Consider the following 72,089-nt stretch of genomic DNA (forward strand, 5'->3'; position numbering starts at 1 on the left):
AGTTGGTAAAAAGTGAACCATACAGATGTTTTATTTATTGCTATTATAGATAAATATACCAGTCTCGTATTTATGGTACCATATTGTTTTTATGGTATTGTATTGAATTCTGGTATCGGGTATCATGATATTTATGGCAGGTATGTAATATGTATAGAAGTTATAATATGAGTATCGTGACAAACAGGTAGAGACAGAACAGATTCAGGGAAAAGTCCATGAGGACTGTTCAGGCAAAAAAAAAGGAAGTTGGTTCATGAATGACTTTAACCATATTATATATAATGACAATGTATATTTGTTATTACTATCATTATAGGGCTTAGTCAGAGCGGAGGACCTTTTGTTCTTAAACTGTTTATTTTTATTTACATTTGTGGTCAGAACAATAAAATGACTGTAGTTGTGGTTCTAAAAGCTTTGAGGTTTCAAACAACGTGGATGTGGTGTGGTGACAACAAAAAAAGTCACCTGCACCCCCCCCCCCCGTTGTCACCTTTTTCACCCCTCATGAGTTTGCAGGTATGTAGTTTAAATGGGTTCCTTAATCCCAGTAACCACCTTGTGAATGTGATTCAACTGTTCAGCCCTGAAAACCCAAAGCTTGTATTACAGTGCACACTTAAAATGTTTTAAAGTTTTTTTAAAGTTTTTTATTTCATTTATATCAGTTTTCCCTGTATTATTTTTGTCTCCACATAGTTACTTCCACAAATATCTGCAGCTACACAATTTACTCGGTCTATAATGCTCCGCACTTTTATTTCCGTCTGATCAAATGGTATTACAGCTGCATATTTATGGCCACTTGAGATATAGTGAAAATCTCCTACAATTACAAGATGAGTGGAAATAACAGCAGAGTTAATCGTGGAAACCCTGAAAATTGCTGGCTGATTGGATTAATAACTTCAAATAAAACATTGATTACTCTACGTATTCACAAGCTATAAAGGGAATACCATGTGTCATCATTAATAAACCAGATAGTTCTGAAGTCCAAAATATTTGTCACGTTTTTTTTGACGTGCCTGAACTTCTTTGCATGCTGAACTCCTCCATCGCCGCTAGGGGGCGGCATTGTCCCGACCGCGTTGAACGACCTGACCGGAAAACAAATAGGCAAAGCGGACTTCGGAGCAGCAGGCAGGCAGAGGAAAGATGGCAGCCGCGGCAGTGGCTGAGTTTCAGAGAGCACAGTCTCTTCTTGGAACGGACCGGAATGCCTCTATCGATATATTGCACTCTATAGGTGAATATAATTGGCATAACGCCACACTGGCGAGAAAACAAACAACTGCGAACCCCATAACACGGACGCTGCCCACCCGTCCATCATGTGTGAGGCAGCCCGAGTTAGCAGGCTGGCAGTAGCGAAGCTACGGCTGGTTAGCTAGTCTCTTTTCTCTCGCTGCTTGCGCAGTGAGTCAGCAGCAGCACCAGCGGGCTAGCCGTATAGCTTTGCCGGACGAGCTAACGTTAGCATGCCCGACTCATTCATTTGAGGGGAACCTGCTGGCGGGCGGGCTCGCGACCCGTTAGCGCGAGCCTCGTTGGCGGGTGTTCCTCGCCTTGTCAGGCCGACGAGGGGACGAATGTGGAGCGTGGTGGACTCTGGTAACACCGCCGACTTTTTTCAAAGCCATTCAGGTTGTGCTCATGTGCCGCACGACGCTGTGTGCCCACTATAAAAGCGCAGATATGTAGCTTAGCTGTCATTGTCGCTTATTGTTTAATATGACAGCCACTTGGCTGCCTGTCACTCAACCCGAGGGACCCCGGGTCTCGAGACCGACGGACAGGGTGGAACGCCAGTGTTTCTTTCACCGGTCGCACATCACGGTGATTAATTCTTGTCAATACGGACCCGAATACATCATTGTGTGTGTGTATTTCTGTTGTAGTGAAGCGGGACATCCAGGAGAGCGATGAGGAGGCTGTGCGCGTTAAAGAGCAGAGCATCCTGGAGCTGGGTGGGCTGCTGGCCAAGACGGGACAGGCTGCAGGTAACAGGACGTGATTGCTCGTGATCGACGCACACGCACACACCTTTCTTTCATTATGCCACACTGTGTCACTACAGTGTTCCGAGCCACAAGGGTTAAGACTCCTGGCTCTGTTGAGTTTTAAAAAACATTTTAGATCTAAATTGGACACAATCATGTCTTTTGATTTTATTGTCTGTCAAGAAAAGACTGATCAAATGGGTTGTATTTCATTTTTTGTTTTAAGAGTATCCCGTGGATTTTTTTTGGGGAATTCAATTGTGACTGGTGTCAAGGTGACCTGAGGGTGTTACCAAAGGTGCATCATGGGATTCTGGTAAAATGTGTGCTGTAAAGCGGTTGAGTAAAAGTTGTTTGAAATGTTACGAAAGCTGAAAAATACACAGTTAATGCAGTGAATGTTTTGTTCTTATCTCGAGACTTCGATATCATCCCTGTTTGCAAACCGATAATATTAGGTAGTCCTGAGTAACTAGATAGCGGTCTGTAATGTTCTTTACTGCAATATCAAAGTGGTTGTTAAACGGCTGAAGGTTAGTCTTTTATTAGTTATACTATTTGGAATCAAATTTGTTTGCGTTCACCAGCTTTTTCGATTCCTTGGTACTCGTGTGCAGTACCTCCTTTCGCTTCCTCTCACTCTCTTGTCTCAGAGCTTGGGGGTCTGCTGAAATACGTGCGCCCCTTCCTCAACTCCATCTCCAAGGCCAAGGCAGCCCGGCTAGTCCGCTCCCTGCTGGACCTGTTCTTGGACATGGAGGCCGCCACGGGCCAGGAGGTCGAGCTTTGCCTGGAATGCATAGAGTGGGCCAAGGCGGAGAAGAGGACCTTCCTCAGACAGGGGTTAGAGGTGAGACTTGAGGTGGTGCTGGTGGTTTGCTCAGCCTCTGGAGCTGCTCTGGTTTGGTTTGGGTGAGTGAAAACTGGCCATTTGTACGCAAGATATGGCACCAGATAGCTGTGTCAAGATGCCAACAATTGTGGGGGGATGTTTGCATTGTCGCCCCAAACTAGGGCTGCAACTAACGATTATTTTGATAATCGATGAATCTGTTGATTATTTTTTGGATTAATCGGATAAAAAAACGTAATTTTCAACCCTTTATTCAAAACAGGCTTCGTACGGTCATGGAAAACCTGGAAAAGTCACGGAATTTTTAAATGGCTATTTCCAGGCCTAGAAAAGTAATATTTTTTTTTTTAATCCCAAAATGTTTGGAAAAGTAATGCAAATGTGTTATATTCAAATGTTAATTTACACGGAATATATACTGTATGCTTTGGAATTCTCATTGTTAGTTTACATACTACATCTTCTCACTTGTTAATGTATACACAGAGTTTTCACAAAATGTTTAATCATGGAAATTTGGTTTAAAGTCATGGAAAGGTTCTGGAGATCCACTGGTCAGCATGTGGATGAACCCATCACAAACAGAACTGGCAGCGCTTTACTCTCCTGAGTTGGCTATTTATGGGTTAAACGCATCAAATGTGTCGGTGAGGGGGCGTGGCTTATCTCCGTTGCCTTTCTTCGTGGAAAAATATTTTCTGCCACGGAATAAATAACCACTTTTTCTACGTTATACTCTTGTGGAAATGCCACTCACGTCGTAACATGTAACGCCCTGGTGTCTGGGTTCATAACGTCACCGTAGGCACACACAGCTCCGTGAATGTCTCCGACTACGTAAATGACTTCCGCTTCCAGTGCCACGAGCGCAGCAGCAGCCAATTAGATTCATCAACAGCGGAGCAGCTCAGCGCTGATTGTCTCTCACAACACAACATTATGGTCTGTCCTCTTCCTCCGCTCTTGTTTCTCCTGCGCCCCTCTGCGCTCAACTTAACTTTTTTTATTCTCCGCGACTTATTGAGCGCCGTAATAATCGCGCGACTCAACGAATCGATAATGAAATTCGTTGCCAACTATTTTTATAATCGATTTTTATCGATTCGTTGTTGCAGCCCTACCCCAAACAAACGGGCCATCTCAAGATTAGGATTGACTTATTCTGGTTTAGTTATCTATGTACTCATAAACACTAGCTGAATCACCGGAAGAATCTTCTTTATTTTGCCATTTGACCCTAACAATTGAAATTAATATTGACCTCTGCTAACATTAGCGGAATATGTTAGCACATCATTAACTGGCGCAATGCTACACAAGGATTTAATTTTTTTCAATGACTCCAGGCCTGGAAATAACTTATAAAATTCAATGACTTTTCCATGACCGTATGAACCCTGTTTTGAATATAGGGTTGACATTTTTTTTTTTAACCGATTAATCCCAAAAATAGTTAACAGATTAATCCATTATTAAAATAACCGTTAGTTGCAGCGTTGTCATTTTCACACTGTTCTGTAGCGTTAGCTTCTTTCTTTTATCTTTTCAACCTGTTTTTGCTGCTCAATCAGTTTGACCCCCTTCTGTCTGCTTCTCCAAATCAGTGCAGTTAGTACAGTGTGGGCTCTGTGTAGCGTTGCGTACGGGGTCAATCATGCAGTATTTCTTGGATACTGTTGCCACCTCAGCGGGTGTGACCAGCAGCTGAACTTAATACAATGAACAAACCGAACCCGGCTTCCCCAAACATGTAGACTATCTTAAGTTCTCATTTATGTCCTGAAAGAATTCTTAAAGCATTTCTGACTATTTTATATTTTTCTGTCTTGTAAAGCAACAAATGTGAGTAAGTGTAACAAAGTTTTTGATTGAAGGCACAACTTTGTGAGCTTGATGTTAATCTGTTGCTTGTGTTATTGTGACCGGACCAGTCGAAAACACCCCACTTTTTATCAATTCTATTTCACAATAAACCATTCCCTGAAAAATATGCACCCCTACATGTGTGTGCAATGTTTGTTTTCATGTTGTTAAAATGTTGTTGCAAACAACATGTAGTGTTGTGCTGCATACACTTTATATATTTGTTATTTAAGTAGCAACCCATAAACAAACAAGTGGTCAACAAAATATATACACTACCGTTCAAAAGTTTGGGATCACCCAGACAATTTCGTGTTTTCCATGAAAACTCACACTTTTATTTATCAAATGAGTTGCAAAATGTATAGAAAATATAGTCAAGACATTGACAAGGTTAGAAATAATGATTTGTATTTGAAGTATTAATTTTTTTCTTCAAACTTTGCTTTCGTCAAAGAATGCTCCTTTTGCAGCAATTACAGCATTGCAGACCTTTGGCATTCTAGCTGTTAATTTGTTGAGGTAATCTGTCTGAAATTTCACCCCACGCTTCCTGAAGCACCTGCCACAAGTTGGATTGGCTTGATGGGCACTTCTTGCGGACCATACGGTCAAGCTGCTCCCACAACAGCTCAATGGGGTTGAGATCTGGTGACTGTGCTGGCCACTCCATTACAGACAGCATACCAGCTGCCTGCTTCTTTCCTAAATAGTTCTTGCACAATGTGGAGGTGTGCTTTGGGTCATTGTCCTGTTGGAGGAGGAAATTGGCTCCCATCAAGTGCTGCCCACAGGGTATGGCATGGCGTTGCAAAATGGAGTGATAGCCTTCCTTATTTAAAATCCCTTTTACCTGGTACAAATCTCCCACTTTACCAGCACCAAAGCAGCCCCAGACCATCACATTACCTCCACCATGCTTGACAGATGGTGTCAGGCACTCTTCCAGCATCTTTTCACCTGTTCTGCGTCTCACAAATGTTCTTCTGTGTGATCCAAACACCTCAAACTTGGATTCATCTGTCCATAACACCTTTTTCCAATCTTCCTCTGTCCAATGCCTGTGTTCTTTTGCCCATACCAATCTTTTCTTTTATTGGCCAGTCTCAGATCTGGCTTTTTTTTGCCACTCTGCCTAGAAGGCCAGCATCCCGGAGTCGCCTCTTCACTGTCGACGTTGACACTGGCGTTTTGCGGCTACCATTTAAAGAAGCTGCCAGTTGAGGACCTGTGAGGCGTCTATTTCTCAAACTAGAGACTCTAATGTACTTGTCTTCTTGCTGAGTTGTGCACCGGGGCCTCCCACTTCTCTTTCTGCTCTGGTTAGAGCCCGTTTGTGCTGTTCTCTGAAGAGAGTAGTACACACCGCTGTAGGAAATTTTCAGTTTCTTTGCAATTTCTCACATGGAATAGCCTTCATTTCTAAGAACAAGAATAGACTGGCGAGTTTCACATGAAAGTTCTTTTTTTCTGGCCATTTTGAGAGTCTTATCGAACCCACAAATGTGATGCTCCAGATAATCAACTAGCTCAAAGGAAGGCCAGTTGTATAGTTTATATCTCCAGCATAACTGTTTTCAGCTGTGCTAACATAATTGCACAAGGGTTTTCAAGGGTTTTCCAATCATCCATTAGTCTTCTAAGGTGATTAGCAAACACAATGTACCATTAGAACACTGGAGTGATAGTTGATGGAAATGGGCCTCTATACACCTATGGAGATATTTCATTAGAAACCAGACGTTTCCACCTAGAATAGTCATTTACCACATTAACAATGTATAGAGTGTATTTCTGATTGATTTAATGTTATCTTCATTGAAAAACAATGCTTTTCTTTGAAAAATAAGGACATTTCTAAGTGATCCCAAACTTTTGAACGGTAGTGTATATATATATATATTTTCCCCTCCTCAGGCTCGTCTCATCGCACTGTACTATGACACAAAGTGCTACCAGGAGGCGCTACAACTTGGTGAGTGTTGCATATCCTGGAGTTCTTGTTTATTAGTTTCTTGAGAACAAAAATAAACCTTTTGTTTAAAACTAAAATAAAAGGTGAATGAAGGATGTTTGCTTGAGAAATTTGTTGTCTTTTTTTAAATTTCTCACTTTTATAACGGGGAAATTGTATTTATTTAGTGAGCATGGCGTCAACTCTGAACCTTCCCTTCCGCAGGCACCCAGTTGTTGCAGGAGCTGAAGAAGATGGACGACAAGGCCCTGCTGGTGGAGGTGCAGCTGCTGGAGAGCAAGACGTACCACGGGCTGAGCAACCTGCCCAAGGCCCGCGCCGCCCTCACCTCAGCCAGGACGACCGCCAATGCCATCTACTGCCCGCCAAAACTACAAGCGGCTTTAGACATGCAGTCAGGTACAGAGGCAGGACAGAAACTGTTGTGAGAGATCTGTTGCTCAAGCTGCAGGCAGGAGAAAACGGCCATTTCCTGTTGACCTGACATGGGTGTTTGTTTCCAGGGATCATTCACGCAGCGGATGAGAAGGACTGGAAGACGGCTTACTCCTATTTCTACGAGGCCTTTGAGGGCTACGACTCCATCGACAGCCCCCGGGCCATCACATCCCTTAAATATATGCTGCTCTGCAAAATCATGCTAAACTTGTAAGTGGCACACTAATCAAATGTCACCACCAAACGATTTGCACCTGGTATTGATGGATGTGTTTTTGTTGCCCTGCTGTTTCTCATGCGTGTTGTTTCGGTTTCAGGCCAGAGGACGTCCAGGCCCTCACAAGTGGCAAGCTAGCTCTGCGGCACGCTGGCAGAGAGGTAGCATTTTAACATTCCTACGAAACTTTGGGTTCTAATTTCAACCATTTGCAATCACAACCCCATCAAAATTGTCTGAAGGTATGTTCACACCAAAAGCGACGCGATGTGGGCGATGCATTTTCAGCGGTGCAATTTTCGCCCCGAGTTGAAATATCTCAACTTCGAGGCGATAATTTCGCAACTCGGGCCAATCAGCTCTCATCGCTGTCCTGCCGCCGTTGAACCAGAACAAGACGGACAATAATGTTATGAACACAATAACAACATTTAGATGTTCCGCTCCCGTAGCGCTGGAAGCGGAAGTCTTTCAGACGTAACAGACAACTTAATCGGTGAAAGTGACCGAGCTGAGTGAGCCTACGGGTGATGTCATGAACCCAAACACGAGGGCGTTAGATGTTCTGACGTTTGTGGGATAGGGATTGGTATCGTTTGGGTTTTTTCCGATACCAGTGCTAAACCGGTACTTTTAAAACGATAAATAGATATAATGGATAATTTATTATTTCTTGGCCTACTTTTATGAATGCAAGACTTGCAATCAACGTTACGGTACTAATCTGAGTTCAGGCTGCTCTTTTATTCATCGGTCTCCACGTGTTCAGGGGGACCGGTGACGGTCTCCCCATCGCGCCCAGCCTGACGCTGGTGTGCTCGACACGGGTTCACGTAGTCACACACGGCGCACGCCTCTGCTATCAAAGTTAAATATGATAGGCTATCGTAACCTGCTGACAGAGCGGAGTCACCAGAGAAGTTCATAACAATAGTTATTTTCAATTTCAATCGGCTCAGGCACCGGAAGGAAGCACCGAAATGTGCGTTGCGTTTCAGTCCGGGTGGCACCGGTTGTATTGGAACCGGTGCCCACATTGGCACCGGTTTCCGGTACCCAACCCTAGTCCTCAACAAGTATAAAAACAGAACTAGTGGTTCATTATTCCGTGGTGGATGAAGTAAATGATAATGGTCTTTACGGAGGCAAGCCACGGAGTTAAGCCCCGCCCCTCGCGGACCGACGCAACGCTTATGGCGTGAACACGGCAAATGGTCGGGCGAGTAAACGCAGGCGTTTTGGTGTGAACGTACCTTCAGGGTGTGCAATATTTTTTTATGTCAAACTTGCTTGCTGTCTTTACCGGGACTCCCTGGAATAAGAAATTTCATCTCAATGGGATGTTCCTCGCTAAAAAAAGGCTAAATAAAATAAATTAGAACAGCGTTTTTTCTCTGCTCTAAAGTGAGACGCTAACGTGATACATTCATTCCCAAGGTCAGGAGCACGTCATTAACAAAACACAGTAATGTGTAGTTTACTTTGAATTGTATTACCTGAAACATGCAGTTTTAGGATTGACTTAAATAGGCTAAGATATGGTTTTGAACCAGCTAACGCATAGCTTAATTATCAGCAACAGTAACTAAGGGCGTCGGGTCATTCAGGGTTTTTCCTGGGTCAAAATGGGTCTTCGGTGCTCCCAAAAAAATTTTTTTGGGAGAGGTCTGTGTTGTCATCCCACCGTAATTAGCAGACATCTATGTATTTTTTTTCTTTCCATAAATAATGGAGGCTATGCTTGAGGAAATCATTTTGCTTCCACTTTAGATTAAAATAGATAGGCTAATAGATTGACAATAGTCCAGGTGTATTCGTGCATGTCGGGCTGTTGAGTGAGTGATCAGCCGCTGGCCGCTCTGTCCATTCGCGCACCTCACAGTTGCGTATTGATCAGACAAGAAGACACGCTTATCAACTCGATTACTATTGATCAAAACAGAACGAGGGTTCGGTTGTAGCCTTATTGAAACATACTATTGAGAACATATTCGCTGACATGCACGTGATGAACACATTTATTTATTTTTCTTTTTTTCCATCGCAGACTTTTTTTTGCCTAAAGGTGCGTTCACACCAAAAGCGAAACTATTTTTTCGCGCGACTGAATCTCATGAAAAGTCAACTTACAGACGCTTGTGGCTGCGATAGACGCGATATTTTCCCGGGCGGCGCGTTTGGGGCGACGCGATGTGGCCGATGCGTTTTCAGCGGCGCAATTTTCGCCCCGAGTTGAAATATTTCAACTTTGAGGCGGTAATCTCGAAACTCGGGCCAATCAGCTCTTGAGTTCCGCTCTCGTAGCGCTGGAAGCGGAAGTCTTCCAGACGTAACAGTAACTTCATCGGTGAAAGTGACCGAGCTGTGTGAGCCTACGGGTGATGTCATGAACCCAAACACGAGGGCGTTAGTGTGGGATGTCCACGACAAATATAAAGCAGAACTAGTGGTTAGTTATTCTGGTGGATGAAGGAGATAACGGTCTTTACGGAGACGAGACACAGAGATAAGCCCCGCCCCTCGCGCAGCGTCTCGACGCTCATGGCTTGAACACGGTGAATGGTCGAGCAAGTAAACTCACGCGTTTTGGGCGACGCGAAAAATAGTTTCGCTTTTGGTGTGAACGCACCTTTAGGCGCTCGGGATTTGTCATAGGCATTGGGGGAAAACGGCTTAGGCGCGCGCCCACATTTTCTCTATGCAGGAAAGACCCTGGTCATTGAAAGTCAGTTTTTAATTTGAGATAGATGGCTATCCCTGGATATACTGTAGTTACATATTTATGATGAATGTGCCCATAACCTTTGGTTTTATATTCTGTTTCTGCAGACTGACTCATTGAAATGTGTGGCACAAGCCAGCAAGAACCGGTCGCTGGATGACTTGGAACAGGTTTGTGTCTCGAGTTTTCATGCAGTATGTGGACTTTTCTGAGACTTAACTGTTCAATAACAACATTATTAATGAGTCCGCTGTTTTATCGGTGTGCCTTTCTGCATGTTTGGCCTTTTTACCGGGATTCAAATGTTCTATTCCCAATTACCCTAAGGCACTAATTGAGTACAAAGCTGAGCTGAAGGACGACCCCATCATCAGCACCCATCTGACCTTACTGTATGACAACCTGCTGGAGCAGAACCTCATCAGGGTCATCGAACCGTTCTCCAGGGTCCAGGTAGTCCTCAACACCTCCTTGTGTTCATCAACCTGTGTCTGACCTTCTGACAGACACAGAACCGCATCCAGGATATACGGAGCATTTGTTCAGTCTCAGAGGAGTCAATCTGAAAAGATTTATGACCTCAAGAAAATGTGTTTTTATTTAGAAAAAACAGGCATTACTGGACAAAGTTAAGAATTGAAAGAAATAATTTGTCCTGTTACAATATCTGCTGTAGATGGAGGATGTATTGCCCCCGAAATAACTGTCATAATAATGATAATGCAGGTACACCCTTTCTGAAAGCAATGAACTTTGAATTATAAAAGACATCAAAAACATTTTTATTTAAATTTTCTACGTGTGTTAGACACACGAAGAATTTGATATTCATACATTGTAACTGGAATGTGAGGACCTTTTAAAAATCATTGGTCAATGTCAAGTCTATAAAACCTTCAAATAATCGAGGTCATTTCTATTGAGGTACGACAAGTCAATAAAGTAATTATTGTGGCGGGCCTAGAAATAATCGACTCATAATATACCAAAACGGTTCATTGAGATTTAATATACTCTGTATGAATACACTTCCAGTAAACTAATGTAAGTCTTTACTCATTCTGCTTGTCCTTCCTTTCTCCGACAGATGGCACATATTTCCTCCCTCATCAAACTGTCCGAGGTACGCTCAGACCTTCTTGTTGTCGGTGTTTCTTTTGGTTTCTGGACAGTCGGAGAAACTCCCCTTCTAATTGCGTGTGTTTTGCAGGGAGACGTGGAGAGGAAACTATCACAGATGATCCTCGATGAGAAGTTTCACGGTATTTATTCAGTTATTTTGCAGAGACAATGCACACCAATCAACGGTTGGACTGTAAGTGAACCAGAGTTAGCCAGAGAGGCTAATTTCCATCTGCTGTCCCCGGCCAGATGTTTTTAAGGTAGCCTTAAATAACAATCTCAAAATAAAATGGAAATAAAATTCATAGACAAACAGACAACAACATATAGACAAAAACCAAAACACAGCAAAAATAAAGGGTACACCAATAGACCAGAGCAGACATAACGGGCTCCAGCATGCGTCAGGCAAAACAAACCCAGCTACAGTAAGACATACACACACAAAACAAACACACATATAGACGAAACAAGCATGCAGGACAGACAGCACATTGCATGCCTGATTGGTAACACACCATTCCTTAAGGTGTTTTGTGCGTGTACTATTTCTCGTACCTGGCTAGTGTAGTTAAGCGGGATAATTTCGAGGATGGGGATTACTACACAAGTGAGGCTTTTCGGTTCCACGAAGCAACTTTGGAAAAATCACCATAGCAACAAATCCCAAAAATTGAACCTGGATAATCTGGCCATGCCCCCTAAAGCAGCGGTCCCCAACCTTTTTTGAGCCACGGACCGGTTCCGTGTCAGAAATTATTTTCACGGACCGGCAATATAAATGACATAATAAATATGACATCATACAATTATACGAAGTGCCAAAACTACAACTCATCATTACGCCGAATTAGTGTGAGCCGTGCGCTTGTTTACCTGCAACGAGCCGCTGATGGAGACGGCGACACAGACGTGTGTTTGGTCCGCTGCTCCTAACCGAGTTCTGGTCGCTGTCATTAGAACACCGGCAGAGTTGTTGTGTGAAATGTCCCTTAAGGCCACCGTCATTTGCATCTCCAACACATGTTCTTCTAGCTCGGACGGGCTCGATTCACCGGGTGGGTTTGTTTACAAATGGGTTGCAGGTCTATTCTTTTGCAGTCGGGTCTTTTGTGGTTGGAGTACCGCTCAAACTCTTTTAAAAGCCTCTTCCACCCGGTCAACGTCTGGAACATGTAGAATATTCCGCTGTTCACTCGCCCACACAGTAGCGACTTTATCGGCCAACTTGAAAACAGTTGTCATTTCCCTGAAGTGACAGAATTCATTGAGCAGGTTGAATATGTTTTAAGATTCTTTGTCACTGCCGCCAGCAGAGGGTTCGGCGCGTGAGACTCGCCTGCAGCGATAAACCCGAACTTTAAGACTCCTGAACACGGCTCAGACATACACATGGGTGGATCCGCTCCTTTTTCAAAATAATATATTTTTCCGACTGATTAAAAAAAAAAAAACCTGCCCTAAAGGAAATGGATCTTAAGGTGCATTCACACCAAAAGCGAAGCGATTTTTCGCGTCGCCCAAAACGCGTGAGTTTACTCGCTCGACCATTCACCGTGTTCTCACCATAAGCGTCGAGACGCTCCGCGAGGGGCGGGGCGGGGCTTATCTCCGTGCCTCGTCTCCGTAAAGACCGTTATCACTTCCTTCATTAACCAGAATAACTAACCACAAGTTCTGCTTTAAATTTGTTGTGGACATCCCACACACTAACGCCCTCGTGTTTGGGTTCATGACATCACCCGTATGCTCACACAGCTCGGTCAATTTCACAGATGAAGTTACTGTTATGTCTGAAAAACTTCCGCTTCCAGCGCTACGAGAGCGGAACACAAGAGCTGATTGGTCCGAGTTGCAAGATGACCGCCTCAAAATTGAAATATTTCAACTCGGGGCGAAAATTGCACCGCTGTAAACGGGCCGCCCACATCGCGTCGCCCCAAACGCGCCGCCTGGGAAAATATCGCGTCTATCGCAGCCACACGTGTCTGTACGTTGACTTTTCATGGGATTCGGTCGCGTGAAAAAATAGTTTCGCTTTTGTTGTAAACGCACCTTAACTTCCTCATTGATGAAGCAGCGATATTGGATAGATTAGAGTTTTATAGGGAGAGAGTTCTTATCACATCATGATGACTTCCTATATAGAGCGCTATCCATTCTGCCTACAAGCAATCATTTATTTACAGACCTTCTCGAGCCACATTGAACTCCACACGCCGCAGCCAGCATTGACTCACAGACTGTATGCAGCCGCGCACTTTTTTGCAAGTGCTACATTGTTGTACAGTGTCGGCCATGCAGAACATCAGGAAAGCCGCTGTATGCCGAGCTGTTCATAAAGTTTATTTAGCGCTTGAGAAACTTCTGGATGTGCTCATTACGTTCCCTGGCTCATACACAGATTCACACACACATATTCAAACTCCTATTAAATATTGTCATCGCCACATACATGTACTAGGGCTGTCAGCGTTAACGCGTTAATCTATGCGATTAATTTGGCCACGATTAACGCACTAAAATATTTTAACGCAACTTTGTTTACTTCCGGTGTGCGTTGAAGTTTTTTCACTCCCCTGAGTGTCAAACAGCGGCAGTGCAGTTTGACACTGTTTCCGTTTTTAAAACTGAGTTCTCCGTGAAAATACGGAGCAGACATCAGTTTAAACTCCTGGATTAATCAGTCGGGTTTCCTCCTCCGCTCCTTCCTCCCGTCTCCCCCTCCGATACACAGGGGCGGGGGGGGGGGGGGGGGCGACGTGTCGGGTGACGCGGCGCGGAAAGAACTTATCACACGAAACCTTCAACGTGATTTGTCAATCCGTTTGTCTGTCAACATTTAGCGAAAAAAACAACCAATGAACATTCAGTAAATCACAAAGGACCTCCCACCACACAGGTAAGGCTCATTAGCCACCTGTCAGTCAGAGAACCAGAGAACACGGCGCGAGGACAACTGTCTCATGATAGAGAGCTGTTGATGTATAACACGTGGGTATGTGCAGTGTTGGGCAAGTTACTGAAAATTAGTAATCAGTTATAGTTACTAGTTACTTCTTTTAAAAGTAATTGAATTACTTTACTAGTTACTGTATATCCAAAGTAATTAGTTACTAGGGAAAGTAACTTTTAAGTTACTTTTATGTCTGCTTTTTTAATGTCATGAACAGTACTGAACAGTCAAACACAATAAACATGTTGTAGACCTATTTATTGCAATCAACAGGGCAACAGGCCTTCAAATCAAGCAGGAGTACAAAAGTCCCTTTTTTAGTTAACTTAATACAAAATAACTGTCTCAGTGATTTAACAGTGTTTTTTTTTTTACCACATTAGGCCCAATGAAATAAAAGTGATTGGCCTACAGTATTAACACTAATTAAAAGAGAAAACAAAGGTGCCTTGAGGTGCTGCATATAATTGAGGGGGGGGTGCTAGTGAGGCGTGTACGTGCTGATCTGGAGTCAGTTTGGTAGGATTTGGGTATAAATAAATTATTTCATTTAAAATATGGATTTTTATTTAAAGATATTCATGTAATTTGCATGCAAAATAGGTCTACCCGAACCAGCGGACACAAAATTCAACCAGCGGCAAAAACCGCGGACCTGGCAACACTGGAAGTGGCTGTCAATCACAGTGTGGCACCGTGCATGCTGGTCGAGGGGGCGTGCCTGTGATTGGCGGAGTAGAGGGGAGGCGTGCCTGTGATTGGCGGAGTAGAGGGGAGGCGGGGTTAACCTGTCGGAAAACGGAAGTTACGGGTGGTTGACGGGAACCGTTGTTGTTGATGTTCGAGCTGCTGAGCCGAGAGGAGCACGCTGTCTGTGTTTGTGAATGCCCAATAAAGGGAGGAATAATAACGTCGTCCCGTCTCCGTGTCATCAGTCCATAACGTCCGAGACGTTACAATATCATTGCGCCACCAAGGTCCTGCGATGTCAGATCAGAAGCAGGTGAAGTAGCCTAGCTTGTCTTCTTGTCTGCAAGTGTTCATTTTTCACAAAAGAGAGTAACGCGAGTAACGAACTCATTTAAATTTCAGTAACTGTAACTGCGTTAGTTGATTTAAAAAAATACTTCGTTACACTCTCGTTACCGCTAAAAGTAGTGGAATTACAGTAACGCGTTACTCCCAACACTGGGTATGTGTCATATGCAAAAGCCTTTAAAAGGTGAATTAAAAAAAAATGCCCCCAGCCTCCAGAGCGTGAACATATTTGAATGTCAGTCAGTTTACCAAGGTCACTGGTTCTGCTGTTGTTCAATGTTAAAGATGACAGGACCAATGGGGTCTCAAATATACTTCTTTTTTTGTTGCTAATCTGGATGTTTCACTGAAGAAACAATTTATCATCCACGATATTAAATACCTCGCTGGCACTTTATAGGTAGGAGCCTCTTTGAAAACACAGCTCTGTGGGAAGTTTTGTCTTTAAAAAGAAGAAAAAAATAACTTTTAATCGCGATTAATGAATTTCAAAATGTGCGATTAATTAGTTAATTTTTTTTAATCGATTGACAGCCCTAATATAAACATATATATTATCTACTTGTTCTAGATGAGTTGAGCCCTTAAGCCGGCTGCCAGCAGGCACATTTAAAGAAATATAATTGGATTGATTGGGACAATGAGGGACTTAAAATGATCTGCTACATCTCCCCAACACTTGTGCGTTCACACCAAAAGCATTGCAAGTAGATTCCATGAGTCAATGCACAGATGAGGATGGATGCGAATAAAGAGGATGTTCATCCAGTTACTTAGACGTAGTCGGTGAAAGCCACCGAGCTTTGTGACCTACGGGTGATGTTATGAACCCAAAACACGAGGGCGTCAGATGTTCCGACGCTTGGGCGATTTCCACAACAAGTATAAAGCAGAAATGGTGGTTATTTCTTCCATGGTGTATAACTGTTTCCGCAGCACAAAGGAAGTGAATGAATTTAATGACAGCGGTGGTGGATGTTCATGATGATGGCCTGGAATTCCTCATATTCCTTCATGATCATCTCCTGCTCGTCAGTGGAGAAAAAAGAGGCGTTTCCTTTGAGTTTATTTGACATTGTGCTGTTATAAAATCATGGTTTCGGTGATCGACGCTTCCCCCTGTTGTCGGACGGGCACGCGCAATCATCCTGCGGACTGACGTCTGGTTCAAATTAACGAGACAGTTTGAGGGCGGATCAGAAACTGAGAGCCTGATGTCTCGTTAAATTAAGCAGGATAATGAGACATTTGATCAACTTTGTTCTACCACGTACGAGAAATATGGCTCTGTAGCCTCTTACCGGCAACATAAACGTTTGGCTCCGGTGACACTTTGCAAGCCCTCTTGTTGAAGAACAGACAAACAGTATTTTTAACATTCAGATGAAAACAGGCGTTTGCAAAACATTTAGCTACATTTGTCATTGTGGATGTGAGTTTAAGTGCGGCTTGTTCTTTGCATGCACATAAATCACTGTATCGTCAACATACATTTGAATATCACACAGATTTATTTTTACTGTCATCACCCTGTGTTGCGCCTCCTCCAATCCAACAGGTATTTTGGACCAAGGTGAAGGTGTGCTGATCGTTTTCGACGAGCCGGTGGTGGACAAGACGTACGAGGCGGCGCTGGAGACCATCCAGAACATGAGCAAAGTGGTGGACTCGCTCTACAACAAGGCCAAGAAGCTGACATAAGGTCAGCGCCAGCAGATCTCTTTTGGGGTTTTACAACTGTCCTGTGTGGAGATGAAAACAGTAATTGTGTAATGGATTACATAGTGAGGTCATAATTCAATTTCCTTTCTTTACCTCTAAATGCCTGCTATCGATGGATCAGTGATATTAGTATAAATTGTTCTTTGAATACAGCACTTGCCTTATGCTTTGAAAGATTAGTCACATGTCGTCTTTAACCCCCCCACCACCTCTCTCTTTCTCTCTTTCTCTTCCTTCCTTAAGAGAGAACAAACGCGTTTGGCCAGTCAGGACCTTCTGGTTGCTCGTTCATGTCGGGCCGGGAGGGACGAGGAGAGGACGAACACTTCAAGCGACCCAGCGAGCAAACAAAACCAGCCAACCAAACCGAAGATGGCCTCTCTGCCCCCACCCCCTCATCCCTCTTCCCAACCAATCAGACCGTGGTTGATCCGACATGAAGTGGACAAATTCAGGCACTGAATCTCTGCTCTTCTACCATCTCCGTTTGCTACTGTATGTCAAATTGGGACCCCCCCCCCCATTCTTTTTTCCTTCTTGTTTCCCTCTGCGCTGGCCATCAGGGAATCTTGTAAAATACCAATAAAGAATACGTACACAGTACTTACACATGTATTATATATGGGGAGAGAAGGTTGGTGTGTTACCTTCAGGCCCTGAAACTGAATGTTTAGGATTTCTCTTGACGACCCGCCTGGAGAATGTTTTTCAGAAACCAGTGGCCATCAGAATCCCTCGCGTCATCTTCAACCCTTATTCAGACCTTTGTCCCCGCCCCCTCACTCGCATGGCTTTCTGGGATTCGTGGACCACAAAAGGGAAAACTCTCCGTAGCACACGGGACCACGCCACAAGGAGAGGTGGACATTCATCGACGCACCGGGGTCTCCCCTTTGGTTCCCCCCCCAACCACCCATCCACACTTCCTGTTTGTATATCACATTGCCAAGCAGCGGGTGATTAGCCAGACATGTCCTATTTTTTATTTATTTTTGAATACTAATGTGTAAGATCTGAGAGCTAGCTTGGTCGCGGTGAGCGACCGGAGAGGGAACTCTGCGTTTTTAGACGTGACATTGGTCGAGAGAAAGAAGAAGCGGGTTTCGCTGAAGAAAATCAAGCTGTACATTTTTGCAAGGACTCAAGATTTTATCAAATATGACATAATAATAACAAAAAAGTAAACCTGCAAGTTTTATGTTCCTGGAGCCACCTGTGTTCCAGGTGTTTCTGAAGCAAAGGGCTTCACATGTATTTCCTTGAACATGTATCAGCTACCCTGCACACTTTAGACCAGCGGAGTACGCTCCACTAATTTGGGAAAAACTGGAATAACAATTTGGATTATTTCAAAAAAATAAAAATAAAGGGAGAAAAAAAACATTCCTGCATATAGTCTACATCAGGCCTATTCAACTAGCGGCCCGTTTGAGTTTAACTACGGCCCGCAAGACTGCCTGCAAATCAGTATAGCTTGGTAAGAAAAAATAAAACTGACTGACACGCGTCTTTTATACATTGAGACATTTAACCCAGAGCCATTGAGTTTCACTGTTGCCTCAACCAAACCTGTATGGTTACATCTTTATGTTACGCACCCCTCCTGGTTTTCCTGCGCGTGCGTTCTGTTCTCTTAACATCTGCAGCGGGGCTCTGTCTCGCGCACCAGATTTGTCACACATTCACAAACATATTGCTGGAGATCTTCAAGCCACCGTTCATATCCATGTCGGCGGTTACGATTGTATAAGTGAGCAGTGCATCACAGCCACGGAGGAAGAAATACATTTTCGAAAAAATAAAAAGATCGCCCGACCTGGTTTCGATACCTTTCACGCAAAAGGAGTCTGCACTCAAAGACATGCAGTCTGTGCGCTGCGCCACTAGGTATTAGTGTCTTGTCAAGTAATTTATATATTGATCCATTAAGTTACATTTCTTATGTTTTCATGGGAACAGTTTGGTTTGGGATCTGAAACAACTGGTTGCCTTGAGCGGATATTTACACTTGTTTATGTTTATAGTGATGCTTGTTCGCAACACTTTTGCCACACAATACCGACGCATTGTCGTGTGTGACTGTTTACCTGTGGAAATATACATTACTGTTTTTAATTTTGAGCCATTATTTGATCAATATTCTGTGCGGCCCTCACACATCACCGCTCGCTGAAAGTATAAAGGATAACATAAATGTTCCCGGGGAACCGCGTCCAAACTTTCAGAATGTACACGTCCAATGGATCATAACAGTCCAGAACAATCTTGCGAAACATGAACTACCAAAAACGCTAAAACTCAAACGTGTGGTGTCAATTATAAAGTGTGGCGCCGCTCCATAAATGATGAATGAGGCATATTCTAGATGACACGTTCTGTTCCTCATGAGAATGCTACATTAAAATCATAAAACATGTTCAAGGTCTCCCATTCATTGTTTATGGAGCAGCTCAAGACTTCACGCCAGATGACGAATGTTTGAGACTTCCCCTCTCTGGCTTCTGACAGCAGCTCATGTTCACAGATATTGACTTTAACCCATCTGCCGCTCAATTATATGATTTATTCAAATTATTTTGTTAATAACAATATCTGCTTTTATACCATATCTTTTAAACAGCATCCACCTTAAAAACCAACATTAAGGGAACTGTATCTGTCTGATTGTCCCCCTGGGGGGCAAGTCAACACGTGCGCAGACTAATTGAGTCATGATTATCTGTAAACAACTCCCAACATAGGTCCGCATCTGCCTGTGAATGGAGGCCGCGCGTAAACACCTCCAAAATACATCCTGTAGGCCGTTCTTCGTTCTCCACTGCGCGAGAGATACCACGCTGCGTCCAAGTCGTACGTGCCCCGGAGGGAGGGATGGGGGAGGGTTGGGAGGGAGCGAGAGAGCTTTACTGGGAGGTTTCTGCGGGGAGAAGGATCGGAGCCAGACAGGCGACAGTCAAGAGCCGTCTTGGCCCTGGAGGCAGAGGGCGGGCGAACCAATGAGAAGGAGTGCCCCCCCCCTTCCCTCTTTTCTGTGCGGGCTCGGCTCGGCGCGCCCTGTAATTAGGAGCTCTAGTTGGGTTGGGCGCCGCCACGGTGGACAGCCCGGGCTGCTGCAGTCGAGGGACTTTTGGAAGACGCCAGCTCCGGACTGAGAAGGTCCCCCGGTAAGAGAGCGAGACCTCACGCGCATTTATCTCTCTATAGAAAAAACTAAATCAAAAAGAAATGAACGGGCAGTCCTCCCCTGTCTTCGAGGAGAAGAAGCCGTCCCTCCCCATCATGGCTGGGAGCTCCATCTCGGCCACCAAGGATTCTCCGACCCTGCCTGAGTCCTCGTCCACGGACATGGGCTTCTACAGCGGCCAGAGCGCGCAGGAGTTCTACCCGGTACCGCAGCACCAGCAGCAACAGCAGCAGCAGCAGCAGCAGCAGCACCACCACGAGCAGCAGCAGTCGTACCCGGCGCAACAGGTGAACCCGTACGCGTACCACCACCACTACAATTTACACGGGGTGGCTGCTGGCGGCGGCTACCCAGTCGCCAAGGCGGAATACCCGTACCTCCACTCGGCGTACAGGGAGCACGGCGCGTTCAGCCGGGAGGCGCTGCAGGACGGTAAGTCCAAAGACAAAACAAAATAAACCCACAACTAGATAGACTTTAAAGTTGGGTCATTTCAAAGAACGGGCTTTACCCTAAACACTCTCTCCATCACCCCCCCCCCCCCCAGCCCCGCCCGAGTCTGATGCATGGCAAGAGCTCACGTCTAGCCACATGCACCCAATAATTACGCGCGAGTTCTTACGCACGGAGTACATGTCTCCACTGGGGTTTTAACTTTCTTCATCGCTTCTATATGCATATTGTTTGAATATTGAACCCCTAAATCTCCATCAGATGAAATCAGTAGAGTGAAAACTGCAGCTTGTTGTTATACGGGGAGACCGGGGACGTAACCCCCACACACACACACACACACACGCAACATTCATTGATGTCACATAGGACCCCTATTCCCATTTATTGTGGAATTATTTTAAATTTTGTCCTGAACAAAATATAATATAGCTGGAAAAATAATTCTCAAATTATTATAAGATATTCGTGTGTTTTTCTTTTTGCTATATTTCTTTTAGGACTAGAATGGTAATAAGGGTTCCACAAACACTGCATCTGGGGTATTATTGGATGTAGTTCTTACTGCTACCAGGTCCAAAGTAGAGTCTTTATTGTCATTAGGCCGGAGGAAGAACTAATAAATGAAAGATTTACTTTCCAAGGCGGATGTTCCTCCTTCAACCTCACCATTGCACTCAAGTTTACCAGGAAAAATAATATATATATATATATATTATACCACCTGTGGGAAAAAAGGAAAAAGGAGATACTTTCTGGCTAAAGGCTTAGCCTTCAGGAGGATTTAGTTTTTAGGAGGTCTCTGAGTTTGACTTGTTTTGTGTCTCATTGTCAACTTGTAAGCTCATCTGGTCTTTGAACTTCCTTCAGATTCTGATGTCTGATAGGACGATGAGCCTAAAGGTCTTTGGATGGAAGCCATGGCCTAGTTCTAGCAGGGGACTTTTTCAACTTTACCTCCTATTCAGAATAAAGAAGTCATTAATTAACAGTCGGCTTGTGTGCAACTCAATAAATAGGTAACCTAAACCGTTTACGCTCACACAAGTAAACTAATATCACAAGAACAGCTGTTCGCAGATGGCAAAACAAACTCCACAGGCATGTGTTCAGTGTTTTTGACATTGCAGTTGGGAGCTGACTCCTGAAAACGGTCCCGAAGAACTTTGGCCCTCAGCCACGCATCTCTAGTGTCATGACATGTCAGTCAGCTTTGGCCTTTGAAACATCAGGCTCCTTGTCGTGGCCACGCCCACTTAAATAAATAACAAATCAAAAGAGAGTGACAAAGTCAATTCGTAAGTCAACAGAAATGCCTTATTAATCATCAAATAATATAAAAAATATTAATAAATACATTGTTTGAATATGAGTAACTTATTACAATGATGAATAGAAGAGCGAAAAAAGTAAAGATACATCAAATAGCACAGGGGCATAGCCAGAACTTCAGTAATAGTGAGGTCAAAGTGCCCTCAAATGATAGATTCATTCCTCCATACTTTCTAACATCAAATTTAATTCCACGATATGAATTATTTTGGTACAACAGTATTAAAATTGAAAGACATTTAGTGTCAAAACACTGCAATTACCCTATAAAACATAAATTTTGTAAATCGCTTTTCGGTTGCTAAAATTCTAGTTGTATAATATTTTGAAAAAAGTTTGAAAACAGTTTGAAGTTGATACAAAAACAAATGTGTCGATTAAATGCAAACAAATGTTGTTTTCCAAGTAAGTTTGGATATATATATATCTGTATATATAAAAAGAAAGAAAAAAAGTTACTTTGGAGAATAACAGCACAAGCGGGGAGAGATGTATACAAGCAGGCCTCCGGGCTACATGAAAAGCACCTATAAATCTCTGTCTCCCTCCCCGGCTGTGGGAGACACTCAGACCAAAATTACAAGTTCAGAGGGTTGCCGGAATTTCTTTGAAATCTCCGGGGTTGTAGCGGCCGTGTCTATTTCTGTGCACAAAGTGCCATGCGAGTTCATTGTTGGAGAAAAAAAAGTCTCTCTTGCAGGTCATGCAACAGAAGACGTAGACGGCACCGTGACGTGTTCATCTTTACGGTTCCACAAACGGACCGGAGAGGAGAAAAAAGAATGTTGCGCGGATATCACACGACCTCTTACTGTTTCCTTTTCCACAGTGAAAGAGGAACCCGACGTGGAGGTGCGGATGGTCAACGGGAAGCCCAAGAAGGTGCGCAAGCCCCGGACCATCTACTCCAGCTACCAGCTGGCGGTGCTGCAGAGGAGGTTCCAGACGGCCCAGTACCTGGCCCTGCCAGAGCGGGCCGAGCTGGCCGCTCAGATGGGCCTCACGCAAACGCAGGTGAGGCCCAAAGACATAATTATTCAAGAGCAAGCGCGATGCCTTACACAAGTGAAAACATGGCAAACACGTTATTGTTTTCGGCATATGAGATTTTTACTTTGAGTTGAAACCGCGGACGTTTTTAATTTTAAGATCAATCCCGAACTGTCACTTGAAGCATTTCAAATGAAAGTATATGAAGTGTCACTTGAAGCGTGTCAAATGAGAGTATATGAAGTGTCACTTGAAGTGTGTCGATTGAGAGTATATGAACTGTCTTTTGAAGCGTGTCAAATGAAAGTATATGAACTGTCACTTAAAGTGTGTCAAATGAAAGTATATGAACTCTCACTTGAAAGCGTGTCAAATTAAAGCAAATTAAAATTTCAGATCAACTTACCAACGCTCGGACTAATTAACATTCCTGTTTAATTTGAGACCCCAAGTACTGTATGCTTGAGGTGCATTGACAATAGCTGTCAGTTGATTTTTACGAGCATCGATAAAGCACCAGAAAAAGAATTAGCCATGTGAAGGTACAGCTACGTTTATTCAATTCAATTCAGTTTATTTGTATAGCCCATTTTCACAAATTATTAATTTGTCTCAGAGTGCTTTACAATCTGTACATATAGACATCCCTGTCCCAGAACCTCACATCGGATCAGGAAAAACTCCCAAATAACCCTTCACAGGAAGTAAGGGAAGAAACCTTCAGGAGAGCAACAGAGGAGGATCCCTCTCCAGGATGGACAGGTGTAATGAAGCCATGCCGGCCGCGTATGGCTTTTAGTGCACGCTAACGCACATCAGCACACCTTGCTGGCTAGCTCACAAACAGCGCTCTACACAGTGTTTGCGAAGGAGTTCATGAAGGTGCGTTCACAACAAAAGGGAAACTATTTTTTCGCGCGACTGAATCCCATGTAAAGTCAACGTACAGACACGTGTGGCTGCGATAGACGCGATATTTTCCCGAGCGGCGCGTTTGGGCGACGCAATGTGGGCGACGCGTTGACAGCGGCGCGTTTTCAGCGGCGCAATTTTCAGCGGCGCAATTTTCGCCCCAAATTGAAATATTTCAAGTTTGAGGCGGTAATCTCGAAACTCGGGCCAATCAGCTCTTGAGTTCCGCTCTCGTAGCGCTGGAAGCGGAAGTCTTTCAGACGTTACAGTAACTTCATCGGTGAAAGTGACCGAGCTGTGTGAGCCTACGGGTGATGTCATGAACCCAAACACGAGGGCGTTAGTGTGTGGGATGTCCACAACAAGTATAAAGCAGAACTAGTGGTTAGTTATTCTGGTGGATGAAGGAGACGGAGACCAGACACGGAGATAAGCCCCGCCCCTCGCGCAGCGTCTCGACGCTTATGGCGAGAACACGGTGAAGCGTTTTGGGCGACGCGAAAAATAGTTTCGCTTTTGGTGTGAACGCACCTTTAGGCAGATACCGCTGATAAGGTGGAAATGTACTCTTCATAGCTTAAGAATAAGGTAATATCAATATGATATCTGAAGATATAATATATATGCCAGCCTGAGGCCCTGTGTGTAGTTTCTGTTATGACAGTTTTGTTTATGAAGTCATACTTTCGCTGCCTCAATGATTTACTACCACGTGAATTATCCGCTTGACTTGTGGTGCGGGCTGTTTTTTATCACGGCAGCTGTAAATCAATGTAGAGGATTATTTCTCTAAGAAAACAAAGGCATGAATTTAAAACGTATGATTGTCATGTCATTTGATCTGTTGCCCTTGTGGAGTTCATATTTTTTTCCAATTGACCGCTTTACAATATCTCTCATTTTGCCATAATGTTACAGTTAAAGGTCTTGTAATCTAGTCTAGGGCTGCAACTAACGATTATTTTGATAATTGATTTATCTGTTAACTATTTTTTCGATTAATTGGATAAAAAAACAAAAAACTGTAATTTTCAACCCTTTATTCAAAACAGTGTTCATACGGTCATGGAAAACCTGGAAAAGTCTTTGAATTTTAAAATAAAAGTCCTGGAAAAAATATAATCCCAAAAGTTTTGGAAAAGTAATGCAAGTTTGTTATATTCATGTTCATTTACGCTGTGTCTATACTGTATGCTTTGGAATTCTCATTCTTAGTTTAAATACTACATCTTCTCACTTTATGTATCTACCAAGTTTTCACAAAATGTTTAGTCATGGACATTTGGTTAAAATCCTGCAAAGGTCATGGAAAAGTTATGGAAATCCATTGGTCAACATGTGTAAGAACCCTGTCAAAAAAAGAACAGACAGCGCTTTACTCGCGTGAGTTTACTTGTCCGACTATTTGTGGTTGAACGCGTTATTTGCGTCGGTGAGGGGTCGTGGCTTATCTCCGTCGCTTTGTTCCATGAAAACATATTTTCCACCATCCACCACGGAAGAAATAACCACTATTTCTACGTTATACTTCTTGTGGAAATCCCACAAACGTCGTAACATCTAACGCCCTTGTGTCTAGAATTATAACATCACCCGTAGGCTCACACAGCTCGGTGAATGTCACAGACTACGTCTGAATAACTGCCGCTTGCAGCGCTACGAGAGCAGCAGCAGCAGTTAGATTCACCAACAGCGGAGCAGCTCAGCGCTGATTGGCTTGCGCAAGATAGCATTATTCAATTCAATTCAGTTTATTTTGTATCGCCCATTCTCACAAATTTGCCTCAGAGGGCTTTACAATCTGTACACATACGACATCCCTGTGCCAGAACCTCACATCGGATCAGGAAAAACTCCCAAAAAACCCTTCCACAGGGAAAAAAGGGAAGTCTGTCCTCTACCTCCGCTCTGTTCTTTTTTCTGCTGCGCCGCTCTGCACTCAACTAACTTTGTTCAGATTCAAACATCACTGCGACTTATTGAGTGCCGTAATAACACAAGGAATTGATAATGAAATTCGTTGCCAACTATTTTAATAATCGATTTTATCGATTCGTTGTTGCAGCCCTAATCTAGTCTATTAGATGGACTCTGCTGGTTGGAAACAGTTCTTAGACAATACCTTGTTGTTGCATGAAAGCTGGTTTATTACTGGTAAAAGTCTTATTTATTCATTATTATTATTATTATGAACAAACCTTTTGCCTTATTTGTTGTGACAAAACATTTTGAGAGGATTTATTTTTTTGGCAACAATTGTTCAGTAGATCCATTTGACGAGCAGTTTAGATGAAGGAACTGCTTACTCATGGATTAATATTGCACCTGGTAGTGGATATCAATTAAATAAAGCAAGCCTACAGAAGATGCATTTCATTCTTCTCTGGTGGAGGACAAAAGGCCTATTTGCACATCCAACTGAATGGAAATCAATTATTCACTCGCTTTTAGCTCCGTGTTTGGTCTCCTCCACCTCCTGTGAAAAATATCTGTCACTTTAGCAGCTAAATGCTCCACTACTGCATACTCCGGATATTTTCACCTTAAGCAGATCAAACCGGAGCTAACACAAGACTGAACAATGGAATTTTAATGAACATTGCTTTTAAGTTGATTATTGAACATTTGATGCTCGTTCTTTTAGGTCAAAATCTGGTTCCAGAACCGTCGCTCCAAGTTCAAGAAGCTCTACAAGAACGGAGAGTTTCCGCTCGGGGAAATTCCTCTCGAGCATAGTCCAGATGCCAGCGATTCCATGGCCTGCAACTCTCCTCCATCCCCAGCTGTATGGGAAAACAGCAATGGTAACAACAACAACAACAACAACAACGCTGACGGCAGCAACAACATCAACACAAGCAGCGGCATCAAGAGTAATGCGTTGGTGGATGCCACCGCCAGAGGGCAGGGTCCCTGTCAGCCTCCTGTGGATCCCTCGCCCGCCGCCTGCATGGAAGACTACACGCACCAGAACTGGTACCAGCAGCAGGGTGCACATTTAGGCCTGGAACAGTCGGGCCCGACGCACCACACAGCACCAACGGCAACAGCACAGAGTCTGGGAGCTGTCTACTGACGCTGACACAAGGAGGCCTGCGCTCCAAACACCTGCAGGGTTTTATTTTAGGGGGGCGGGGGGGGGGGGGGGGGTATATGGAAATAGAAACTCCTGACAGTGATCATCCGACACGAGTCACGACTGTAAAAACCCAGCCCACATGTTGTCACACAGACTTTTCTACAGCATTTATAAACTCCTGGAGATGAGCAGGTGAGCTGAGATTGATTTTCTTATTTGAAATCACTGATAATACAACATTTATATTTTAATTATGACCATATTTATTCCCCCAAAAAAGCTTCAGTCATTCCTTAATTTCTCCTCCTGGAAAGAGACCTCTGACAAAGCCTTTTCCCTCTCAAATGGAATACTACTGACATTTTCCTGGCTTTGCAGTAAATTAAAGCCCACCAAACCAGCGTGAACATTAACATCTGTTGGGCATTACATGGACAGATCATGTTGAAGGTGGGCAACACTGAAAGGATGATAACCTTTTTAAATATAACATTAATATCAGCCGAACGCAGGAGACAAACTGTAGAGAGGGTGTAGATGGAGGGTGTTTTGGTATTAGGCCCAAATTAGAAACCACATTTTTCCACTAGGAATAAAGTCGTGAGAATAAATTCACGGATGGAACAACATAGGTCCAAAAGAGTGCCGCAAGAAGAAACGAGTCATTAGTTTTGCTTTGGTTCCCTCGTCTGGAAGTTGAATATCTTTTTGGTTAAACGCCTGAAATAAGTAGAGATTTTCAACCCATTGGTCTACGACAGAAAACATGTGGTAACCCTCTCGTTAGTAGGCATCATAAACATTTTTGCTACAGAGCTTATTTTTCTGCAATAATCCCACTGGCTTTTGGTTAAGGGAACCAGTGCGATGCCAACTTCCTGGTTGGCCCACAAAAATACGGTATATCCCTGCAGCGATCTTTAGATAACAAGAAGTGAATTATTTATTTCTGTAGCTACGGCACATTTTACCCGCCATTCTAAACAATGTTTGTGTCCATTCCCTTTTTTTGTCAAAGGAGTTTTGGTTCTTATAAAACCCACCTGTAGCAGATAAAAGAAAATACAAAGCCTTTTGTGGTTCGAGAAGGAGCTGTGTGAAGTTTGGGGAATTTCCTCCAGTGATGTCACTTGAGTCGGTCGGGTCTACACGTTTGAAAATTCAACAAATCTGGTGGTACGGCGTGTTGTCTTACCAGAAGTCTGTAGCCCGCTTCTCATCTCTGCTGGAAGCTGGAGGCAACGTTAGTGGCTACTACACACCCGAATCAGCGACCGAGCTGTCGGAGGTCGAGTTGCATTTTGGGTAATGTACAGGCACCAGGTTTTCACAAGGAAGAGAAATGCGTGGAATTAAAAAGACAATATCTGTGGTTCTGCTGTATCGAGATGGTTCGAGATATCCCGACGTTTATCCTTTTCGTAAGAGCCAAGCTCCGAAAATGCTGCATTTTACAACTCCCATAATGCAACCTGATGCCTTTCATTAGACCCTCCTACCTGGCTTTATAAACACCCACATCCTTTAGACTCCATGTGGCCTTTACAATGCAGGCTCTCTGTTTTGAATTTGAAATCTGCCAACCCTAAACCAAAGTAACCCCGGTGACATCATCGTGACGTCATCAGGGTCATTTGACAAAGCTCCCCAGAGCCACTCTACAAGGGTGGTCACAGGCTGAGCATAAGTTTACGGGTTGTCACAGTAAAACGACCCAAAGTAACAGCAAGTTGGTGCTAAAACATGAGAAATAAGTGCTTTATTTTATATTATAAGTTAACACATGCTGTACTCAGGTTTATTATTTATCGTGTCAACTGTAGAGCAAAAGTGGCACAGCCGTTTGTGCCTTAGAAGCTTTTTATTTTTCAGAATATGAGTAAAAAAATAAAATGGGTATGTTTGAATAAGCTACTAGTGTATTATTTTCAGTGCGTAGTTACCTGTGAAGTACAAACACACGCACACACACACACACACACACACACACACACACACACACACACACACACACACACACACACACACACACACACACACACACACACACACACACACACACACACAGGCATTGAAAGTGTGCTGACGGGGCTTTTCTGGTCTGCCAGTCAGAGTGAGTCAGACAATAGATACAGGTTGCACCCATCTATATATTATAGACAACACACACACACACACACATACACACACACACACACATATATATACAGAGTGGTGTAAAGGAGGTTGTGGGAGGTGACAGTGCGGTAGACACTCTGGAGTCTCTGGATACTAATAACACAGAGAGAGACGGGTGTACACTGCTTTCATGTGGCACACAGTTGGAGAGGGGAGGAGAGACGCGTGTGTAACAACAAGCAGCTCTCTAGGCTCTCAACCTTCCAAACCCACAGGTTAGCCAACAGAAAGAGGGCATGAGGAAAGGGGAGCATTGAGAAGGACGCTTGCAAACAATGTTATCAATGTCGTGGTTTCATGTCAGCCACGTAGCACACTCACAGAAACATGGTTAACGTTGCGAAACAGTGACTTTTTAATGATACTTTGTAGACCCGCCCACACGTTCCTGCTGGTCCTACACGTTTTTATACCACATACTTTACAATACCGGTCGAATGAAAAACACCGTCAATTGCTCCACACGTTGCAAAGGCCCAAATTCAGCGCATCCTTCGTTGACAACTGGCACGCAGATACAACGACCTTTGAATACTTCCCAAATATTTCCCTTTGTGACCATTGAAATGAATGATTCAACATTTGCAAAGTTGTAATTAAATACATACTTCTTGCAGTTGTGTGATAGTTCTTCTCACTGTTTTCAAGACTTTCTTCTGACGCCCTGTCACACAGCAGTTTGACCGAGTCGTATATAACATGGAGGCTGTTGAACACGAAGTCTTTCAAATGGGCTGCGGAGGATGTGTGTGTGTCTGTGTGTGTGTGTGTGGGTGCGTGTGCGTGTGCGCGTGGTTCTCTTCTCCAGGACGGTGAAATGACACGACGACTTAAGACATGTGCCTTTGAGTGTGTGAGGGCCGACAGGCGCCCACGTCCTCGGAACACGCTCCGCCGTACCCACGAGTGTGCAGGATGTGGACCCTTCAACCACAGATCCACCGGGACACCTTCCATGTTTGTTTAGGCTCTTACCTTCCTGTGCTGAGCCCTCAGCTTCCAGGTGTCGGAGAGGAATGTCCGTGAACATCACAGGGAGACAGACGGAAAGGGCCAACAGGCACTTGTAGCGACTTGTTCTCCACATTGGGGGGTTAGCTAGCACCTTATATTATATTATGTGACTAACAACAATATGACCCCAAAGACCAACCAGGTGGACGTGTGGTGCTTTTTATGGTTATGAAGTCTCTGCTCAAGCATGTGGAGGAAAAAACGAGAGCCAAATATTTTTCCATCGCCACGAAGAGTTGGAGCGAGCCGGTTGGAAGGTGAGCGAAGGTGACCGCTTTTGGGGGAGGGGCGATGACGTCATCGGCCACTGCGAGCTCAGCCCGTCAGCGGCAGAGGGAGACGTTTATGACCCTATGGTGAAACGGTTCGAGAGCCGATACAAAAGCAACATGGAAGCCCGCTGTTGCAGTGTGCTCATCTCATACATAGTTAGGGAATACACATATTCATAACAATGTATTCATTCGTGTACATTCGCCTGAAATTAAGAATCTACGACGGACTATAGCCCTATAGGTCTACGTCGGTCCTCTAACGACATGTTTCTACAGCAGTCCACAACCAGAACTGCTGGTTGGGCGGTCAGAGGGATGGCCGGATTAAAGTATGGAGTATTAGTAAACTCTTGCTTTTTAATGCTTTTTTAAATGTTTAAGTGTACTTTATTGTCACCTCCGCTCTCTGTCGAAACCCTCCATGCACGTCAGCAGGCAATACGTTCTCACACGTCTGATTCTCACCAGACGTTGAAATATGAGCCAGAGGTATCGGTCGGACTCTGCTGCCTGGTGCATGACGCCAACCCCCTGCACACATGGATGTTCTCTCACACGCACACACACACTCGAAGTTCTGCAGTATCTCAGTTGCACTTCTAAACTAAGCGCGTATGTGTTTTCTCACCGCATGGGTCAAGTTTAATAAGCCAATATAAAGTGACTCCCTGCCGTTTACGACTTGTTTTAATTAACGTGTTTTTCCCCTCATGTTTTTCTCCTTCTCAATATGTCTCATTCTATGAATCTGTCTTTCCTTTCTACTCTATGGGGGTCAAATGCTGTCATCTGCCCAGTAGCAAGTTCAAAGGAAAGCAAATCTCAAGGACTGCATTCTTTCATCTACGTAATATTTCAAAAATCAGGCACATTTTGTCTCAAAAAGATGCAGAAAAATTGGTTCATGCGTTCGTTACTTCGAGACTGGATTACTGCAACTCCTTATTATCAGGCTGCTCTAATAAGTCTCTTAGGTCCCTCCAGTTGATCCAGAATGCTGCAGCTCGTGTTCTCACTAAAACTAAGAAAAGAGATCACATCACTCCTGCACTAGCTGCTCTGCACTGGCTCCCAGTAAAATCAAGAATCATTTTTAAAATTCTTCTCTTAACCTACAAAGCCTTGATTGGTGATGCACCATCATATCTTAAGGAGCTTGTAGTACCATATTGCCCCACTAGAGAGCTGCCTCACTAAATGCGGGACTACTTGTAGTTCCTAGAGTCTTAAAAAGTAGAATGGGAGCCAGAGCCTTTAGTTATCAAGCTCCTCTTTTATGGAACCAGCTTCCAGCTTCAGTCCGGGAGGCAGACACAGTCACCTCATTTCAGAGTAGACTTAAGACTTTCCTCTTTGACAGAGCTTATGGCTGAATCAGGTTCACTATAGGCTTATAGCTGCTGGGGGACGTTTAGGATGCACTGAGCACCTACCTCCTCTTTTCTCTCTCCTTAGGGATGAATTGTCATCTCTCAATCACACGTTACTAACTCTGCTTTCTCCCCGGAGTCCTTTTGACTTCACGTCTCATAGGGTCGTCGGACCCTATGAGACGGCATAGATCCTATCTGCCTGATGGATCATCGAGGTCTGGATCGTGGAATTCCTGCTACCAACTACGCCACTGCCCTGTTGAGACTCCGCCCACTGTTGAGACTCCGCCCACTCCTCCTCTGATCTGCCTGATGGATCGTGGAGGTCTCCATCGTGGAATATGCCTACTATGAACTATTCATACACTCTCTCATATTCATTGAATGTATTTTAACTCTAAATCTGTCCTTCTGTACACATTACATCTATCACACCTGTCCATCCTGGAGAGGGATCCTCCTCTGTTGCTCTCCTGAAGGTTTCTTCCCTTTTATTCCCCTGAAGGGTTGTTTGGGAGTTTTTCCTGATCCGATGTGAGGTTTTGGGACAGGGATGTCTATGTGTACAGATTGTAAAGCACTCTGAGACAAATTTGTAATTTGTGAAATTGGGCTATACAAATAAATTGAATTGAATTGAAAAGTTGCAAAGTCCTCAGTTTGATAGTTTTCACATTTTTGTCCTAACGCAAGCTCTTGAGATGTCCTCCCCCATTTCATACCCATCTTCCACATGCGTTGTGCTATATGTTATGCAAGTGAATTTCTTGCTCCATGACTTTTTAAGTTTCTGTATTAGAAAGCATAGCATATATAAAAAAGAAAACATTTTAAAGAGGTATATATCTTATAAAAGCCAAAGAAGGATTTCTCCACGTAAAGAGTATTTGACCTCAGCTGGATGTGAAGAGGGTGGGGCTGCAAAGTTCATGCACTTCATCGGCACATTTAAAATATGGGCTTTAAATATATATTCTCTTATTTAATCCCTAGCTGTACACTTTAGCCATTACACTGTATCAAAGATTTACTTAAACATGCTCTAACATTATCGTTAACATTCGATGGAATGGCGTGTTAACTTCAACTGCGCCGATGCGACATAAGGCGCCATTGTGGCCGGTTAAATGCTAATTTAGCTGAACACCATTAACTGCTCGCTACGGTGGTCAATTAATGGGACACATTTTCTCCGGTCACGTATAGCTTAGCTACAATTAGCATTGTGTTTTTCACTATAAAGTGGCATTGCTTTGTTGGCGCTAGGCTAAGACGACATAGCTAGCTTTAGCTGGTGGCTAAAATTAAAATGATCCAACATTAAAAGCATTGTAACCGTGACTACACATTTTGCAACCGGCTGTCCGCCACGATGAGACGGAAACAAGACTTTGGTGTAGCTTTCAGGAGCCAATGTAGGCGGGAGAGGTGGTAAACGGTGCCGTGTGACATTAATAACTGTCCATTTCGCAGTTATGGTCTTCACCACTGTATGGGAGTTAATTGTGTGAGTGTGTTAAACAGCCAATTGTCTCCACTATGTGTAGTATATGCAAGGTGTTATCATGCTATACTGTTGGTTAAGGTAAAATACCGGAAAAGGTAAGCTCCATCAGAGGATAGTCGTGTTTCACCTTTTTTGAATTCATCAATGTAGGTGAGTAGTCATCTTGTCAACAAAATTGAATTATTAAAAGATTTCCTGTGCTTTGCATTGTTTTAAGGATTGCAAGGAATCTCATAATGCATTCTTATGACTGGTGCTTTCCCTCTTATGACAGTTCATATTTGCACGACATCCTTGAGTCAGTAGAGGGCAGTATGCTTCGTCCTGCAGGTTGCTTTGTTCATTTTGACATCCATGACAGGAAAGCCCTGACAATGTATGCAGCTAAACATATATCTTTATGCTTATCTTCTTGAAGTCAAAACAAGTTGGGGCTTCCTGATGCATCTGAACTTCACGTATTTGATGAAACCAACACAGCAGCTGATATTGAAGAGGGAATAATGACCACTTTACAGTAACTCTCAGCCTCTAATAACACTTCAATAAACTTATCATTGAAACTAAATTCGGAGAAGATCTTGGATTTTTGATGGTTTACCGTCAGACGGTGGAAAAAGAAATGAGTCTAGATCCGTGTGGACCATCTGCTCCAAACAAACAACAAAGGGTTCTGTATCTGTCAATATGGATCATCAATGCTCGGCAATTAGTATCGGCGGCAAAGACAAGACCCTGCTGGGCCTAACCTAGCCAAGCCACTGTTGACCTAGCACCAGGTTTGAGGTGCCAAAGATTGCTGTCGGCACCGGTTTTCAACATAGTCGTGATTGATCCACCCACTTGGATCTATCCAGTGTTCCCTTTATTTGAGCTTTCAGTCCAAATGATCTTCATCAGAGCATGAGACTGTAGAACAACATTTTCAGGTTAAAGAAACATTGAATTAATGTTCATGAGATGGCTTTTTGTCAAATTGGTGATGCAGAAAACTCAGTGGTTCTATTGGCCCCTTCAGAACGGGACCTTTAACATGCACTGGGGGCTGTTTGCAGCTGAGTCTGAAGCAGTCGGGATGAGCGACAGAACCTCCAAGTCTGAGGCCATGGTTCTCCCTGGGTTGGGGTAAGTCACTACTCCGTGAGAGGAAGTTCGTTCACGAGCAATAGCGAAATGGAGCGTGAGACGGACTGGCGGGGCTCACCAGAACGAGCTGGAAAGAATTGCTGAGGAGTGGGACGTCTGGAATACCCTCCCAAGCCGGCTGCCCCCGCGACCCGACCCTGGATGAGTGTAAGTAAATAGATAGTTTTATATATATAAAACAACACTGAGTGTCAGATATGTAACACAACGAGTTACAGTATTAAGGTATTTGTGTGTTGTGCTATATCTGTGTTTTTATTGTTCTGTACAGTAGGAAGTTGAAAACAAAATCCACAATCCACAATATAACTTAGTCGTTTTAAAAGTCTCCATCACTTCTGTATGTGTGTGTATGAATATGTGTGTGTGTGTGTATGTGTGTGTGTGGGGGGGGGGGCTTTGTTCCTCTTTTGCCCTCTTTTGAGCACAGTGTGGAGCTGCCATGCTCTTTGCTCCCTCTCGGCCTTTCCATCAGTTCATTGGGAATACGTTGTGTCTGAAGCCTGTGAAACAAGGCCCATAAAATTCTCCTGTGTGAACTGAGCCAGAGGCAACAGGATGCTGCAGATTAAATAAATATCCCAGAGTCTGGAGTGTTGATCCTCGCAAGAAAAGAAAACGAGAAGATCAGAATATAGTTATGAGCGCTACGAGGGATGGTAGAACAGAAATATGGCTTCCTCCAACATTGACTCAGCAGCTTTTTCAACATGTAAATGAATACACACCTCAGTGATGTCATTTATATTTTCTGTGGTCCTCTGCTATCAGGACAAAATGTTCAGGTTCCCCAACATGTGTTTCCCTTTAAAAAGTCAACCGTCTCCGCTAGATTTCAGAGAAAGAGGAAGAAGGGTTCACATGCGAGGCCAACGGTGATTAAAGGTTTTTGTAATTTTTGACAAACTTTTATGCCCAAGCCTCTTTCCAACATGGAGCCAGTGCACGTTCACATCGCTGCTCGCTCCAGAGTCCACTTTATTATGTAAACCCAATTAGCATCTATAAGCAAGATATGAAAACATATAGAAGGACATTTTTTATCAATGTTTTTGTATTACATCTGTATTTGTAACTGCTGTCTGAACAAGATGTTTTAAGCTTGTTATGGCGGATGCACTGGAATTATGTGAAATATAAAGTATTAATTGACGATGTTTACATCCATTATATGCTATTACATATGGTCCGGAAAGGTCCGTTTTCCTACTAAGCTGTTTAGATGTCGAACAAAAAAAAGAATATTCCACTAATATTCCTGTTTACATGCAGCGGTGCATACTGCGAGTAACGCAACCAGTGGTGGGCTTCTTGTTCAACCTTAAGAACACAGCCTCCCTCTTTTATTTCTTCTGGGCGGGATGCTGTTTTTAAATTTTTTTATTTTAAATATTGCTTCTTTGGCAATAGTCTGTTAACGGCCCCTTCGAGAACAGATGAAGGAAGACGAAGGACAACGAAAGAACTTGTGTCCAAAAGAGGATCTGCAGCTGGTATTTTGACTTTTTGGGGGTTTAAGAATGAAAAGAAAATCCAACGCAGAAGTGCTAACACGAGCAACGTCCATTAGCTCAGCACAAATGGTCTTTAAATACAGAGAGTGAGATCATTTTGCAGAAACATGATCCCTGTCAGTGTTTTGCTTTTATTTAAGCAATAAGATACGAGAGGCAGTACTGTATCGAGTACCTTATTGCTTTTATAATTCGGTTGCCTGCAACATTATACATAAAAAGAAAATATTCAGCTCCCTTTCAGTACAAAATAGTTGTGTATCGCATTTCAGTAGCCAAGAGAAAATAGTCCCTGTCTGTGAGGCTGTTGCTATGCAACAGACAAACAGCATTGGGAACATCACGTTTGTTATCCTAGCTAGATCTCGCACCTTCTCATTCATTCACATTGCTAATTTTGACAAAGGTTGCCATTAAAACAACAAAAATGACAATGGGACACTTGCAATACAATAATATTTAATTTAAACATTAACGTTTGTTCATGTTGATTTGGATATGACAGAGTGTATGATTAGTTCATAGTAGGCATGGACCATGATCCAGACCTCCACAATCCATCAGGCAGATGGAGGTAGAGAGGATAAGCGGGCGGGGCACTTCAGCAGGGCCATGGCATCAGACACAGCCAGGTCCAATGGACCCTATGAGATGTGAAGTCACAAGGACTCCGAGGAGAAAGCTGAGTTAATAATGTGCAATGGAGAGATGAAAATTCATCAATAAGTAGAGAGAGAAGAGGAGGTAGGTGCTCAGTGCATCCTAAACATCCCCCAGCAGCTATAAGACTATAGCAGCATATCAAGGGGCTGGACCAGGTGAACCTGATTCAGCCCTAACTATAAGACCATCAAAGAGGAAAGTCTTAAGTCTACTCTACATGAGGTGACTGTGTCTGCCTCCCGGACTGAAGGTGGAAGCTGGTTCCATAAAAGAGGAGCTTGATACCTGAAGGCTCTGGCTCCCATGCACAGGCAATGATTGGTGTAGATGTTTGTGCCCACCACTTGCATATCCTGGGCAACATTGTAGTGAGATAATGTACGCCCATTGGCTCCATTCTGTACCTGCGACAGAGAAAACTAAATTCTCATTGTTATTAATGCGCGTTAGGGTTGACTGGCTAAAGCGCGTAAAGATGACCCTATACTAAAGCCAAGATCCACTATTGTCCCTGTGCCCAAGAATGCTTCTCCAGCATGTATGAATGACTACCGACCGGTGGCCCTCACCTCGGTGGTCATGAAATGCTTTGAGAGGCTGATAAAGGACTACATCTGCGCCTTCCTCCCTTCCTCCATGGACCCGCTGCAGTTTGCTTATCGCCCAAACAGATCCACGGATGATGCTGTCTCCCAGGTACTGCACACCACACTCTCTCATCTGGACAGCCAGAGGGGGGGCTATGTGAGACTGCTGTTCATTGATTATAGTTCAGCTTTCAACACCATAGTCCCCTCCAGACTGGCCGGCAAGCTGATTGAGCTGGGACTGAACACCCCTGTGTGCTTGGATCCTGGACTTCCTGACCGCCAGGCCACAGGTGGTCAGGGTGGGCAGACACACCTCCAAATCCCTCACCCTGAACACAGGATCCCGGCAGGGTTGCGTCCTCAGCCCCTACTGTACTCCCTGTACACACATGACTGTGTGGCCAGGTTCAGCTCCAACACCATCATCAAGTTTGCGGATGACACAGTGGTGGTGGGCCTGATCTCCGACAACGACGAGAAGGCCTACCTGGAGGAAGTTGCTGATCTGTCACTCTGGTGCCAGGACAACAGCCTCATCATGAATGTCACCAAAACTAAGGAGCTGATTGTGGACTTTAGGAGGGTACAACAACAGAGGACGTACTCACCACTGGGGATTAACGGGACTACTGTGGAGAGGGTGAGCGGTATAAATACCTGGGAGTCCACATCACCGAGGATCTGACATGGTCAACAAACACAGACACTCTGGTGAGAAAGGCAAGGCAGCGCCTCTACCACCTCAGGCAGCTGAGGAAATTTAAAGTTTCCCAGAGGATCCTTCAGTCCTTCTACTCTGCGCTGTAGAGAGCGTCCTGACAGGAAGCATCACAGCCTGGTTTGGCAACTGCTCCGCTCAGGACAGGAAGGCTCTGCAGAGAGTAGTGCGGTCGGCTGAACGCACTATTGGAACTACACTCCCCACCCTGCAGGACTTGTACACCAGGAGGTGCAGAACCAGAGCCGGCAGGATCATGAAGGATCCTCACCACCCCAACAACAGACTGTTTCAGCTGCTGCGGTCAGGCAGGCGCCTCCGTAGTCACGCTGCAAGAACAGAGAGACTGAGACGGAGTTTCTTTCCTCAGGCCATCAGGACTGTGAACTCCGACCTCACCAGGACCCCCACATAGACCCACACAACTGCCCCTCTTAGGCACACACACACACACACACACACACACACACACACACACACACACACACACACACACACACTTACTGTAAATATTGTGTTGTTTTTTATTGTAAATAGTGTGTACTTGTTGCCCTTGCACATTCCTGCTGAGCATTGCCACTTTCATTTCACTGCACACCCTGTGTGTGTATGTGACAAATAAAACATCTTGAATCTTGAATCTTGAATCTTGAGACCTACTAAATGTCACTCGAGGCGGCAGCGCTCTTCTTTGGGTGCAGGTAAAATGCAGGTGCGTTGAGGGGGAGGAGTGACAGATACTTTTCCAAGGAGGCAACAGGACAGCGGGGGTTTCCTGGAAGAGAATACATGTAGCCATGTCTTACTTGCGCTACTGTGGATCTTTATGATTCTTTGTCTCCTCATTGAATGTCATGTTGTCATACTTCTGTCCATTCTCATCAGTGAAAGCTGCAAACGACCCTGTGGTTAGCTGGCGGTTACCCTCCTTTCCTCGTCGTCCAAAGTGCAGTTGGATATCGAACCACACTTTTCTAACTGGACTCTCTGGTGTGGACGGATCCCGTGAGGCCTTTACCGTGGCTAGATAACACGCTGGTATGGATCCATGATGTTTTGTGTCCTTGGCGTCTACAGGTTTTTACTACGCCAACAAAAACATTGTTTGTGGACGTGAATGCCCGCTGTCCTTTATTAAACACCAGCAATGGTGGATCATCGATGTATCTGTTCAGTCCCGCACGCAGTAACTGCTGACCCCGTAGTGTTCACTCTTTCCATTGCGCACAGTACCATAGAAATCCTGCAGTATTTCATTCATATCGTCTCTGGTTATGGTCTTCAGGTCTACGTTTTCCCCATCTCTTCGCATCAGTTGGTGAAGCGGTTAATTGCCCACTTCATTAGGCTGCGCAATATTTCATAGGTCTCAATTTCTTTCTTTTTTATGATAGCACGACGTACACCTGAAGTATCCTCTTCGGCTAACCACCCATCAAAAGCCATTCCCCCCAAAATATCAAAGTTTACACGAAACATGTTTGATAACTGTCAAGCTTGAAATGAGAACTAACGGTTGTGCAAAATCTACCGGTTATTGTTATTTTGAGTGCGCACTGATATGGAACGTTCCATAAATGTAATCAGGTGTACAGGACATTATGGATCGATAAAGTACACCCTGTGACTCACTCTCAACCAATCAGAATGCTTGATTTCATCTACCCGTATTATAACTATGGATATTACATGTATATATTTGTTTGGATAATTATTTCAGCTGTATATGTTGAAGATGGAGCTCATTTCTACTCCTTTATAATAATCATTTATTTTATATAGCACTTCTCAAGGCACCCGAAGTCGCTTTACAGAGTCCAGAGTCCAGTAGTCATACACACACACAGTCATCCCGGTGCTGGTAAGCTACATCAGTAGCCACAGCTACCCTTTATACACTGTTGTTCAGTTTGGGTAGTTAGGAAGGGGTTTGAGAAATTGCAATCTGCAAGGTAATCAGAGACTAAAGCTGCCAGACAAATATATTAATATACTGAATTGTAGGAATTTATTATGTCAGTGTTGGAATACATTTTAATTATTTAACTTTATGTTTAGTTATCAAAAACATTTCCGCTCAACTGGTTCAGAGGAAGTGTTTAAAAAGTGGACAGGAAGTGCTCGGCGGCGTCCAGACAGGCGGCTGCACGGATGCCAGTGAGGCACACGAGACATGAGAGGGAAAGACAGACAAGTCTGATGTACTTGCGGGACAGGAGGCGGGGTTAGGGTGGTAGCCGTCCAATCAGACGTTACTGCTGCTCAGCACCATGTAAAACATGTGCCCATTTAGTTACCTATAAAGGCACATTATAGCTCAGAAATAACTGGAGTCATACAGTTACATCACCATTTGGGCATTAAAATGACCAGTTTCACATTTGATAAATGCCTTTATGACAGTGGCCCCACGGAAGCCTCTCCTCAGTGGAAGACATATGAAAGCCTGCATAGTTTGCCATAGTTTTTCTTTTTTAATAGATTTGCAAACATTTCTACATTTCTTTTTTTTCTGTCAAGATGGGGTGCTGAGTATATATTGATGAGAAATAAAATGAACTTTTTTGATTTTAGCAAATGGCTGCAATAAAACAAAGAGTGACAATTTTAAAGGGGTCTGAATACTTTCCGTACCCACTGTATATATATATATATATTGTTATATATATATATATATATATATATATAGATCTAGAGATGTATATATATATACTGTATATATTTATATATTAATCAAATATATAGATCTATAACCAACCTGTTGCTCTATTAGGACTCAAGGACAATTGTGCGTGACATCACACGTGTCTGTCATAAGTCTGTCTGTCATCGCATGTCTTTCAACCCACAGAGTGATGGTGCCTTTTTTTACCAGGAAGATAATATGAAGTAAGATATTTAATAAATAAGACACAATTTAAGTGTTCTTCTGTCTAGGGGATTGCTCTAAAACAAGTAATGGAGTATATTCTACTTTCCTTTTTTGTTCTTAAAAAAACAAGAAGGAATAAGATACTATCGTTTCATAATCTCCAAAATGGGAATTAAAACAAAACACCAGACACCACAACCTCACCAGGGGCAGCATAATACAGTAATGCATAAATGCATTCTTTTGTAATCCATTTTGTTGTGAAAGGATTAGCCCTCGGTAATCCAGTTGGATGTAATCCACTACTTCCTCGCCCTTTCCTTCAAGGCCCGAGGATATTCCCTTGACTGACAATTACAGATAATTACAGCGTCAGAGTGAAAGCTTTATTTAACAATCTGTGTCTTAAATTGCCTATAATTGGCATGGTCATTTTATAAAATCATTGACGGTGTTTGACGACTCTTTCTGCTTTTCCAGATGTTTGTGGGGCAACAGACGTGACCCCCTTCTTCTGATTTACGACTTCAGAGAAAAGTGTCTCCAGGCCGGTGGGGCGCACAGGAACCCGAACATGAGGAGGACCGTGTTGCTTTTAGGCCGAAGCCTCATTTGATATTATCAGTTAAATATGCATAAACTAAAATATTGGATGCAAGTTAAATAAACAAAATGAAAATAGGGTGGCAATGATCACTGGGTTTGATTTATTTCAAATAACATAGCATGTCCTCACTCATGGCCAATAAGATTATTGGTAAATTTCAGGAGATGAGCAGAAAAAAAATGTGTTGGGACGAAACATTTAAACTGACCACAAACAAAGCAAAAAATCCATCAGAGAAGAAAAGAAGAAAACAAGATGAAATGTACACAATCAGAAGAATGGAGCTGATTAATTAATCCCTGTTATTTAGCATGATCATTTTGTCCCAACAAAGCTTCCAAATCATTAGCTTAATTTCAAATACATTTCTGGAATCTGTTTTTGGACTTGATCATTTCACTAGATTAGATCTTTTATTATAATAATAATCATAAAAATAAAACATTATATATATATTCATATATATAATTTGACTCCATGTGGATTCAGTGCCTATTTCCCATATAGTCCTAAAAAAAGGGGATTATAAGTACCATAAAATAAAAGTATTTTTCATTCACCCCATCAGAGTGTAATCAACCTCCCATTATGGCTCTTTAAGGTCTTTATGCTCCACAGACCCTCACTAGTGTTACACCCTGTCAGAATTATTAAAAAAATACACCCAATAGTCAAAAGAACCTTTCTTCTCCTCTTTAGTCTGTTAATCTGATCTTTTTTTTAAACAATTTTTTAAAATAACAGTTAGCAAACCAGAAGGTTCTTTTGAATCAATTCCATAAAGAAAGCTCTTTGGTTCACACTGAGTAGACAGAAACCCCCTGAAGTGTCCAGAATCAGAGCTGCGGGGCCGCCGTTAGCTTTGAGTTGTAGCCTAATCACAAATGTCTTGGCAGGCCGACTTCCTCTGGAGGCAGAAACAACGCACACTGGCTGTCAGAAAGGGAGTCTACACATGTACTTTTTTGAAAGAAGCAATAACACACTCACCCTTTTACAAATTATGATTATTAATATGTTTATTCCAAGCACCTGGGGGGTTGCTGCTACCGCAGCACGGCCTCTCACTGCTAACCTGTCGCTTGGTCTTTTCTCCTTGATGTCATTTTTTTTTTTTTTTAACACTTTTGAAAATATATATCTAGTCCGATAGACCTCAACACGTTGCGTTCTTGATAGAAGTTAAGTTATTGTCACGACTTAGTTAGGGATGCTATGTATGCTAACGTAAGTTATGTACGTTACGTGTGTGACGCAGACTAAGTTAAAATTTCACGCACAATAAATTGGTTTCACACAGGACACAAACAGTGCTTTTACATCTACCCCCACCCCACCCCACCCCACCACCACCACCACCACCACCACACAGGAGTACGTTTTAAGTAGGCTGACTTCCTCCTCTACTCCCCTCACGGCTGCTAAAGATCACCCTGCAAATTCGAAATGGCTCTGAGAGCTTCATCGTTTTAACGCAGAGGGCAGCTGACAAAGATATGGTATTTGACAAATTAGGAGTGTGAACCCCCCCTGGCTACAGCATCCCCACTCCCACCTCCCCCCTCCATTCCAGGTTAAAAGGAAAACCACAGTATCTGTTTTCTGCAATTGATCTCTGCCCGTTACGTTATTTCTGCCTCCAGTGCGTCTCACATCCACGACAATGTCTGTGTGTCCCTAACAGCTCCAGTCAGCTCGCTGGCATAAATCCATAAATGTATCCTTAAGTGCTGCGTCACATCATCTGAGTCCTCGGCATGGAGTCCTGCTGGTGTCCCGGGTACCAGTGAGCGAAATTGTTCATATATCCTCCAGAGTGCACTGGCGCGCCTTTGGCGGCCATGCTGATGTCCCACAGTGAGCAGGGGGAGGAGGAGGACGCAGGCTGGGGGGCCAGGTGGTCTCCCTCGGGTCCACACGGCCCATTCTTCATGATCTTCTTGTATTTGGACCGTTTGTTCTGGAACCATATTTTCACCTGCATGACAAGGAAAGGAAAAAGTGAATACTCAAATTGGGGAATGTATTCTATCGGTATCATAGAGGAATATTCTTTGTCAAAGGAAACGATCATTAACAAACACAAATACTATTAAAACATGATTGAAAAAGAAACAAAATTAAAATTAAATAAACGTGTTGAAACGTTTTACGATTTTCGGCAGCGAAGAATAATTTAATTATGAGAATGAATGAACAAGTTAAACAGAATATGTGTATATCGCTATTTTGCTGCATATGCAATACGGTAAGAGAGACCATATATTGGGATTCTTTTGACCAAATCTGTCATATAGCAGCCCCCCCCCCCTCCCCCCACACACACACACACACATACACACAATCAGAAGGCTGGGATCGGCATCACATGTTCTGTAACATGTGAAATTACAGAGCTACCAAGAGAGGGTAAATAACATGTGGGCTGAGTTCATCTTTGCACGTTCACTATTGATTAAAAATGGGTTTTGCAGAATCTATACAGAATCACAAAACAGAATATGAGCAACCTGGGAAAATATACGGTGTAGTTATTGATTGATAAAACCCTAAATATAGTGGATTGATTGATGATGCACCGATTGAACCGCTAAGCTTATCAACGACATGACACGTCTTCAAGATGTGTCATGTCGTTGCCATGCACACAAACCTGAACCCTCCTCCGTAGTTGCTTTGCTGCCACCAAAGATTGCATGTCTCTTATGCTTGAACCATTTTTTTCTTACAGAAAACATATAAGGAAAGCAAAGTCTTCGACCCATTGCGCTGCAAGAACATTCTGTGGTTGCATCTGCCATTTATTTTATTTGTTCTATCAAAGTATGCAACGCTTCTTTACAGTTTAACGTTAGAATATTAGAACATATTTTTGTTTCTGTGTTTGCTGTAATCATTTTAAAGTGCCCATTTAAAAATATGATGTGTAAATCTATGCATAAGTAAAGAATCTTGGCATCGTCTCCTCAGCAGCTATAGCCGCCAGGAAGTGAACGACGTTCCAGTGAACAGGTGAGTCTGTCTGGCATTACAAAGTAAACATATATATATATTTTTTTAAAATAAAAAAATCAGCAGTTGGAATGAAAAATAATGAGGCGCCAAAGTGAATATTCTAAATATCAAAACGACAGGAGGCCAAGCGAGACAATGAGTGATGATTACATGCAGACTATACCTCACCACAGACAAACCCCACTGCAGATGACAATACAGCCATGGAACCTACAATTAGGTTCTAATGAGCTTTACAAATGAACCATTAATTCTTCAACATGATGGCTTGACAAGTGGTAATATACAACAGGCAGAAAATACCAGAATGGGCTTGTCATGGTACCTGTGAGTAACACAGACCCCGCCTCCGTGGGGAGAGGATGGAGAGTCCAGCACATGGAGCTCAGAATACCAGCTCACACATTATTGTTGTGATGCAGGCTCATGGCTAGTCCTTGTATGTTTATGTGTAATAAGGAGATGGATACTGAACACCACAGTGATTCAATGCAGTTATTTTGAGCTTCATAAAACATTGAGTTTTAAAAAGCGCTTTCCTTCCTTTGAATCATGACAACAGTGTGTGTTTGTGTGTCGGCGAGACGAACACAATCCGATCAGAACGCTCACTCCAGACGGTTCACTGTTCACATAATTGGCACGTTCTCAAGTTTCCTGCATGCTTGCAAATTGAGCATTAAATTACAAAAATACGCCTCTCGGGCTAAACCTGTCAGTTTAGCAGGGACAAATGAATCATAAATAATTACACGCAGTCAGCGAACAATACCTTTGTGTCAAATTGGTTCTCGGCTTCGCCGCGAAGGAGGAGAGAAAAAATAAAAAGAGAAAGCGAACACCCAAAGTAGCAAAAGAAGAAGAAGAAGAAGAAGAAGAAGCCTAGGGCTAAAACTGTTTTCTCTGCCATGCTGACAGTCCTCTGAGTTATTACCCTGGGATTTATTATAGGTAGTTATGAAGAAGGTTGAAGTGGTCAATGGAAGATATATTATTCTATTGAAATACAAATCTAACTTCAGACTAATAGACTCTAAATATGTAGAAAGAATGAGCCCCGAAATGTGACATTTCATTTGATGGCTATTGTTCCAGTGCATCTGCTGACATCAATCACAGCCTGTTAGAATTCAGTGTGGATGGTGGTAAATAAATGCATAAAATGTATGTGCCACTCCATAAAGAAGCAATGCCATTGTAATTACACAACATAATACTTTATGTTTATTCCTTATTTCTATATTTCGAAAACCGTGAATCCGTATCCAGGGAGAACACCCGCTCGTCATCGTCCTACAGCTTGAAACCTTGATGTGCAACAATCTACAGACCCGCTGTCCTCCGGAGCCCTCATGGAACCCTTAAAGTGAGCAGTGCGAGCCCACCAGTCCATCAACAGCACGTTAGGGCTAATGCAGCCGCAGTGACAGCATCTCTGCCCTAATTATCGGTTTCATATTGCAGCAGCACCGTGGAGCTGACGCCGTGGCCCACAACGCCGGCATGAGCGGAGAAGGAGGGTGGCTCGGGAGGCAGGCCAGGTGCCGCCGTGCGTGTATATGTGTGTATTTGGGTGAGTCTGTGCGTGTGTGTGCTTCTTCTTATAACACTGGGTCGAAAAAAGAAAACGGTTGCTGTGATTTTTTAGAAAAAGAAGGCGTCCATTTGGCGGGCCGGTTTAAGCTGTATGTGCACGATGTGTGTGTGTGTGTGTGTGTGTGTGTGTGTGTGTGCATGCATGCGAGAGATGGATAGAGATAGAACGCATTTCAAGGAAAAATGGTCGAACGTGCCATTTCCCAGCAGTGTCTGGGAGCACTGAGTGAGAGTTTCGATGGAAAGCGCTCAGAGGTTGGCTGCCGGCCTAATGGCACCAAGGCGGGAGTGAGATGTGGTGCACGATGGCTATCTGCAAGTGTGTGTATGTGTATGTGCATGTGTGTATGTGTATGTATGTTTCCATTCGTGTATGAAAATGCACACAACATATGTGTCTGAGTGTGTGTATGTGTGTGTGTGTGTGTGTGTGACAGGCTGTTCTACGTCTCTTTATTGGGTCACCAGAAAGAGGAGGCAAAAAACACAGCTTTGAATGCAATGTTGTTGGTGTACGACGTTGAGTCACGTTTACGTCTGGCACTAAAATAAAACATTAATGGAAAAATGCTTCGTAAAAACATAAAATAATTTATATTGCGGATTAACGGAGCACTTAATTGCTGTTCTGCAACACAATTATTATTTTAGTTATTTAAAAACTATTATCAGACATCAGACCGACAACACCTGTGTACAGTGAGGCGTCTCTAGGAAAAACAAAAACCAGCACCGCCGTGGCGGATAATTAGTAAGCAAACTGCGAGGAACACCTTTGAGAACATGGCTAATTAAAAAAAGGTTATCACCGTGACAATAACTCTATTGATGTAATAATTACATGGATGTTTCAGCATGTTACAAAGTAGAGACCAATCAAATCAATTGTGATATGTGTTTTTACCTTCAGCAAAATGTTTTTGAAAATTAATTTGAATCTCTCGCAAAAGTATAAAACAGGGGTATATACACATGTTGACCAAAGGATTTCCATGACTTTTCACCAAATTTCCTTGACCAAACAGTTTGTGAAATCTCGATATACAGTATATACCTTAAATGACACGATTGAATGAGAGACAATAGTTTGATTAACAGAATACATGTTTATATAAATGTTTATTCTTTTATTCAAACTGCAAAAATAAACATATGAATATAACAAATTTCAATGACTTTTCCAAATTTTGTAGCATTGCATTTTTTTCCAAAGACTTTTCCAGGCCTGGAAATAACCATTTAAAAATCCCATGATTTTTCCAGGTTTTCCATGACCGTACGAACCCTGAAGTACAAAATGTTCCTTAATTTTGCACTCACGTTAATTAAAGAATGTTTACGACGAGTCATCGTTGCAGAGTAATACTACTAATAATAATACATTTATTTTATAAGGCGCCTTTTCAAGGCACTCAAGGTCTCCGTACAACACATTAAAACAGTTACAGTTAAGACAACCGGAGAGCAGTGGCAGCTAAACGCGCCACTGTTCACTCCCGGAAGTGACGTAAAGGATGAAAGATTACCTTTACGTCAGAGTGTATGGCATCTAAACGTGAGCGCTCACCTGGGTCTGCGTCAGGCCCAGTTTGGCCGCCAGGTCTGCCCTCTCGGGCAGAGCAAGGTACTGGGTCTGCTGGAAGCGCTGGTTGAGGGCCTGGAGCTGCAGGCTAGAGTAAATGGTGCGGGGCTTCCGAATCTTCTTCCCCTTCCCGTTCAGCCGCACCTCCCCGTTCTCGATCACCGTTGTGGGCTTCTCGTGATCTGTGGTGGAGAGGAGGAGGAGGAAGAGGATGAGGATGAGGAGGTGGAGGGAGAAGAGCAGAGTTTGCCACAAGATAAATATTTTCTGCAGACAGAATTTCTCCCCAAGAATAACAGCCACCGTCAAATATGACCAACATTTCTATCCCATAAAAAAAAAAGACACGTAAAAGGTAAGTACTAAATTTGTATTGGACAAAGAACACCCCCATTTTTCAAGTGCAACACATATGTGGGAACTTCTGCGAACAGTGTTGGGAAGAACTTACTGAACAATATTTGATTTCCATTGCTACGTGTGTGTTCGGCTGTTACATCTGCAAAAGGTGGCTATACTTTGATGAGTCAAACATGTAGATTACATTTTGTTAAACAAAACAATTTCATTACTTATTTTTTTTATCTCCAATTGTTTATTTGTTCTATGCATTAATTTCAAAGTACATTGAGAAATTAAACGGTTTACATTTCAATAAAAACTGAAGAAATTGAGGTGTTCTAAAACTTTTGACCGGTATTGTATATATATATTTTTTGTCCAACATAAAGGAACACATGGGCTGAACCGTTTCTGACAGCAAAATTCGGACCCTAACCATCAAGGGGACATCTGAATGTGTGCCTATGTTTTTAAAACACAAAGGCTTTGTACAAAATGATGCGAGAGCAAAACAATCCTGTTAGGAACACGTGTTGGTGGATTTAGTCCATGCCGCCGAGTGCTCGAGGAGAAAATGACACAAAGTGTAATCCGGTGCCGTAATACATAATGTCACGAGTGTAATGGCTTTATGGATGCACGTTAAAAGATGAATCCTCTTTTTTTACATGAAAAGATTAATCCTTTTTTTTACACGCAGGCCAGCCATGAAGACTTCTTTTACATATTATTCTCGAGAAAGCTGTACAACTGTGTACGTCCGCCCACGCTGATCTCTTGTTATGACATGAGCTCATAGCCTGCAGTGGCGGGGAGGGGTGTGGTGGGGGAGAGACAGCTGTGGACGAGCAGAGGGCCCCACAAGACGCTCGGATCTTGGGACCCGAGACGTGGCTCGTGCAGCCGGCAGCGCCGCGACACCAGCGTTGATGAGACACACACACACACACACACACACACACACACACACACACACACACACACACACACACACACATACACTGAGGGCAAAACATGTGAGAGGGTGTAAAAAAATTTCACAACAGCACAACAACATTTTTTAAATGTTTTGTTGGCTTTGCTATATTTTTTTAGGGTCCCTCAGACCACCCTGCTTGTAAAATCCCCCCTCCCCAATAAATTGTATTTGTTCTTTTGTTCTAACACTTATTAAATCCAAACATGCCCTCTCTCAAAAAATAACGATGTTTATATCTCAAAACAGATGCGACATGTTCCGGGTCAGTTTGGCCTCATAGCGGTTATAAAACTCCAATAAAAGAAATTTAATTGGACTGATTTGGGAATTTGGAGAAGTGCTGTGCATGCTGTCAACACCAATCACAAATAATATGATATCCTTATTGTATTTAACGTTTTACAGATGACAGACGTAATGCAGACGTTTCATGCTAGACTGCTGAAATATGTCATTAGTTCAAAATGAAGCCTATTTTGTGTGAAATAGCAGGAAATTGAATTATTATGGTGATAAAGTAAATATTAAGTGTGTGCTGCGTTCTTATTTTATTTCTATGAACGGCTCTTTATTTTTCGAGAAACCAGCCGAAAGTGCTGAGGCGTGGCTTTTTTCACTTATTCATTTAATTTATGATCATACAAAAATTATGTTTTCACATGTAATTTTGAATTGAACTTTTAAATAAATGATTTACAGTCGTAAACACATATTAAAAATGTTTTTTAAATGGCACACATTGGAGTTGGGATTAAATCACTTTATGTAAAAATACATAGACAATCATAGTTTGAGTTCTTCCATATTTGACTGATTATCACGAAATAATTGTACTTTTTTGTAGATTCCGTTGTCATTTTTGTTCCAACTCTCCACTGTTTCAACAAAAGTAGAAGTCAGGTATGGCCGTGCACGTGGAGCATTCAGTGCGAGAGAAAAATATGGGTGCTTTCAGTCAAATCTTTCTCTAATTGAATGTTTAAACAAAGATAATTATTATCATTAGCAGTAGAACACGATCGTTCTCTCAATCTGTTAACGGTCATGTAACATACATGACGATTGACAAGCAGCCACTTCCGGGTGCAGCGAAGTGCGGATCGCTCCTTTTCACGACCAATAAATCAAATCAATGATGGATACCATAAAATGAGTGGATTAAATATTAAACGTCATTATTTTTTGGTTTTTACCGCATCATCACTTTTTTCAAGACGGACGTCATCGGATATAAAAGACACTTTCTATATTCAGTCTATATTCCAATGGGTGTTCAGTGAATTAAAGTCAGCGAGAAAAGCTTTCAACGTAATTTCATGCATATTTAAAATGTATTCTTAAAAAGGTGTGTTTTGTCCCGAATGTTATTGGTATGGTATTTTATTTTAAAATACATAAAACATCTATTAAATACACAGAAGTATTTCTGGCTCAATTAACATTTTATTTGAATCGGATTCGACAGACATTTCCGATAATCGTGTCAGATGTGATCCATTATTATTATGATTATTCTTATTATTACTATTACTGTTATTACTACAGGCCTCTTGGCGTGTGTGTGTGTGTGTGTGTGTGTGTGCGCGCGCGCAATTCATTTGATGAATAAAAGTGAGTTTTCATGGAAGACACGAAATTGTCTGGATGACCCCAAACTTTTGAACGGTGGTGTATATTGTTTTTGTTTTGTTTAAGCATCCATTACAAATTAACGTCCTAATGAAACAAACGGTTCAGATTGGCTAACAGCTGTTTCCCCTTCTTTGCTTTATTTGCTTGGAGCACCGTCAGTAAAACGACAAGCCGAACAACCACGACGTCCACGCGGTTGTTCGGGTCCCACATGCTGAGGTTCGGGGTACACATTTATAGGACAAACGTGAAGAAGACAAAACATGAGTGCAAACATGCATCTTTTTCTATTAAGAAAGGTCCTGTGAAACCTACCCGCATCATCCAGCCTGCTGTGTCCGGGCGGGCCGCCGTGACCTCCGTGCTGATAGGATAGGTAGGTGCCGGGGTGGTGCGCGCTCACTGGGCTGTGATAGCCCGGGTAGCCCAGGGGGCGACCATACGTCGCCGCGCCGGAGGAGAAATGCCCGTGGTGCTGCGAGGGGCCGACCGCATGCAGGCCGTGGACCGGGTAGTGGGATAGGCCTGGGGAGGGCTGCTGGTGTCCGGGGTAGCCGTGGCCGCCGAACTCCAAAAACGCCGATTTGGAGGGGTCTGGCGGGGCCAAAGTGTCCGATATAGAGCTCATAGTCATCATTGGTGAGATGTGCAGGGATGTGGTGGGAAATAAGAGAGAGCGACTCGGCTACGACCTCCTAGCGGGGGTCATCACGAAGCGACCCACCATCAATATAAAATATAAGATAAGAAAAAAAGAGATGTGTACTAGCAGAGTACCCGTTCCCATAAACCAACAGCAGTTTGACCCCCCCCCCCCCCCTTATTCTTTAAAAACAAGTCTTTTACCTTCGAATAATGTCAACCCACTCCTGCTGCAACGAGTAACGCGGCTTTATGTGGTGTGTTTTATGTATGTTTGCCCTCCGCTACATCCCCGCCGAACGGTCCTCAAACGCGTCGCAAGACTGGACGACGTGCAGCACAGACCGCTGCACTCGAAAAGAAAAACAACTGCAACGACACCCAGGAAGTTCCGACCAAAAAATAAACAAAAAAAGAAAGGGGCGGGAAACTGATTTAATATCCTTTCAGTATCGGTTATCCTCCCGTCTTCTCTCCCTCTTAAAAATAACCCGCCTTTGGGTGCTCGTGTCCTCCCGTGTTGTGAGGAGGCGGTGGTGTCGGCGGAGAGCAGCGGAGTGTGTTCCTCCTCCTTCTCTCTCAGCGGGCTGTGCGCCTCCGCCTCAGACACTGTCTGCCTCCCACTCCGCGCAACACCGCGTGCTGATTGGCTGCAGTGCCTCGGCTTGTCACGCGAGTCACAATAATGAGGATCAGCGCGAGCGCTGGACCTCGCTCCTCTCGGTGTTCAGTGGCCTTCAAGGCCGTCAGTTTGTTTCTCCAAATTAAGTAAAGTAGATATAAATAGACAACTGAGGGGACTACTGACACGTTAGCTTTGTTGCCATGCGTAAGGATACATTACGATTTAATTAATTTTATTAACGAGGTACATGAGTGGCCTCTGGTTCACCTGTTTGCATTGTCATTCAACATAGATACGTCCACAGAACTGAAATTGTATATACATGTAAAATCTCATTTTGCTGTCACGTGACAAACAGACAGTATGCATACTGTCTGTTTGTCATAAATATATACCATGGTATTATATATATATATATATATATATATATATACAGTATATGTAAACAAACTAATTCATCAATGCTGTGCGTCACGATTTCTTATAAAAGGGACACTGGAAAGTTGGCTCATGAACGCAGCGCCCTTCCAAAATAAAATCCTCGCTGCTTGCCAAAGGCAAAATAAGGCGGATCAGACCAAAGTGTCTCCACAAACCGCTGTTGAAAGGCCGCAGACCGTATTATCCAAATCATTAAAAAAATCAAACACACACTTATACCTCCACACAACTCCAAGTAAAAAATATAAGACCCAAATTAATTTATTTGGCTTGGTTTGGGTTTTTTGGGGGGGGGGGGGGGGAGTAGGGGCTCATAATGAAACAGAAGCAAGGTAAATCTAATCGAGATCAACGGTATTTTACGCCACCATAGCGTACAACACTCGCACATACACACGCGCGCGCACGCGCACACACCCAGAGGACACCGCCTTTTGTCCCACACGAGGAACAATTACAACAAACATCGCCCTTCTCCAGAAACTCCCCAAGTTGTGAGTTCTGCAGAGCATGAGGCTAGGACATGTCATTTCCACTCGGTTCATCTGCTTTGGGAATGCCGGACCAAGGGCCCTCAAACCCCAAAACCTCACAGGCCATCCTCGTGGAACTGATAGATCCGGATCTATCTATTATTTATTCTATTTTCCACAATACGTGGAAATCGGCGACAATCGTTATCTTTTAAAACGACGTTCCGAATGAACGCACGCCTTAGAAAAAATTAAAACAATTCGCAACGCTTTTGGTGTGAACGCAGCATTACGCGGTCTGGCCTTTAAAAACCTGACGCGGGGTGGGATAAGAGCCCACGAGGGGGCTGCAACTGTGAGATTGCTGGCGCTCAGATACAAATATTCATGAACAGCGAACTGTGGTGTATTTTATATTGCATCACTTCACTACATTTCAGGAGCAAATGTTACAGTTCTTCCAAAGTATTATATATTTCATATATATATATATATATATATATCGATATATATATATATTATTATAAATGATAATTAAATACATTTATATTATAATATTATATTATATATATAACAACAAATATATCTCGAATAAATATGATATATAAAAGCAAACAACCCTTTCACAGGGAAAAAATAGAAGACACCTTCAGGAGAGCAACAGAGGAGGATCCCTCTCCATGATGGACAGGTGCAATAGATGCCATGTGTACAGAAGAAATCATTACAGAGTAACAACACATTCAATGAATATGACAGTGTATGAATAGATGGTAGTAGTCATGGACCATGATCCAGACCTCCATTATCCATCAGGCAGATGGAGGTAGAGAGGAGGAGTGGGCAGAGCATCAACAGGGCCATGGCATAGTTGGTAGTATACACACTATGCATATTTACACTAAATATAAGATAATACATCCATCACAGCAGCCATTTAAAATCTCTACATATTGTGTATCCTTTTTTAAAATGTCATGCTCCAATGACATTTCAGCTGATGATACTTTTTCTTAAAAATGTCAGAATGGTTGTGCATGCGTGGAATACATGTCGTCTTAAGTAGGGATCTGAGTGCTTCTTGCATCACTGCTCCTGGAGGATTTCATCCTCTCCCAGCCGGAGGTAAAAGGAAGGGACTACGAACTTTTTCAAACAGGGCCCCCTGAGGCCCTCTTTAGTCACTAATCTTGCTTTTGACAGGACTCTTTAAAGGCTCTGCTGTCACTATGACCGGCAACACACACATGCCCCCGCCCCCGCACACTCACACACACACACACACGCATAAATAAATAAACTCTTATTCTGAAAAATTGTAAAACTGTTGTCGTTGCAACTGGAAGAGATAACCATTAGAACACACAGCGGACAAAGAGAGAAGGACAGATGGAGAAAGAGAGAGATGTTTTTGCACGTTTCCTTCTGGTTTATCTTCTCCTGCCTATAGGATCTGTCTTGCTTTACCAACAGGATGATGTGCAGTGAGTTATTGCACATCGCAGAGCCTGTGCTCCTGCTTTCATCCAGGGCCAACATTCCTTCTCTCCTTAGTTCAACCTCTGTGAGGGCCGGGCACACCCTCCTCGCTGTGTCAACGCTGTTATTTGGAGGCAAAATCTTGCTTGGTTGTCAAAATGTCTATCATAAAAATGTCTTTAAGCATGGGAGCACATATCGCTCTCTTAAAACTCAATTGTGCAAGTCTGAAATGTGAGAGTTTTCTCTGGCACAAGGTACCCAAGTATCCAACGGTTACCAAGTTGACTTCAATCTTAACCTCGGAACTGGTGCAAAACATGAAGAATTCGTCCCCTTAAATAATTTCTCAATGACAGCAATTGCAGGACTTCGTAGAATTACACATCCCATGTTAATCTCATAGAACATGATATGGATGAATTGCCCTCTGAGGTACAGTGATAACACCTCTGATTCAACTAGTAACAAAGGTTAATGACTGTGTTCAAACAAGCTCACTGAGGCTTTTTTTTGGGCCTGCGGTGAGGCAATTTGTCTGACGAAGTCAAGGGGAGATGAGTTACGGTCCGAAAGCAAGAGACGGAGCTCAAACACAGGAGCTTGTGGGAACACATGCAGGTCAGTTTACAGCTTTCGGGGAGAAAGAAAAAGAAGATGGCGTGGAGGAAGGAGGATGAGATATTGACCATTTCAATGAGTTTAAAGTATTTTTTTGATTATTAACCTTGGATAAAAGGGATTCTCGGTTTGTCCAGTCACAAAAATTGCTGAACTAGAAAACTAAACTCTGATGTAAAACCAAAGCCTGTTATATCTTGTTACTTTTGTTAAAAAAACGAACAGAAACATATCAGGAGTTTTTCCTGAAACTATGTGAGGTCCTGGGACAGGGATGTCATATGTGTACAGATTGTAAAGCCCAGGCAAATTCGTAATTTGTAATATTGGGCGAAATAAAATAAACTGAATTGAATCAAACAGTTTAGTCTGCTGCCAGGAAACTCATGAGGACTGCGAGTGTGGAATCATCCGCGGACAAAAATGGTCCCTGACAAATGCACTGATGAATGATATTTGACAAATTATACAGTGCCCAGCTTTTTGGGGGGGAAATTATTTTGCTTTTGAAAAAATTAAAAGTAAATAAACCTTCACAGAGCCAGTGGTCATGTTTCTACAGTCGGCCAGAACGGAGAAACCAAACATGAGTCCAGGTATAGGGCCATTCCCGATACTTGCCACCGAATCCTACATACTGCACATTGAAAGAATGGATTAAACCTCACAATGTTCAAGCTCTACTTTATAATACTATTATTTATCATAATGAAACATATCGAATGATTACATTATTGTTAAAGAGCAACATACACAATTTGAATGAAGAACCTAGAATGTATAATTCAACATATTTAAAGTTGTTGTGTTTTCCAATACTTGCCTGTTTATCCATCTTGAGAACACTGAGAAATATCAGTTTTTATCTGGAGTTGATCATATAACCAATATTCCCTCTCTTTTTTTTTAGCCCTGTTTTGGTCCCTTCCAGCTCTCCTGGGAAACAAGCTGTTCCGTTAGCTGCTAAATGTTCCATTATGTTCATCAGCTAGTCGCTACTTTGTTTATCTTCTCTCTGGTGATTATCAGATAGTGTACAGTGTTTTTTCTTCTTCTAAAAGCTGCTTGCTGCTGCTAAGGGATGTCAGACCAAAACAATAAGCCGAAAGATGTTAAAACATTCCGTAGAGCTGAGGGTAACTGTGGAGTTGGAAGATCATTTTTTGTTGGGTTTTCACCATCGGAGACACAGGTATTTGACACATTGTTGATGTACACATATTAATTAGAGAAGCATTGGCATTCATTTGGAGTTATTCATATGGGCACTTGGCAAGCGTAACTCTAGTAATGACTCTTTTTTTTTAGCTCTGTTTTGGTCTCCACCAGCTCCCCATGGGAAAATCTGGCTCTTTTGCTGCTCAATGTGTTCACCAGCTCGTTGCTAACTTAATTTCTCTGCTGAGTCAGGTCTGTAAAACCAAAACAATGAGCTAAAAGATGCTAGAACTCCCCATAGAGCTAAAGGGAAGTTTGTAGTTGAAAGAAAATTCTTTGTTGTTTTTTCACAATCTCTTTTTATTTGATATACAATGGTTTGACCTATTGTTGATCTTAAAATATATTGCTTAGAGCCGCTTTAACATGATATCTATGCATCTAGAGTTAAACTCAATCATTACGAACATACACTACACCTTAAAATAGATAACAGATGAAACAACAACCTAATTATATCCTTCAGAAATTAATCATGATATTGATAGAGTAAATGTTAACTGCAATATTTAATAACACACAATGTGGTTTTGAGGTCAATGTGTTCTTTGACTGTAGAGTGTCTGGAGCTGAAGGGTATTTTCGTTAGTAAAGAGAATTATATCAGCCAAACCAAAACGATCTACTTTCTATAACCTCCGTTCTTCTCGTCATCTCCTCTGTTTCTTTCCCTCTACTCAGAGTTTAACATAATTCATCATTCTCTGGCATTTCCTCACATGCAGCAGCACTCTGGCCAACATGTACATCTACTGGAGTAATATTTGACCACTATTATTCAAGAGAGGTCGAGACTAGCCGACGACAAGGAGGGATGAGGAAGGGCCAGAAATGTTCCAGGGTTACACCCACTTTGACTGAGATTACTGGGTTATAAACAGTGGATACTGGAAATTAATTGATGTGAAAAGAGTCACAAAGTGCACCCATTTGTTGAATAGAAGCAGGACCGGTCAGATGATCGCAGAGTTTGGAGCCTCCAGTTGAGCCAGATTCTCCAACCCAACTACTTCTGGGTGAAACTTAAATGGACCGCACCTGAAATGTCAGTCACAATCACATAAAAATGTGTGCACATTCTATGCGAGTAGAGGGAGAACTGTAATGGCTGTTTACATGGACATATTTTATAGCAAATCTGATGATTGCAATATTTCCCCAGATCTAAGAAAAATCAAAAACAGATAATCCAAATAACCCTAACCCCCCCGTCTGTAGATAAAGAGTTATACATTTAAAGTTCGATAGAAGTATAGAAGTGGCTGAGGAGCTTTCCTTCTTTTGATAGAATAAGACAAGAAACAAGATTTGAGCAATTCCTAATAATTTTGATAACAACAAATTTCTAACCCAATATCAGTGGACCTTTTTTGGCGTGCAAAAAATTGCTGTAATCACTGTAATTGCTCTCAGAAGCATTCAACATGGCGGATCGTCTGCAGTCTTATTTTTGTTGAGGTCTAACTTTTTTTGATGACACCTTTTTCTGATGGCCTGCAAGCTACGAAACAATTGCTCTTTTGTACAATGTTTTTATTTACGTCTTTTATTTTTGACGTCTTATATTTTGACGTCTTATATTTTGGTGTGAATATATGTGATGGGTTCAATTTGCTGTGGGTTTTCTTCACGTTGTTCTTTGAGTGGTAAAGACATTTAAAGGGGCAAACTACGGGATCGGGAGCATTTCGATTGCCTCGCAACTTAGTGTTGCCACTCTCGGTACAAATGACGGCGTCAAACGAAATGCGTCATAGCTCACGAGGCGGTGTTCAGAACTGTGAGTTCACGTGTATGAAATTATCTTTTTTTCCTCATTCTTTTGAAACAGACAAGTTTGAAGAACACTGAAATCTGTATTATATTTAGAACCCTTCATTGTATTGTATAATTATTTGTCCTACGTGTGTGATGTCATCAGTAGCCAATCATGGGGCAGTTTGAGGTGGGAGAAAGCGGGTTCAAGTCATTTTTGTTCACTCTGATGAACATTTGTGTGTGACGTAGCAGTAGTGGAAGATAAGCGGGGCCGGCACTTTTTTAGAATTTGTTAAGAACATTGAGTCCTGGCCGTCATGTTAACCAAGAGTGCACACATGCGCCCGTGTGTTCCTCTGCTACTCTGCGAGGTGAGGTGAGGCGAGAGGCAAGGTAGACATTTCTGTGTGCGCCTTTCTCGGTTGAGACTGTAATTATGGCGTGCCATTATGGCGCGCAGAACAAAGGCGAGCCCTGCAGCAGCCAGAGAGCAGGGGATGTACCGCTGCCTCTATTCACACCGCAGTTAATAACAATACTCGTCAAAGCACTGCAGACAGCGCGGCGTCAATCCTCCCACGTGTGTCTCCTTGGGTGTGTGTGTGTGGTGCGTGTGCGCGAGAGACGAAGCAGTGAGGGTGTGTGTGAGACAAAGAGAGAAAGACTGACTGTGACCTATTTGCGTGTTTGTACGTTGCAGATGGAGGCTCTGCACGAGACCTTGAGGACAAGTCGAGGTTCCTCGTACACCTCTCTCCATCTGCAGCTGTGCTGCAACACGCATGGCTTCACCGAGACGAGTCCATGCGTAAAAATGAGCCAACCGAAGGGTTTTGTTATGGACGAGCAGCCTCTGACTGACACAAAACAGACCGACGAGGTTGAATAACGATACATGCAACAAGTGTAGTTTATTTGCTAGGTTGGAGACAGGTCTAAGTGGATTAGATGCACGGCTCCGCGCCATCGAAGCTCAGACAGCTATGTTAGTTAGCCCGCCCTCTCCCATAGTCGGCGCGGAGCTACAGTCATCTGCTAGCTGTTCTCCGGTGGTCCCCGAGCAGCCGGGAGGGTGGGAACTGTACGTAGGAGTAGTAAGTCTATACAGAAGCTCGCTGTGCACCAACCACTTCACGTTTCCAACCAGTTTTCCCTGCTCAGCGACACACCCGCTGAGGAACACACCCTGGTTATCGGGAGCTCGATAGTCAGGAACGTGAAAATAGCGAAGCCGCGGACCACAGTCGTGTGCCTCCCGGGGGCCAGAGCGGGCGACGTGGAGTCTTGTTTGAAACTGCTGGCTAAGGACAAGCGGAGATACAGTCAGATTGTAATACACGCCGGTGGTAATGACGCCCGAGCCCGCCGGTCGGAAGTCACTAAAATTAATGTGGAATCCGTGTGTGCTTATTCCAAGACATTGTCGGACACCGTCGTTTTCTCTGGCCCTCTCCCAAATTTGCAGACAGACGAATTGTTTAGCCGAATGTCATCTTTCAACCGCTGGCTGTCGAGGTGGTGCCCAGCGAATAATGTGGGCTACGTAGACAACTGGAAGACTTTCTGGGGAAAGCCTGATCTGATGAGGAGAGACCGTATCCATCCCACGTTGGACGGAGCGCGTCTCATTTCTGCAAACATGACCAAGTTGATCAACGGACAGCCATATCTGTGACAACGCAGGGTTCATGTCAGAAAGCAGAAACAGAGTAGCCCCATGCCCCTGTCATCCCTGTCACCCAGTGTCCCCCATAGCACATCCCTCCCCCGGAGCCTCCGCCCCCTCTCACCCAGTCCCTCCCAGAGCTCCATAGAGACTGTGTCTGTCCCACGGCCACTTAAACTTAAATTAATTCTATCAAAAGAAAGCAGAAGAGGAGTCGTACACAATAACCTTATACAAGTTAACACCATTATTTCAGCAGTGCAACAAAACAAGACTATTAAATGTGGTCTCCTAAATATTAGATCTCTGTCATCTAAAGCTGTGTTACTAAATGATTTAATATCAGATAATCACATTGATTTATGTTGTCTAACTGAAACCTGGCTGAGCCATGAAGAATATGTCTGCCTAAATGAATCGACTCCTCCAAGTCATATTAATACTCACATTCCTCGAGGCACCGGTCGAGGAGGTGGAGTAGCAGCCATCTTTGACTCGAGCCTATTAATAAATCCTAAACCTAAATTACACTACAACTCATTTGAAAGCCTTGTTCTTTGTCTTTCACATCCAACCTGGAAAACACTACAGCCAATTCTATTTGTGATTCTGTACCGGCCACCAGGTCCATATTCAGAGTTTATATCTGAATTCTCAGAATTTATATCAAGTTTGGTTCTTAAAACTGATAAAGTTATTATTGTAGGAGATTTTAATATTCATGTGGATGTTGATAATGATTGCCTTAGTGCTGCATTCATCTCATTGTTGGACTCGATTGGCTTGTCAGAGAGTACAGAAACCCACTCACAGCTTTGGCCACACGCTTGATCTTGTTCTTACTTATGGCGTTGTCATTGAGCATTTGAACGTCTTCCCACAGAATCCTCTTCTGTCAGACCACAACCTCATAACTTTTGAATTTATACTACCGGAGTGTACACTGTTAGTCAAAAGTTTCTACACCAGATGTCTAACTGACAGTGCTGTAGCTACATTTAAAGAAGCGCTTCCTTCTGCATTTGATTCAATACCACGTCTCAATATAACAGAGGACTCCTGGTCTAACTTTAGTCCGTCCCAGATTGATGTTGATAGTGCCACAGGCTCACTGAGAATGACACTGGACTCGATAGCCCCTCTGAAGAAGAAGACAGTGAGGAAGAGGAGGTTTGCTCCCTGGTATAACCCTCAGACCCGCAAACTGAAGCAAATGTCACGATAGCTTGAAAGCATATGGCGTTCAACTAATCTGGAAGAATCCCACTTAGTTTGGCGAGATAGTCTTAAAACTTATAAGAAGGCCCTCCGTAATGCCAGAGCAGCCTATTACTCATCAGTAATAGAGAAAAATAAGAACAACCCCAGGTTTCTCTTTAGCACTGTAGCCAGGCTGACAGAGAGTCACAGCTCTGTGGAGCCGAGTATTCCTATAGACCTCAGTGGTAATGACTTTATGAACTTCTTTAATGAAAAGATTTTAACTATTAGGGACAAGATTAATAATCTCTTGCCCTTAACCAGTGCCAATCTTTCCTCAAGTGGAATGGCCTTGGAAACCGCTGTATGCCCTGATGTATATTTGGATGGCTTTTCTCCCATCAACCGTGACCAATTATCGTCAACGGTTTCTACTTCTAACATGTCTACCTGTCTCTTGGACCCATCCCGACGAGGCTGCTTAAAGACGTTTTGCCTTTAATTGGCAGCTCTCTATTAGATATTATCAATGTGTCTCTGCTAACAGGCCACGTACCACATTCCTTCAAAGTAGCTGTCATTAAACCGCTCCTGAAGAAGCCCACTCTGGATCCAGAGTTGTTGGCTAACTACAGACCGATCTCTAACCTCCCCTTCCTCTCCAAGATCCTTGAGAAAGTGGTCGCAAATCAGTTGTGTGACTTTCTACATCATAATAGTTTATTTGAGGAGTTTCAGTCAGGATTTAGAAAACACCACAGCACCGAAACAGCACTGGTGAAAATTACAAATGATCTCTTAATGGCAGCAGATAAAGGACTCATCTCTGTACTGGTCTTGTTAGTCCTTAGTGCTGCATTCGACACCATTGACCATGACATCCTATTACAGAGACTGGAGCAGTCGATTGGCATTTCAGGCACGGCACTAAGTTGGTTTAAATCCTATTTATCAGATCGATCTCAGTTTGTATTTGTAAACGATGACGGCTCGATAACCACCAACGTTAGTCACCGAGTTCCACAAGGTTCTGTGCTTGGACCAAAAAGATTCAGAAAAATTGGTTCACGCGTTTGTTACTTCGAGACTGGATTACTGCAACTCCTTATTATCAGGCTGCTCTAATAAGTCTCTTAGGTCCCTCCAGTTGATCCAGAATGCTGCAGCTCGTATTCTCACAAAAAGTAAGAAAAGAGATCACATCACTCCTGCACTAGCTGCTCTGCACTGGCTCCCAGTAAAATCAAGAATCACTTTTAAAATTCTTCTCTTAACGAACAAAGCCTTGATTGGTGATGCACCATCATATCTTAAGGAGCTTGTAGTACCATATTGCCCCACTAGAGAGCTGCGCTCACTAAATGTGGGACTACTTGTAGTTCCTAGAGTCTTAAAAAGTAGAATGGGAGCCAGAGCCTTTAGTTATCAAGCTCCTCTTTTATGGAACCAGCTTCCAATTTCAGTCCGGGAGGCAGACACAGTCACCTCATTTAAGATTAGACTTAAGACTTTCCTCTTTGACAGAGCTTATAGTTAGGGCTGAATCAGGTTTGCCCTGGTCCAGCCCCTTGATATGCTGCTATAGGCTTATAGCTGCCGGGGGACGTTTTAGGATGCACTGAGCACCTATCTCCTCTTTTTTCTCTCCTTAGGGATGAATTTTCATCTCTCAATCACACGTTACTAACTCTGTTTTCTCCCCGGAGTCCTTTTGACTTCACGTCTCATGGGGTCATCGGACCCTATGAGACGATATAATTCCTATCTGCTGATGGATCATCGAGGTCTGGGTCGTGGAATTCCTGCTACCGACCACGCCACTGCCCTGTTGAGACTCCGCCCACTGTTGAGACTCCGCCCACTCCTCCTCTCTAGCTCCATCTGCCTGATGGATCGTGGAGGTCTCCATCGTGGAATATGCCTACTATGAACTATTCATACACTCTGTCATATTCATTGAATGTATTTAAACTCTAAATCTGTCCTTCTGTACACATTACATCTATTACACCTGTCCATCCTGGAGAGGGATCCTCCTCTGTTGCTCTCCTGAAGGTTTCTTCCCTTTTTTCCCCCCAGAAGGGTTATTTGGGAGTTTTTCCTGATCCGATGCGAGGTTCTGGGGCAGGGATGTCTATGTGTACAGATTTGTAATTTGTGAAATTGGGCTATACAAATAAACTGAATTGAATTGAATTGAATTAAGTGTAGCGGGGCTTTTGACGGACACAAGCACAAAGCCACCGGCAGGGCCGCTAGCGGTACATTAACAATATTTTATTTCTGTGCATTTCTACTGAAAGATGAGAGTCCTACGTTCAGGCTCAATATTGTCAACGCATTCTCACTGGCAACTTGACTGATTAACAAAGATCGTGACTAGCAAGGGACTAACGACTCTCGTGATTAACGACTGCCTGATAAAATGTCAACATTTATTTAAGTTTGCAGAATTGACTATAGAACCCTTTATTGCATTGTCTTATTACTGGTCCTATGCTTGTTATGTTATCATCAGTAGCCAATCTGCAAGTGTAAATCCTTTTAGTTCATGCTGATGAGCTCTCGGGAAGACGTTGGGCACTAGAGGAAGAGAAGCAACTGGCACCTTTGAGAATTTGCCATAAACAGCGAGTGCCAGTGGTGGTGAACAACAAACAGACTGGCATGTTATAAGTTCTTGACCTAAGTCTTTCTTTATTAAGCCACCGTGTACTTATACTCATCTAGAGCAGTGGTTCTTAAATGGTCGTATGTTTTCCCCTGGGGGTACGTGAAGGCCCTAGGGGGTACGTGAGATTTGATTTAAACATATTTCACAGGGTTTACATCACTGAAAAAAGGTTGAGAACCATTGATCTAGAGTACAGATGGAAATATTGTCTGTTTAACTCCACAACTTTAGTTACTTTTAATAAAGTTAATTATTTTAATTGATTACATTTCTTAAAAAAGGCCTTAAAAGAGAGCACAAGTTGGCATGACTTGAATATTTTTGCAATTCTGGTAAACACAGGCTATGACTGAATATATTAGCAGAAGGAATACAGAATGGACAGGTGGGGCAAGCCACATTACTGACCAGGGTTGGTTGTCGGTCCTTGATACCTTTTAAAGTATCAACTGAAATAACCCAGTACTGGCTGTACTGGTATTAGCACTGGCATTTTAACTTTCCAGATAGCAATGTTTCCAAATAAAAACATACACATCAACCACGAATATTAACATAGATACAAGTACAGGTCCATAGCCCAAATATGCTGTTAATAGTCTAATGTAAAGCCAGCTGATACAAAAAAAGCCCTTGTCACATGTCAGATATCTTTGATTTCTATGATTTCTCCATCCAAACCTCTTAGATTGTTTCAGTAAAGTCTCTTTGTTTTTTGCACAAAAGAATCAATGATTTTGCCTGCCCCTAAAAAATAATACAGAATGTTGTTGAACTTTTTTTTTCTCTTCGACCCCATAATCATCTAATGACCTCTCAGAATAACTTCCTTACTCCATACGATGGAGTTCCAGTAGCTACAGTAGCTTCTCCTCAACCGGCAATACAATGCTGCGTACAAATTGATGCCGTAACAATCTAACAATGTAGGATCAGTCACTGTGGCCAATTCTGAGCAGAAACAGTATTTTTATCTTTGTATTTTTACATTGTTTATACAATTATATTATATTATATCTTATTTAAGGAGAGGATCTGAACACTTCTGACCGACTCATTTGAAACAAAAACAAAAAATCAACCACAGCCATCATCTCAATGACATAATGTTAAGTGAAGTACCTGTGTGGGATTAGACGATATCACTGAGGGTTTGCAATTGTCTCTGAAACCTGGCAAGCATGCAAATGAACGGCATTTAAAGGATTACACTTTAAGAGTTTTGCAACTTCGCGGTGTGAGGAAATACATTTCTTTCTCTCAAGTAAAACAATTTCTACTCTCAATTTAATAAGAATGTATACTTTTAAAAATATATATGAATCTATATCTATATATAACTATTTATATTCTTAACATGCTGTGTAACTATTTATATTCTTGACATGCTGTGGTTCAGTACATATATTCTCATACAGCCAGTAGGCATGACTTATCTAAATCGTCTGACCACTGCATGCACTTAGCAGTCTCCACACACAAAAAAGAAATGAGATGAAAGAACAGATGATAGCATTTTCAGCAGCTGTGTTCTCAGATCTTGCCCTTATCCTCCAGTTGACCCCAGAGTATTTATCAACTCATTTGAACTAGCCTACTAACACTGAAAACATGTCACTGGGAAAGTTTAATATGTCCTCTCGCACAGCTGACAGAAGGACCAGATGCAGTGACACTGGAGTTAAATGCTGGCTATTCGTCATGATATACAGCTGCTTGAAAGAGTATGCTTGCTGCCTTTTCCAGAGGCCGAGGGTCTCCAGACAGAGCAGCTCTCACCGCAGAAATAATCTGATTGGGTCAGTTTAATATAAATTTGTGGAGCCAAATACCGACTATATCCAGATTTAATAAAATGAAGTGCTCAAAAACTGAGCGTCTATGTTTTTCTGAAAACAGATTTCAAATGTATTTTTCAAGTGACGGAAGAAGTTTTCAGAGCCTCTCCTTAATTAATATAGCTGTCAAAATACAACTAAAGTATCAGAGTAAAAATACTGGTTCTGCACAAAATTGGCCGCAGTGGTTTTTCAACTTAATTTCCTTTTTCTCCCCAACATTAGCAGTTTGTTTAAAATTTGTTTGCCCTACAAACAGTAGCAAGTTGTTTTGTACTAAAGTTACTCACAGTAGCCGGACGTTTAGAAGTGCAGTTACTAACAGTAGCCGAACGGTTTGGAGTGATGTTACCAGTAGCAGGATCTTATGGAGTGTAGTTACTAACAACAATTAACGTCAGCTTATCAGTTCCATTTCCCTGGTTTTGTTGTGGGTTAGCAACACAGTTATTTGCATGTAAAGCCTATTTTAGCTTTTTCCAGTGGCTTGTGAATAGCAATTGTCTAATGAGAAATGTATTTAATGTCTAAAGTGTAACGTTTAAGCTCATAATATTCCCCATGTTACAAAAAGAGAAAACACATGAATTTATTCATCCTACTTATTTGCCATGCTCCTTAATTAAATGATATGTCAGTAGTATTTTTGGAAACTACAAAAAAAGAGTTTTACTGTCACTTCTAACTGGGTTCAGTGTTTGCAAAAAAATACAGTTGTGTGTCAGTGAGAGTGATGGTTTCAAGTTTATTGTATGATATGATTTTACAAATTCCTCAAATATTGGCTCAGCTAAATTCTGACTTAATATTACTTGTATAAGAAAAATCTTTTTAAACTTTGAACTATAGAGTAACATAATTCTCAATATGTTGCATTCAGTCAGTGCTTACTTTGATGTTATTATCCAGAATAATTTTGCACAACATAAGAGAAACCGTGACATTTGAAGGAACACAGAATAGAGACTAACTGTCATGGTTGTGGGGCACTTTTAATAAAACCAGATTACTCCATCACACAAAAACAATGGAAATAAAGTTGTGCAAAAACTAACTAATATTTGGAAAATAGCTTATTGTGGCTGCAATTAACATGTTTTGCACTGGATATACTTTCAAGATATTAACAATAAAGTGCAACCTGTGAACAACTAAACTAAACAAGTTCAAATATTTGGCAATAAAGAGTTTTCCTTAGTTTTACACTAAATATCTTTTCAAAACAATAATGTGCAAAGCAAAATTAGTTTAGACATGTGTGAGCCATCAAGTTGTATCAGTATTAGTTCAAATTGACTCAGATTCTCAAAGGAATGAATACTCCCTTGATCGAGTCTCTTGACCCACATCTCAGCTTCAGTGAAAACTGATCTGGTCTGCAGCTGAGGAAGCTGCTGCTCTTTGCCTTGAAGATGAAGATTGAATTCATTCAGCTTTCCAAATATGTCACTGAGATAGGCCAATTTCATCAGACATTATTCATCAGCCAACTTAATAATTATAATTGAATTAATAAATTTGACTCCAAAAAGGGAGGAGGAGACCCCGGGGAAGACCCAGGATACGCTGGAGGGATTATATCTCCCGGCTGGCCTGGGAACGCCTCGGGATCCCCCAGAATGAGCTGGAAAATGTTGCGGGTGAGAAGGAAGTCTGGGTCAGCCTGCTGGGTCTGCTGCCCCGGCGACCCGACCCCAGAATAAACGGATGACAATGGATGATATATGCATGTGTAACGTTACAAAGATAAAATAGATGATAAACTGAGTCCACCTTCTCTTTGCAGAATAATATGGGTATTGATAATATGTGTACAATTTCAATTGTATTGTACTTTCCTGTATGACATATGCCATCATATGACTGATGTTTAATGTCTCTGAGCTCAAAGACTCGCGACAGCACGTTTCGTCGTGAGAGCCACCGAGCTTCATGTGAAACAGCTAAAGACTCTGCTCCCATCTCCTCACAGAGTGCGGAAAACAGTGATGCTTTCAGGGACCTTGTTTTTATGAAATTGACCACGCTGATAGCAGCGGTCAAAACCGGTGTAGCGCTTCTCTGTGTATGACAGTGTGTCCATTGCACATTTAAAGAGGCACTCTTGATCAGCGCCTTCAAGCCCTTCGTTTTCCCTCCCATGGTCTGCGCACCATCTGTGACGTCGTGATTGCGCAACGCCGTAACCGTAACGTAATTATTTACGCGTGCTTTTTGTAATATGTGAAGTTCTCCGCACTGCCCCCTGCGCCCCACCTGTAATGCCTCGGCGCCCCACAGTTTGAGAACCACTGCCCTAACCAAACTTCTCTAAAGGACGCCTGTCTTTGGTTTTGATATCAATCTTTAAATGTTGCATTTGATTTGCTTTTCATAGGCAAAGTAAAGTTGCTACATGTGAACTGAATTTGGTAGCGTTATCGTGTTTGTAATTATTGCACTGACACATAGCTCCTTACCAATCTATTGTACTAAATTGTACTTAGCGAAGAGTGAGTTACACATTGGATTGTAATTTTTAAGAAAACTGGCAGCTATTTAAAAAAACAAAACCATTCTGACCATAACTGACCCTCATTAACGTATTATTAATCGTTAAGCGACAAGATTAGTGCTGTGGTGGAAATGCCTAACAAAGCAGCCCAGCTGCAATGATAACCAATGCACGAACAGCTTGAATCCATCATTTTTCGCCGGCTGAAGTATTATTTCAAACCAGGCAACTAGTAATTTGTGATATTAGGTTATATAAAATAAACAGTATTTTATTGAATAGAGTATGTGAACATGATAAAGCCAGACGACAGCATCAGCACCGATGTAGAAGTACAAAACTCAACTCCTCATGCTGCTTTCAAGATACCCCCAGGTTCACACCTTTATCATCTTTTTAAAACAATATTTTTGTTATGCCTGATGAAGCGCGATAACGCATATTAAACAGAAAGCCAAAAAAAACATCATAAACAAAAAAATACTCAATACCCAAGAGTTAAACAAATAAATCAGATTGCAGATTAATGGATGCAATTATTATATTCCAGCCAGGTTTGCTGAAACCACGTTAGCTTAATGGCTCGAGAACTGTTTGTTTAAAGAAAAGCGACTGAGGTTACTACAGCAGCGACTGAGGTTATTACAGCCAATAAGCATCTAATTAGGTTTACTACATAATAATGCACATGAACACATATCTCATTGAATACATAAATACAGGTGTGCACAAGTTTGCGCATGTTTCATTCACCGTGTGTACAAAATGAATCTGGTAATCTTTCAATAGTCCTGAGGATTACTTACAGGAGTAGCCCTTAAATCTTCCCTCTTAAACTCTGCTGAACAAATTCCAAACATTGAAATAGCCCATAATTATCTTTATCACCACTGTGGTCAAATTGTTTAAGGTTTTGTTGTGAAGTGGTAAGCGGAGCGAGGCCAGAACCAAATCCTTTAGTTTTGTTCACACAGAATCCCAGGCGTATTATCCATTGTTTTGTTCCGGGCACTTCGGCCTGGGCACCTTGCCGCTCTGTTTCTCACACACACACACACACACACACACACACACACACACACACACACACACACACACACACACACACACACACACACACACACACACACACACACACACACACACAGACACATACACAGAAGGGCCGTCACTTGTCAAATAGCGAGTTTAAATGTCATTTATTCAAATGAATGACTGTGTTCAACATTACTGTACAGCTGTTGCATTTTACAGCGTCAGCAACCCAGCCTAAACTTTATCCGTCATTTTTCTGTGTATGGGTTTGACTCTAACGCTATGCAGACTTTATGGATTTAGTCAGATTTGAACCCCACATTTCTTTGACATCAAACTATATTAATGGTGAAAACATTTTGCACTTTCCAGCTTCAGGGACGTGTGACCACAGACATGTAGGATGCAGTTAGAGCTTCTCAAGCCAAGCTGCGCCTGCGGGAAACTCAGACGCAGCAGGCAAACTTGGGTCACTTTGGGTCAACCCCAAACATTAATGAACTGGTAGCCAAGAAATGATGCCAAACATCTGGCTCTGGTACATGCATGTGCATAAACAAAGAATGTAGCCGACGGAATTATTTTTTTGTTTAGTTTTTGCATTTCATCCAATATTATTTCTATCCGGTTTAATAAATGTTGATCCTATTTTGGTTGCATTAATACATGAACAATATTTTTTTGTGTCCACCAAAAAAACAACGCTTTGCAGATAATGGTTGGATGTAATTGTCACTTAAATCAGAAATTGTATTTGCAAATCCGTCGTTGTGCAATCATTCATTTTGGAGACTGATCTCAAACATGGCCCGAGGCCCAAATCCTACAGTTCCTCCGATGCATTGGAAGAGATCAACCTGCAGGTTCTGGTTTTTCCGGTGTGCACGTGCCTGCTCATGTCTCGTTGGTTTTCAAGGTGTGTGCACAAACTGGGGGTTAAAGGCGTGTTGGTTTCAATATCTGTCTCCTCTGAACTGTGCCCGGGCGCCTGAGGGGGTGCGGTGGGCGTGCCCAATCGGAGGAGCAGATTGAGCTAATTAGTCTGAGCGCCATGTAAAGAGAAGAAGACATTCCACAGCTCAATGTGTTCAAATACCTTCGAGGGCCAGACACAATAGGTGGGGTAGTAATCAAACACCCTTTTACAATCACATCTAATGTGTTTACTGTAATGAGTATGACAACAGTTTGATTGAGATTCTTACGTAGCAGAGGAAGACTTGATATGTGACCGCCGGCACATTGTAAACCTTACAGACTGATTGCGAGTGTGTTAATCAGGCTGACAGCACCATTATAAGCACGTCCTCCCTATCTTTACATAAATAAGTCATAACTGATTCTCTGTTCTGGAAACAACGAAGGCGAAGGCATTTGCCATGTGGAAATGCAGCCTACCTGCAGACAAACACACTGCTTTTGTTAATGCTCAAAAAGCTGTTGAATATGAAAAAGAACCAACAAGAGAAATCATTTTGTTTCTACTCATTAGATTATTCCCCAATATGGGGAATAATCTAATGAGTAGAAACAAAATGCCTCAGAATTTAGCTGAGCCTCATACCGACCATCACCTCCTGTACGCTCTTATTTGGCTTCATGAGGAAAGTCTGAGATGCATACCGAGTTAAAAAATGTCTCAATAGTCTGTCCCCCCTCTCCTTCCTCCTCGTCCTTATATTAATGAATGCCTTTATCTTTTTCATTTATTTTCCTTTTACAGTTATTGCATTAATTCCGACACCAGTGAAACCTGCCGTGACCAGAGAACACGATTATTTATTCAAGATTGAAACAAAAAGTCCACGTCATGATATCGACTGATGACAATTATTATTATTATCCTTAAGATTTTGATCTAATATCTTGCAAAAAGCAGATGCTGAGAGAAGTCGCTGATAAAGTTTGAGGTCCTTTCCACCAAGGCGGCAAACTTCCAAGTAGACTTGGCAAGCGACCACCCTGGTTTGGCAAGTTACTCAAGAAATCCCAAAAATAATTATGAAGCGGCATGAGATTTTGATCTCTCTTTATATTAATTACTTTGGTCTGCCAAGGGCAACCCCTCAGGCGTCTCATGCATGAAGTTACCGACGGCTCTGTAAAGACAGGATTTAAAGTTGCAATTCTTTACGTGCCTCATGGTGAGGGAGCGCCTCACTGGAATGTGTTGCAGTCCAGCATCTGGTCGTGATCCATGTGTCGTCATGTGTTCACGGCTTGCACGATATCTTATATCTACGTTTAGTTTTTCCTGCCAATGTCTAGCAACACGAGCGGTCAGTGCGCCTGTGCAAGCCCCCGCAGTGTGAGGGCCACCAAACCACTTAGTTAGGATCTATTTCTTGGGAGTTTTTCCTGATCCTATATGAGGTCTTTGGACAGGGATGTCGTATGTGTACAGACTGTAAATCTCTTTGAGGCAAATTTTTAATTTGTGATATCGGGCTATACAAAATAAACTGAATTGAATTGTATAGAAAAGATCTTTACGGAAGAAAACTACGGTCCTGATGCCTCTCCTCTCTACCTCTTCTGTTTACATGGATCGTGATTGTCTGGATCGTGGTCCATGCCGACTCATTATTCATACTTTGTCATATTCAATGTATGTGTTGTAACTCTATAATCTATTGCTTCTGTCCATTCGAGGAGAGGGATCCTCCAATTGCTCTCCTGAAGGTTTCGTCCCTTTTTTTCCTGATCCGATGTGAGGTCCTGGGACAGGGATGTCATATGTGATTGTAAAGCCCTCTGAGGCTAATTTGTAATGTGTGATTCAGGGCTCTACAAAATAAACTGAATTGAATTGATTTGAAAGAAAATTACTATTGAAGGGGCGACACTTAAGTTCGGAAGTAACGATACGAATAACTCAGCGCTGACTTCCAGATTTATTATGCGAGACACGAACAGCACATCTCCGGGCCCGGCTCATAAAAATCGTTTTGATGGTTTATATATATATAGATTTATTATGCATTACTTTACGTAGCTAAACATAGTTCCAACAGTGTACGAGAACATCCCCGTATTTTTCAGATCAATATTAATCTTGATAATATTCATACCGATACACTGTAAATCCTATACATTCCTTGACAAAACTGGGAAGGACTTGGTCACGATGCCAAATGACTGAAACATGGCTGTATGTGAATAAGTGAATACATTTAAAATGAGCTCAACCTTCAACCATAACATAACAGGTGTGTGTGTGTGCATGCAGTTGCCATGGATCTTTTGCAGAAATGTGTGTGTCTGTTCAAATTGAGCGATCCCCTCTCTCCTCGCTTCCTCTCGAGCAGCGGTGAGCCAAAACAAACAAACTGAGGCGCTGGACGCTCGACATTGGTTCCTCGATTTCTCTTCCTTTCTCTTCGCCTCGCCGTCATTCCCGTCACCCCTCCCCCCCCTCTTTTTTCCCCCTCTATCAAAACACAATCTCGCTCACACACAT

At 42.7% G+C, this 72,089-nt stretch overlaps 3 protein-coding genes across 3 annotated transcripts; 2 read left to right on the forward strand and 1 right to left on the reverse strand.

The window, feature by feature from the left end:
* Positions 1-1,135: 1,135 nt before the first annotated feature.
* LOC130188333 (26S proteasome non-ATPase regulatory subunit 11A) lies at positions 1,136-17,515 on the forward strand. The gene is made up of 13 exons (XM_056406634.1): positions 1,136-1,252; positions 1,905-2,006; positions 2,660-2,856; positions 6,640-6,697; positions 6,902-7,096; positions 7,201-7,345; positions 7,453-7,513; positions 10,182-10,244; positions 10,402-10,527; positions 11,162-11,197; positions 11,285-11,336; positions 16,749-16,892; positions 17,156-17,515. Exons 1-12 carry the CDS (start codon positions 1,162-1,164, stop codon positions 16,889-16,891), a joined length of 1,269 nt encoding a protein of 422 aa, XP_056262609.1. The 5' UTR covers positions 1,136-1,161; the 3' UTR covers position 16,892; positions 17,156-17,515.
* Positions 17,516-20,137: 2,622 nt separating this feature from the next.
* On the forward strand, positions 20,138-26,859 carry LOC130189068 (homeobox protein Dlx3b-like). The gene is made up of 4 exons (XM_056407716.1): positions 20,138-20,299; positions 20,357-20,528; positions 22,711-22,895; positions 26,428-26,859. Exons 1-4 carry the CDS (start codon positions 20,138-20,140, stop codon positions 26,857-26,859), a joined length of 951 nt encoding a protein of 316 aa, XP_056263691.1.
* A 16,063-nt stretch (positions 26,860-42,922) lies between these two features.
* On the reverse strand, positions 42,923-51,102 carry LOC130189013 (homeobox protein Dlx4a-like). The gene is made up of 3 exons (XM_056407619.1): positions 50,781-51,102; positions 47,498-47,694; positions 42,923-43,297 (listed from the first exon to the last, which is right to left on the reverse strand). The coding sequence occupies exons 1-3, from the start codon at positions 51,100-51,102 to the stop codon at positions 43,055-43,057; spliced, it is 762 nt and encodes a 253-aa protein (XP_056263594.1). The 3' UTR covers positions 42,923-43,054.
* Positions 51,103-72,089: the final 20,987 nt, after the last annotated feature.

This window comes from Pseudoliparis swirei, chromosome 23 (assembly GCF_029220125.1).
Source record: "Pseudoliparis swirei isolate HS2019 ecotype Mariana Trench chromosome 23, NWPU_hadal_v1, whole genome shotgun sequence".
NCBI lineage: Eukaryota > Metazoa > Chordata > Actinopteri > Perciformes > Liparidae > Pseudoliparis > Pseudoliparis swirei.

Bases quoted from the DNA above. Each gene is read 5' to 3' on its own strand.
- LOC130188333 (XM_056406634.1), top strand. From the start codon at position 1,162: ATGGCAGCCGCGGCAGTGGCTGAGTTTCAGAGAGCACAGTCTCTTCTT. The intron at 2,007-2,659 runs GTAACAGGACGT...CTCTTGTCTCAG, and splicing joins CAAGACGGGACAGGCTGCAG to AGCTTGGGGGTCTGCTGAAA. The intron at 11,337-16,748 runs GTATTTATTCAG...CCAATCCAACAG, and splicing joins CCTCGATGAGAAGTTTCACG to GTATTTTGGACCAAGGTGAA.
- LOC130189068 (XM_056407716.1), top strand. From the start codon at position 20,138: ATGAACGGGCAGTCCTCCCCTGTCTTCGAGGAGAAGAAGCCGTCCCTC. The intron at 20,300-20,356 runs GTACCGCAGCAC...CACCACCACGAG, and splicing joins GCGCGCAGGAGTTCTACCCG to CAGCAGCAGTCGTACCCGGC. The intron at 20,529-22,710 runs GTAAGTCCAAAG...CCTTTTCCACAG, and splicing joins CCGGGAGGCGCTGCAGGACG to TGAAAGAGGAACCCGACGTG.
- LOC130189013 (XM_056407619.1), bottom strand. From the start codon at position 51,102: ATGATGACTATGAGCTCTATATCGGACACTTTGGCCCCGCCAGACCCC. The intron at 47,695-50,780 runs GTAGGTTTCACA...TCTCCACCACAG, and splicing joins CAGCAGGCTGGATGATGCGG to ATCACGAGAAGCCCACAACG. The intron at 43,298-47,497 runs GTGAGCGCTCAC...CTTGTCATGCAG, and splicing joins TGGGCCTGACGCAGACCCAG to GTGAAAATATGGTTCCAGAA.